Source organism: Centroberyx gerrardi, chromosome 7, assembly GCF_048128805.1.
Source record: "Centroberyx gerrardi isolate f3 chromosome 7, fCenGer3.hap1.cur.20231027, whole genome shotgun sequence".
NCBI lineage: Eukaryota > Metazoa > Chordata > Actinopteri > Beryciformes > Berycidae > Centroberyx > Centroberyx gerrardi.
In genome coordinates, this window is record NC_136003.1 from 24,942,874 (window position 1) to 25,002,687 (window position 59,814).

Below are 59,814 nucleotides of genomic sequence, written 5' to 3' on the forward strand. Positions count from 1 at the left end.
AGCCGACGCTCCGAAGGTTTTTGCTCATTGAGAATCGCACAGAGAGACAGGGAGCCGCGGAGGATCATGGGTAAGGTTCCAGGCCCGAGGCAGATTGCCGTTTCCTTGACAACCATAACCCCCCACCACTCCCACTCCCACTCTGGCCCCACCCTCGACCCCCATGCCCTCTCTCTCTCTATCTATCTCAACTCCCACTGTGCTAAATTGTTCTGCTATGACTTCCACCTGCCACCCCCCCACCCTCCACCCCCCCCTTTCACTTTACTGAGTCCCCCCTCCCAAACCCCCTCCATCCCCCCCCCCCAACACGGTCCAGACCCACAGACAGGCAGAAAGACGGGCAGAAAGACGGGCAGATAGATGGAGAACCACACCCACACATTGCTCTCTCAGTGTCCAATGCTTAGTTATGTCACTGAGGATGAGTCAGAGTTGCCTGCGATTGGCTGTTGCCCCCCCTCCACACACACACACACACACACACACACACCCCAGCCCCCCCTAGAGATATTTGCATCATGGCTGCGAAGATGTTTGACTGTTCAGACAATGGCATACAATTATTTTATCATATGGCCTTGGATTGGACAGAGATTTCAAACATATCTCTGAATAAAAAGTAAAAAAAAATTCCAGAGCTTGATCTGTGCCAGGGAAACAGCTCCGTAATGCAAGTGTTTCCACCAGATTTTCAATGAAGTTACTATAGCACATGGTCGCCGACGGTTTTGCACTAGCATGAATATAAAACCCCCTCATAATGAGCCTTTCAGCTCAGTATTGAATAGGGAGGCAGAAATCATCGCTCAGCTTCGTCCTCCTTAGTTACAGATTTTTCTAGCTGACCAACTGTTGGCAAGAAGTGTGCAGTGCCAATTAAGGGAGAATTTGTTTCTGTTCAAACAAGCCACATACACACACACATACATACGCGTACACACACACTGAATGTGATGAAAGAGGCACTGTCACGCTGAGACACTAAAGCGTCTGAGATGAGGAAGTTAAGAAGGTGAATACCGGTCCTCTTCCTCGGGATCAGGCTCTCTTCCTGCCTGATCCTCCTCAAGGCATTCCATGGCATTCTGCTCCTTTCACAGCGACCGCTCGCCCGCCGTTCACCCTGACCTGGGAGACCAGAATTCAATTCAAGCTGGCGTCCATACTCAGCCTCCCCTCCTTCTCTCTGCTCTACCCTCTCTCTCTCTCTCCCTCTCTATGGTCGGCATAGCAACAGGCGTCAGGCTCGTCAGAGATGGCACTGTGGTCTGTTTCTCCCACTCTCTCTCTCTCTCTCTCTCTCTCTCTCGTCTGCCTCCCTAACTCTCTATTTGCCAACAGTTGGTGCTGTCGACCAGTATGATACAGCTGCAAAATGTATTAGGAATTTCAGATATCGACGATACGCATAGGTGGAGCAGTTTTCGAGGATAAGATAGTAGTATTAGTATTGCCCTGCCAAAACATTTCTCTTCATATCATCCTGAAATTTGAATCCGATACCGGCTATTTGTGTGTGGCACTCAGCGGTACAGTTGACATTTACACCGGCTAAAAGAGTGCACCGCTCCCCCTAATGGCCAATAACCTGCAGTATGAATTCTGCCTGACTGCTGTCAAGTCAGAGGTCTATTAAGTATAATCCTCCGGTTTACGTCACACGTCTTCCCACAAATCCCCTTGGGCGGACTGCAAATCTCTCACGTAGGAGGATGCCGACTTTTTAACACTTCTGCCGCTTATCTACCTGCCTGCCTGCCTGCCTGCCTGCCTGTCTGTGAGTCCGGCCCGTTCCGTACCGAGACTCAGATGGTGACTAGTGACTTTGTAAAAAAAAAATACACAAAAAAAAAAAAGTTGTTGTGTTAGCATGAGTGGCCTCCCTCATGTGTTGTGTGTGGTGTGTCATTGTGTGTGAAGACGTGTGTGTCCTCAGGTCGTTTGTCAGGTTTAAAAAAAAAAAAAGCACCCGCCCCCTTTCCCTTACCCTGCTACATTTCCCCCCTCACACTACTCTGCTACAATACTATGTAGCTCCAACCCTCTCCCCCCTCTCTCTCTCTTATTCTCTCTCTCTCTCTCTCTCTCTCTCTCTCTCTCTCGCCCCTTTGTCTGATAAGAGGCCTGTGTTATGAGGACAGTTGGTATTGGTATTTTGCACTCTGCTCGCTGATCTTAATGCACTTACAAGCGTGGCAGTCCCACTCTGGTCCCACGCGCTTCCATGCTGCTCCACGTTTTTCCCATCACACACACATTCCCACCATGTATCTGCTGAAGCTCACTGAAAGCACAGGTGACACACACACACACACACACACACACAAACGTGCAAAGGTCCCCCCAGCTTCTGCTCGCCAACTTCTCCTGGGTGGCAGCTATAAAGAATCAAAGCCTCCATCCGTCCTGGAAGTGTGAGAGGTAAAACGTGGAGCGGGGCGGTGTGAACCGGGCCGGGGCGCGGCTGCCATGCTGGTGTGGGGAGTGACTGTGTCCTGTCAGCCTCTGGTTAGTGTCCTGTTCTAATCTGCTGGGCTCCCTTCGTGAACCTGTGGACGGTGCTTCTGTTCCGAGTGCCATGTGAGAAACAAATGCTTCAGTAAAAGGATGTTTTACTTAAATATGTTATCTTATTTTATTTTACCTTTATATTTTTTTTGTTGTTTTTTTTTTTTTTGTTCGTTTGTTTCGTTATCCAAGGGTTTAAAGTTCAAAGTTCATACTCTTACGTGGGGACCTGCTAAATTGCATTCCTTTTTTTTTTTTTTTTTTTTTTTTTTTTTTTTAAATGTGACGAGTCTTTCTGTTGGTCCGAACCATTTGTGCCAAATTGTATGTATTCCTCTGTCAATGCTTTGAATATTAACAGTGCATAAAAAAAAGAAAAATGTGAAGAAAATGAAGAAAAAAAAAAAACAATGAAAGAAAATTCTGTTTCTGGATACGTTTTCCTCGACCTTGTAGAAAAACAAAAATACAAAAAAGTTGTCACAGTGTGTAAGATTTGTATCCCAAATGCTCACGGGTGCTGACAGAATTTTTGCTGCAGTTTACAAAAGGTTTAACAATTTGTAGTTCTCGATCGGTTGCAGTCTTGCTCAAGCGAAGGCCTGCACTGTGCCTCTGTCCGTGCACACAGCTTACCTCATCCCGAGGCACCTCCCTCCACATCCATGTCCTTCTCACTGTGCTTTACTCGCCCTCAGCTGTAGGCTACATCATGTCAACCACAACAGACTGATTTCTCCTACGTGTTTACAACCACAACGTCAGTATCACAGTGAAAAGGAAGTGGACAAGGTGCGTGAAAGGTTTCAAAAACATCACCAAAAGACACGTAGATGCATAGAATTCTGAAATATTCCTCCACACTCCAAAGCTCCACACTCAAAAAGTTGGGTTTTTTTCCACATACTTTTTCCACATACTCTGGATTTCACTTTCTTTCAGCCTGTTTCCAAATGGTTTGTATAGCAAGTGAGGGAGCAGATGTTTTCTCACAGCTGTGTAGGGATGTCATTGCTGCAACACAGCTGCACAGAAACCCAGCTTATTGGCTGATCGTAGCTCAGTCCTGGCCTGACCCAGACGCAACATTTCCGCTTTACAGCTGATCTCGGTTCACTCAAGGCTTATTCCAGTCGTTCTACTTTTCCTGCGTTGCATCCCCAGAGCCTCTTGGCCGCTGCAGCGGTCGCAGTCCATTATCGGCCTGCCAAAACTCCGCTCCATATCTCCCCTTCTTTCTCCATACACATTCATTACTGAATAAAACATTACTTTGACATCTGGAATTTGAAATTGCATGCATTCATCGGCATGTGGAAAACAGATTTTTTTTCCCCCCAACATTTTCCCCTCGGTACTTTTGAACTAAAATGCCTTTGAGATGAACTCAGTCAGTGTGGTGGGTGTTTCATGTCTAGGGTTGGGGTACAAGTGAGTAGCTTGAGTGGATCTGCTGGCTAAACCCAGGCTCCGCCCCTTCCTTCCCTGGCCTACTGCCTGACAGCTTTTCCACCATGGTGAAGCTGCGATGTATGTCATCTTGAAATGCTTTCCCAGTCATTCCAGACATTTTTATGCAAGAGCACTTATCAACTCAGAGATGCACAGGGAATAAAAGCAGTGTTTCAAAGTAGAAAATGAGTAAAATGGTAATTTTCTGAACGCTTGCAGTTATAGATTTGATATTACCAATACACAGTCTTAGTTCTTGGTCTGAACAATGCGCTAAGACAATGAGCTTAGTATTTCCAATAGCTAGTTTTCTGTCTGTCTTGGCTTGTATTGCCAAAGTCCCTCGCAGGCAACCACCATCCAGCTTTGAAATGAATTTATTTCACTTTATATGGTTTCTCACAGGTCATTCCAAACAGCAGTTTCCCTTATGTAAGAAACCACTTAATTTTGCATCCATTAACAAACACAAGATCATTCTGTGCTTCACTCAAATTCACCGCAGAAACTGTCGCACCCATTTCTCCTTCACACTATCAGTGTTTGATGTAAGCTATAGTATTTCAAGTCAAAATGAGAGGGCTCTGACGGAGGGTTATTGCCACATCCAGAGCCGCTGTCCTCACTCATCCACTGCAAGACAACACAAACACACCCCCCTCCCTCAAAGAAAACAACCACATCTGGCTGCAGCTGCCTGTCCCTTAGTAATCACTTTAAAACTTATGCAATGCAGCAACATCACCGCAACATTGCAGAGATGCTAAGAGGGCCGCTCGCCTGGGCTTGTTCATGTACAGTACTAGGATCCATGTTTAGATGACCAGAAAAATAAGGCATGTGTAGTAGTATGTATAGCTCGGCGTCTCTTTCATGTTAGTTTAGCGGTCGTGTAGTGGTGTGGTGCGAGGGGGGGGATGTCCTTCCAGTCGTATCAAGTTGCCAACTGCAGCCAAACCACTGCCCCCCACCCACCCCCATATCCTTACCCTCAGCACTGGCACCGTCAGGCTCAGCTGGTACATACATGATACACATTAACCGATCTCTGGGAATGCTTCAGAAAAAACAAAAAACATTTCACATCCATCCTGCTATACACCTGCTGTTAGAGTTCAGTCACCACTGGTAATTTTCTACAAGGCATACCCCAACAGGTTGATTTGTAAGCTAGTTCTCCTCCTCGACTCTCTCCTTCCCCGTGTTGTTTTTCCCTGTTGCAAACACTCTTCTCGTCTCCACTTTGTTTTTTAAACCCTTTGAATTGATGCTGCTTCTGTGCTTGACTCTGGGTTTACTGCGTGGTGCCATGTTGTCCACATGGCCTCTAGAGCTTGTAACGCTTCAGTGTGTAATGTTACCATATGCCTTACATGTTTTCCAGGACTAATAAAAAAGCATAACAAAAAAAAAGTCAGAGGAGATGTGCTTTTTTATTTCTGTAGCCGTTCTGACCTCAGAGAAAACACATGAATAGAACAGAATAGAATGTTTCTTACAAAAATAATCAATTTTTACTTCCCCCATATCCTACAAATATTTTCCCATTTCTTTCTACAGTAGATCATCCTCAAAACAAGACAGGAGAGTACAAAATATACATGTATAAAATACTGTACCATATAAAAGACACTTTTACACAGCGGCGCTCACATAAAGTGGAATACTAATTATGTTCAGGAATGTAATGAGCAATAATGAAGACTATGGTGGCTGATCAAACAATGTTAGCTTCAGATTAAATTTGTCACAGATACATTTGTCACTTCTAGGCAAACTTGAAAAGTCAAAAATCAAACAGTGCAAATCATTTTAAAAGAGGCAAGTGCAAGGCAAGTTATAAAATTTAAAAATTTAAAAAAAGCTGCAATGGCAATCCTAACTCCAATAAAATTAAGCTTGGTAGGAAAAAAAACCCTACTGCTATTATCTTTTCAGAACTGTACATTTCAGTGTTTTACATACATAACATCATCAGCCATCATGAACCTGCTAAAACAGAGCAAAACACCTCTGGCCCTTTAATCAACATACAAATACAGTGCAAATGACATTGCCATATCGCTGCTGTTGTGTGAAAACCTCATAACTCCAATTTTGGTAATTTTCATGTTTTAACTTCAGCTGAAGGATCGCATGGTTCCTCTATGGGTTGAGAAAATTCAAACCCATCGGATAAACTCAAAAATGCATGGTGGTCATTCTGAAAACAAGGCGTTTTTTCCTAGTTCCTGAAAAGTTGACGTTTGGGAGATACAAGGTTTTCACCTCACGATAATGATATATACACATGAGAAAAAGATATAAAACTAGATAAAAACTCACGCTCAGCTGTTTTTTTAATCTTGAGACTTGGCTGGTGTCTCCTCAATCCCATGGGAGGCCAAGACCGCAGACAAGCGAGTCAAGTAACCGGAATCTGGGTAACCGTTCCTGAGAGAGACAAAAAGAAGACTGTTCAGCTCAAGATACATGGACTAGTGTCTCTGACCTTTAATTCTGCAGCTCCGTTAGACATGCCCGGTGGCCTCGCTCACCCTGATCTGCCGCCCTGTAGGCTGGTCTTGTGTGGGATGCAGTCCCAGGTGACCCTCGCCCCTGCGTCTTTACCGGTCACAGTGAAGGTGAGTCCCAGCCTGAAGGCTTTCTCCAGCCTGGGCAGCAGCTTCTTCGTCTTCTCACAGAGAGGAAGGAAGGCATCAAACACTCCTCCTCGAAATGGCAACCCAGGAGAAGGGTGACCCTCCTGGTACGATACAAAGCAAAGAACACAGTCTTTAACGTTGTCTCTAGGTAATGCCATGCAATTAAAAGATAATTTTACATGAGCTGGCTTTAATAGCACAGTCCCGTCATCAATCTACATGATTGCGGTGTAATTTAATACATTGGTTATCAGTGAGATTTAAAGCCCCTCACCCCTTGGATGCCATCAGGGATACAGTAAGTGATCTTGACGGTGGAGTCCTTGCTGTGACCCAGCAGGCTGATGGGCAGCTCAGAATAGCTCATGTTGCCCTGGATGCCCTGGGGCATCAGCTCGGTCTTAGGACAAACCCTGCAGTGGACGTGCACTTTGGCCAGGCACTTTGAGCACAAGGTCACCCCACACTCCATCCTCTTCACCGACGCCCCGCTCTCCCCACACACACAGATGCCTCCCAGGCCTCTTTGAATTGACCTGGACCCCCCTGGGTTGTCCTGGATCTCCGGATCTTGCTGCCTATCATCCCTCTGGGTCACCCTGGAATGTATTTTGCTCTCTTTTTGGAGAGTGGCCATGTCTTGATCGGTATATACTGCTGCCGACCCGATACCATTCACACGTCTCACACTTCTGTCGCTTCCTTTAGCAGAATGGCTGATAGATGCGTCAGTCTTCTGTCCGTCTACCTGCACTGTGCCTGGCCTTCTCACTTTCTCCTTCATGACAGGGTCTTTCCTTACTAATGGTTGGCTAGCAGATCCATTCACAAGCTCTGCCTCACCGTTCCTCTGTGTCTCACTAGAGTCACCTCTTTGGATTGATTTCCTTTCCTGGCCGCTACCAGTCCCGTCATCTCCGCCTGTTCGGTCCTCTAGCTCCTGCGGAGGGTTACTGTTATGGTGCAGCGTGGTATTTTGGTCCTCGTTCCCCCGTAAAGGGATAGACTGATTCCACGTGGAGGTAGAGGGGCCGGAGAAGTCCTGCTGTCCAGGAATCTGGACTGGTGCTCCAGAAAACACCTCTCTCAGTGCAGCACCCACCTGAGAACACAACTGTTTTGGGCCAAGAAGAAATAAGCTCTCCTTCAATGTCTGGATGGAAACTTTCTTGAACCGGCTCCGCACCTCAGCACAGCACACCTCTAAAGTTTCATCTGCTGGGTCAGCCACACCCAGCACTGACAAACGCAGCTCCTGCACACAGAAATCTGCGGCAACCATGTCAACCAGCTTCTGTAAACCTAGCTGACAAGAGGTGACTGTGGACAAGTCCAGCCCTGTTAAGATGACAGTCAGATCCCGGCTAGCTTCTAAGTGGCTCTCTTTCATCTGCAGATCAGAGGTCAAGTCTTCCAGCCGAGTTCTGAAGGCCTGCTTTATGTACTGCCACATCACGATGGACAATTTAATCTCTGCACTATAGACTTCCCGCTTTTCCCTCCCTGTTCGGAAGCTAGATGACCTGCCCCTGACTCTGGATGTGGACGTCCCAGAGTCCTCTTGTACCTTTTGACCCAAAACCTGAGCCTTAGGCCGGGACGTACCTGAGAAACTACTGGATCGCTTCAAGCTGGACCCAGACCCAGCAGGTGGGAATGCAGTGCTCCCTGACAGATCGGTCTGAGTTGTGCTGAGGGAGGCTGTTGTAAACTTATGCCGAGTACCCACTAATTCTGAGCTCACAGAGGTTTTAAACAAAATGTCATCTCCAGTGTTTTGAGCTACTGCTCTGGAGAGTCTCCCACCGGCAAACCCTGCTGTTTCTGACAGTACGTCATGCCCCAACATAGGACCGAGGCCTGTTCTTCTACTGGGAGATGAGACCCCTGGTAAGGCGAAGTCGCCTGATCGAGTCCCTAACCCACCCAACCCTGAGTCTTTAAACCGAGCAGCTAGTTTATACCTTCTGGCTGCGTCAGCTCTCCTCTCCTCCTCGTCTAAACTCAGCATCTTATCTGTCCCTGCTGTGGAGGACCTGGCGAGGGCGACTCTCTCCTCCTCAGCTGGATTTGATAAATCTGAGTCAAATGAAGGAGATCTAAGAAGACTGGCCACATCCTCTCCATTACCACTCACTCTACCGCGGCCCAGGAGAAGAAACTGCTTGGCCTCAGACACGTCACTACTGCTCCCAATGATGTAGACGTTTCGGTCATCTTCACTCAGAAGGAGCTTGGGGAGTCTGACACCCAAGTTCTCCATGGCCCTTGGCAGGCCTCCTCTGGGGGTGAGGATACTCTTGGATAGCTGAGCTCGACGGATCTTGGCCTCATTCTCCTGGTAAAGCCTACTTATTTCCCCGCTTGCCGACCTCAGGCGCTCCTGCTCACGACCAACCTCCCCCACCCCTGCTGCGCTCTGCAGAAACAGCGTGGTCACGCCCTGAGCTGTCACATCCACCACCTCAACACCATACTGCCTGAGGATATGCTGGTACTCCTCCCCAACGTGTTTCTGCAAATACTGGAACATGTCTGCATCCATAATGAGTGAGAAGTCCTCCTCGGCCGTGGTGGGATCCCCAGGAAGCTGCAGAGCCACAGCCCCACCCTTCGTCTGGCCTGTGTCTTCCCAACCGTGACCCTCGGGTGTCAGGTCTCCATGCGGGCTCGAGCTGCAGTCACCAGAAGGCCTGGCAGTGTGACCTTGCTCTGTATGTTCTCTCTGCCCATTAGCTCTCCTGCCCTGATCTACTGAGCCCTGGGTGTGAGGCCTCTGCACTGTATGGGCGGCCCTGGAGCCGCTGGAGGCAGGGTGACTCGTGTCTTTGTGTTCTGCTGATCCCGGACCTCCAGGACGCCCGAGCAGCTGTGCCAAGGCAGCCTGGACGTGGGAGTAGGCGCCCCTCAGTGTGCACAGTTCCTCGGGAGTATTATAGTTTATCTGAACATCAGGGTGACTCTTATGAAGGCTTGTCACTGCTGCTCGTCCCAGAGGAAGCTGGCTGTAGTCGACAGTTACTGACATGCTCAAGATAACCTATGATGAGGGAAGAGGAGAGAAATAAAACATTCAGTGATTTGATATTCAGTATTCCAAGAACAATTTCTGTCATTTTTTCCACAATATTTTGGTTATCTATACCTTATCTGGTTCCAGACTTTTGCGATGCTCAGTTAAGGTTAGTTCATACTTCTTCCCATCCACTCTCAGGGTGTGTCGGCCATGTTGAATAACTCTCTGTGCCACTGTGTGAGTGGGGTCACCAGAGGGAAATCAATCTCAGTCTGTGAAGCATCCTGACTAAGCACTTTTACCACTAGCCTCTCCATTGACATGCATGCCAACTTTCCAGCTCAGTGCAAATCACTGGTGACAGGCAATACAGAACAATACCTTACACATACTACTTTGCAAATGATTGCAACTACATTTTGGGGTCTTGGAAATAAATCAAGATGTGTTCTGGGCCTCGTTATAAGAGAATGTTACTAATTGCACAGGCATTATTTTACAAAAAGTCTTTGAATCACAAGTGTGTCTTCTCAACAACATGTCTCATGTATAAAATCAATTGATTAAGTATTCAGAAAACTCCCCCTCCCTGTATAAGTAATGCACAGACACACGCACACCCTGATCTTACTGACCTCCACAGTCCTCAAAGGTGATGAGGGCAGAGCCGGGCGTTGTCTTGACGATGGTGACAGAGGCTATCTCCCCTCCCCCATGCCGGGCCCTGAGGAAGTGGATATATAGCTTGTCTGTCAGCCTGTCATCCTCAATGTCTGTGGGCAAGCCGCTCACCCTCACTGTCCGGCCCTGCTCTGCCATCTGCTGGGAGAAACACAGTCACCGCTGTAAAGGAGTGCTGGAGAAAATCAGAGTGGCTGCATGACTTTCACTGACAGCAGCACAGAAATGTCTGGATTCTGCGGTGACGGAGCGAACAGCAACATGATGATGACTACAAGCCAAAACACAGCGCTTCTTAATGCAACTGTTTGTTTACATACGCATACATTCAACAGGCCTATCAGGTCAATCAAATATGAAGGGTTATGCACATATTTTATAACATAACACCCTCTGTTGGGGGTTGCTAGGACACTACATCAACATACTCAAAAAACTTCCATGTCAGCTGCCATCACCAATGACACTACTGTTTATTATTATTTTTAAATTGCAAGCCTAAACATGGAGAATAAACTTATATCTTACTTTTATTAAAGTGTCTTCTCCAACTAGTCTCTACCTGCTTCTTAAAATAAGGCTAAATCATAGTCATGATTATGTTGAGATATTTGCTGTGATTCCGTATTTTCATAATAAAACCCGTTGCCCCCTTTTGTAGTGCAAATCACCCTGTGTTGATGTAAATATGTATTTTCATGTACAGAAATAGTTAACGCCCCTTCCTCATATCTGGCGACTGGCTGCAAAAGAATTTAGAATTTATATAATAGTTGGACGATGTGCTTTTCGTGCATATTTGGCATTTGTAATTGTACTCGTCCACCAGTTATTCAGTGGTGACATTTCTGGACTAATTCATCCGTCCTAGATGTACGCAAAATGTGAAAGTTTACTCATGCAGGATGTCAATAACAGCGAAAATGAAAGCCACATCGCAGAGTGGAGCTTCAAGGAAGTGCAAAAATCAGACCCATCTAAACTGCCAATCTGCACTATCGCCGGATCTGGGCTTGTTTCTAAGCGCGAAAGGAATTAACAATTAACGTTATCTCAACGGTATCATCTTTTTTATATATATTTATTTCTTTTCTGATAATCTTACCGTGCAAATCTTTCACTGCCCTTTCTTTCAAAGACCGTCGCACTCGAAACACAAGACATGGAAGAAAAGTGAAACTACAAAATGATTGTGTGGTTTGTAGTTTCCGCGCCAGGGGGCGACCAAGTGCTGTCATACTGTGTGTGTGTGTGCGTGTGTGCGTGCGTGTGTGTGTGTGTGTGTGTGTGTGTGTGTGTGTGTGTGTCCCTTAATTGGCATTGTATACCAAAGTCCCTTGCGTTGTATTGATAAGGTAATCAAGACGCAAGACGATAAACATGGCACCAAAATGCTAAAAGTTAAACTACCCTGCAGCCTCTAATCAAATAAAGTGCTTGATTAGAAACACCTACTTGTGAACAGAGTTTCTCCGTCAGAGTCAAATGTATCTCTTTAACCACCAAGTGCGTGCATTTTCTCAACAGAGTGGCTCCTTTAACTACAATTACCAGAATGCTCTGTGATATTTCTCGATCACCAATGGATGCCAGGCATAATCCCGAGGCCACCATCCGCTGTCCAATCGGAGAGGACGTTGTTACCAGCGATACGCATGCGCTCTAGACGAGATATTTCATGTGTTCTGGTCCCTACGTCGTGTCCGGTGGAGGTCACAGACATCTGACTGAGGTGAGTTCTGATAAAAGGTGTGCTCGTAGTATCACTGAATATATTTAATAACCATAATTTGGTAAAATAACATGTCATTACTCAGAGAATGAGGCAGATTAACATAATGAATGTGTTATTCATTACGTATTAACTGTTGGATAACGCTAACACGAGCGACCAATTTGCAAGTCGCATTTGCGTGAGCAGCGTAAGGTACATGCATGCAGGCACCAGCTTACTAGTTGAACCTAGATGACATGAGCTATCCTATGGTTTTAGTATATCTGAAATGGTTTAAATATCGTTTACATCTCGTTAACCCTAGGCCTTAGAACCTGGTTTGGCCAGCTCAGCTTAGTAGCTAGCTAGCTTACACCTAGCCGGCGAGCTAACGTTAGCTAGCATCCTCAGCCTTGGCATTACTCAGCCCAAGGCCAAAGCCAAACTGTTACTTGACAGAGAAACTGTAACCTTGCTTGTATTTGTCACACAAGCTCAAATTGTTCAGCAAGAGCAAATGGTCTGGAGTTTATTTTAAGAGAGTAGTGATGTATAATCAAGCTTTCAACCTCTTGCATCATTTTCAGTGTCACTGGATTGCTATCATGGCCAAACTGTTTGAGTCCATTGGGAAGTTGGGTCTGGCCCTAGCCGTTGGTGGAGGTGTTGTGAACTCTGCCCTTTTCAATGGTGAGTGCTGATCACTTCTGAGACTTGCATTACCTTCTTAAAAGATATTTCTGGTTATTTTGCTAGATTTTGCCAATTGACTCTGATCAATTTGACCAATTACCTCACTGTAGAGCTTAGGGTACCTCTGAATTTGCAGGGAGTGCTGCTCTCTATTACAGTCTAACAGGGTCAAGGGAAACAAATAGTTGAGCTCAAAAGCACCAACAACATGTCATTTCCACACTGCAGTGAGACCTGCTTAAATCAGATTTTCCAATAATCCACGATCAATGGGCTGAAAGTATATTGAGGCACGAGATTTGTTGTTAGCAAGTACAACATTAAAGTACTCTGATGTTGCGTCCATGTCACATCCGACTTAACCATAAATACAAATTGCAAACTGGGATAAAGCATTCATGTCAATCTCCTAGTGTTAATTATAAGTAGGATATGTGGGAATTTTTTGCGGGCTCTGATATCTCCCACTTGGCGTTGTGAATTTAACAAGTGTGGAAACATAAGTAGTAAACATAGCACTGCCACACTGATGTTGGCAGTCCAAGGTAATAAAAATAAAAATCATCAGCTATATTCACACTAATACAGTCAACTTCACTTACGAAAAGTGATATTTGCTGCTGATTGATTCTAGATTCATAAATAGAAATTATTTTTGTATGTGGGCGTCTAAGCAATGCTGAAAAGTGTCAGATATTATATTATATTATAACTTGCGTGTTGTGGTAATTGTTCAGTCACAGCAATTTAAAGACGTGTAACTGGAGTTTGAGTGTTGTGATGAAAGGGAGTTTTAATTGCTTTTTGGGTTTGACCCAGGTTGGAAAAAAAACATAGTTATCCTTTAAATTTTTTACTTTGCAGATACCTGAAGAAATGTTAAGCCAGGGTACTGGTTAAAAGATTTATGACAGGTGTAGCTTTCAACCATAAAAGGAAGCTGCATGCTGTATACTCTGACCTTTTGACAGAGAGTCTAACTATCCTTTCTGCCACAGTTGACGCAGGGCATCGGGCGGTCATATTTGACCGATTCCGAGGAGTGCAAGACGCCGTCGTTGGTGAGGGCACCCACTTCCTCATTCCCTGGGTCCAGAAGCCTATCATCTTTGACTGCCGTTCCCGTCCACGCAATGTGCCTGTCATCACAGGCAGCAAAGGTACATCAATGAGCAATAGCTGTCCTGTCATCTTTGTTTTGCTCATACACATACGGTCTCTCCCACAAACCTTTTTCATTAAGCTCCCCCTTCTGTGATTTCCCTTAGATGCACATGGGCTAAATGGGTTCTTCTAGGCTACAACTAAACTGCAACTGCTTGCTGTGTTATCAGTTTCTTTAGGCAAATGCATGAAAGTTGTCATGGTTAACATCCTAACTTAACAACAACAATAAGAGATGTCCACAAACAATCTTGAAATTAAAGTTTGGATGGAACTCTATGAGTGGTGTGCATCCTACTTGTGTGTTAATTTCTGCCACAGCCCCAACTCTCTGTTTATCTATTAACTTTGCACTTGCACAGTCTGAGCTCTTTATCTTTGAACCATCTACCCTACAGATCTGCAGAATGTAAACATCACACTGCGTATCCTCTTCCGGCCGGTGACCGGCCAACTCCCCCGCATCTTCACCAGTATCGGAGAGGACTACGACGAGAGGGTGCTACCATCTATCACCACAGAGGTCCTGAAGGCTGTAGTGGTGCGTATCAGACAAAAAGAAGGATTCTACATAAACAGGCCGAACCGGTTTTGTTTAGCGAGCTGTATAAACTATTCCTGATTGTGTGTGTGTCACAGGCTAGGTTTGATGCCGGTGAGCTCATCACCCAGAGAGAGCTGGTGTCTCGGCAGGTCAGTGAGGACCTGACAGAAAGAGCATCCACCTTCGGCCTCATCTTGGATGACGTTTCACTGGTATGACTGCGCTGGTAAAATTGCCTTTACGCTGTCTGTATTATCTTTTCTATGGGGTTTTAACGAGGAAACCTTTTATCGTGTTTTTCCAATAGACACACTTGACCTTCGGCAAGGAATTCACAGAAGCTGTTGAGATGAAGCAGGTGGCCCAGCAGGAGGCTGAGAGGGCCCGTTTCGTGGTAGAAAAGGTAATGTTTGTGTTTGACACAGAAGTAGCCACCAGTTGTTATCTCCATAACACTTGTGCAGTTGTAAAGACAGTATACAGACCCTGGGGGGGAAATGTTGGGAGGTTGTAACATAGTTATTGTGAATGAAAGTAGCTCACCAGGTCTTTTTTCGTCCTTCCAGGCGGAGCAGCAGAAGCAGGCAGCCATCATCTCAGCAGAGGGAGACTCTCAGGCCGCCTTGCTCATCGCCAACTCCCTGATGGAGGCTGGAGACGGTCTGGTAGAGCTGCGTAAGCTGGAGGCAGCGGAGGACATCGCTTTCCAGCTATCCCGCTCCCGCAATGTCACTTACCTGCCCTCAGGCCAGGGCACGTTGCTCCAGTTACCCCAGTGATGGCATCACACGCCCCTATCCACCCCCTCTCTTTGTCACCAGCCACGACATGGGCTATAGAAGGGGTGGCTAGGATTCAATAAGGACTCTTCCAGCTTCACTCCTCCCACTCTTTCTCCAACCAACTATGGACTAGGCACTGCTGATAACGGCAGCATGGGAGAGGGAGTGAGAGGAGGTCCATGATGGATAAGGCTATAGAGTCCTTTCCTGTTTGTGTGGAGGAGTGGAGGGAGTTAATTGCTCCATCTATGGTAACCTACATATAGTACTTGGTGTTGAAACAGAATTGGCAATGCAGTAAATTCTCTTAAGATTCGTCTTTGCTGCATTGTTGCAGTTTCAAAGCACTGCATGTGATTATGTGGAATGGAAAAGAGATAGCGATTCTATATCTAGGGAAGCAGATTTTGGGTTCCACAAAAAATAACATGATAAATCATTGATGTAATGACAAATGCCATTAGACAGTTATTGTTTTGCTGGACAGAGTTTCATCCAGTTGTGTAAGTATGTTCAAATCTCTATGAACAATGGATATAGCTGGCTCTCCTTTGCATTCAGATGTAATTGGCTAGAGGTGGTTTATTAATTTGACTGAAGTTCTCTTGCTAGATGGAGGGTTTAACTTTCTTGGAATATGTCTGGTTTCTAGCAAAGGATCATCATCAGTAACGTGCCCCCATTATCAAGTGGAATAAAACGTGCCTGTCAGATAGTAGAGGATGGTCCTTCAGTCTTGACAGTTGTCGCTGTGTCTTTACTTTGTGAGGAGGATATGTAAGCCCCGTGTTACAAAATGGCTCAATTTAACAATAACAATAAAATTGTCTTTCTACATCCCAGTGATTACGCTTGTTCTCTAAGGCCTTTGAGGTGGATGTATTTTCTGCTGTGCGTCATCATAGTTAGTTGTCACCACAGGAGGGTGCTCTATAACTGTCATTGCCTTTTTGATACAAAATTAATAGTGAAGCAATCGGTTCCACTGTTCATTGTTTCATCCGTAACAATTACGCCATGATGTTGTTACAAAAATGGATGAAGTAGTTGATCTCTCACTGATATGTTTTATCAATGACTGATGATTCATTGGAAGTTATTCCTATGTTTTGTTGTGAGAAAGTTATGGTGGTATGAAATAGTGGTAAACTGTGCAACTGATAAGTGTTTCTTTTAAATCTGTATTGTGTCTCATTGTATTGAGTCAAGTTGAATATCATGTAGTTGAAGACAATCTGAGTGTGCTCTTGCACAATCTAAAGTTCTTTTAAATTTTCACATTCTACCACGAAGGGTTAAATCTCAGCTACACAAAAAAATTTGAAGTTTCTGGACAAGAAACCTGCTGGTAAGGAAGCACATATTCCTTACCAGCAGGTTTAGATTCTTGTTAGAAGACATCATTTTGAATACTACAGCATTTCACAATTCAAATGTTTTCTGTTAGGAAAATTGAGTATTCCTGAAAATATACAATTGGCTCCCTTTGCTGGGAGCTACAAAAACAAATTGAAAAGTTGCTAAATAAATTACAGGTTGGACATTTTGTGTTTCTCCACATCAAGGTAAATTGTTGAAAAGTAGGAAGTATAATGGGTTAAGCTCCAAAAACAGATCTCAACCATTTGAAAAAAATCTGCACTCTTACAAGATGTTTGCGTTTTCACTTACTGAAAGGAATCTTTATTTTTGAGGAGTTGGATGATTAAATGATGAGGGGTCACAATATGAAATCTAATATTTTATCACAAGAAATGCAAAAACATCAGGAATGCCCCTCTTGTTGCAATTGGCTTCACTATCTTTATTTATGTTTGTTTGTTTGTTTGTTTGTTTGTTTGTGTGTTTGTTTGTGTGTTTATGTAATTTTCAGACAACCAAGTTTCAGAGTAATGAGCTTTTCTCCACTATATAGCTGTGGTTTCCAAAGTAGGGTATGGGACCTCCAGAGGTTCTCGAATGGGTTTCTTGGGATCTCCAGAAAAATAACGAATAGTTTAATTTCACTATTGTTTCACACTCTGGATGTTAGCAGAATGAGAGTTTGTATAAGGATGGCTTTTCTCATCAGAGCTTTAAACTCTCTCCACTGGTTATCACTCCACCTATAGTAAAAAATGATAGGGTCCCTTGGGTCAAAATCTTATAAAGGAAAACGTACCAATATAAAGAAGTTTATAGCATTTTTAAAACGGTTTACAAAGTGCTTTAACAAATAAAACCAAACATGAAATGAAAAAGGATAAATTAAAACAAGAAGGCACCATAAGACAATAGGATAAGAATAGAGAGTAAGAATAAAAGATGATTTCATTACACTGAGCATTTTCCTTTGAGGGGATAGAAATGCTCCTCGGGGTCTCTTCATTATTATTTCATCAATCAATGAATTCAGCTCAACGCGTGCACGCGCACCGTGCCCTGTCTGGTTTGAAGGGGAGACGTAAAGAATCCAGACACGCTGCCGCGCGCCTGCCCAGACAGCGGCCTGAATGCTTGGGATGAGCGCGGGACGGCGGTGTGGTACGCGCGAGACCTTGGCCGGGCCACGTAGCGGTGCTGAGGACGCCGGTACGCAGATATCTCCGTAGCCCACAACGTACTTCAGCAAAAGATCTCCCAAATTTTACACAAATAAACTACTGCCCGTGCTAAATGCACATCCGCGAATGCAGAGAGAGGGTGAGCGAGAGAACTGCGCGTGCAACACTGAATCTGTGCAACTCTGATTGCACGAAGGCAGGAGGGAGGGCGCTCTCGACGGAGGTAAGCCAGAAAACCGACACAAAATCTTGCTATATAACTTATTTTATACATTTACAAATATGACAATCATGGCCGCTGCTAGGAAAAGCAAACATATGTCACTGGTAGCCGGTGGTCGTAGCTACGGTGTGAACTGCCCGTGAGCGCAGCTAGCATTGACTTTCTGACAGTGTCGAGTTCAGTGGGTTTGTCAGCACAGCAGTCTGGTTTTTGTTAGGAAAGCGGCGCTTTTCATCTTGCACGACAAGCTAGCTACACTGCTAACGAAGCTTGACATTGGATTATCATTTATGTTCACGTGCATCAAATAATTGTCACTATTTCACGTGGAAGTGCATCATCGGGGTTGAGTGTAACGGTAATGCTAAATATCTGACGTTAATGCTAGCTATTAGCTAACTAGCCTAATCTGGGCGGTTTTGGGTTAAAAAAAGTGAAAGTCCTTTAGCTGTCGTTAGCTAATGCAAGTCAGCAAGCACTAGCCTTTTGGTGGTATGGTGCAAGGTAACATAATTGTTTTTCAGGCTGTGTAACGTTAATTGTACTACAAGTTCTCATGGCTGCACCTCAGCTAATGTAGCCAAGTTAGCTTGTCATGTGTGAGCAGGTTACTACCTATCGAATATTGCTAGCTGGCTAACTAGCCTAAGTTGGCCAGGCCTGCCTAGTGTTACTGTTCTTCAGTCTACAATGTTGCCTTTTCTGGTTTAACCCTTTCTTTGCTTCACACACACTACAGCGTTACTACAAAGTCTTGTAGCTGAAGCGGTTGCCCTCTACTAATTGTAGCCCTATTAACGTTTTTTAACTGCCACATCATATCTGAAAATGTCACTTCAACTGTTGTGTAGTTTTGCATTCGCATTTGGTAACCTTGTTTGTCAGAGATAATGAGCCTTGCAGGAGCCGGTCTTTCCTAGTCAAAATTACACAGCCTGTTTTCCTTCCTTTTGCAAGATCTGTACAGGGGAAACTTTGGTATTTGTTTATATTCCTTTTTAAATAATCATGTTTCAGTATTTGTGTACAAACAAAATCGGCTTTTAAAACATCAGTGGCATGTGGACTCCTACCCTTGTTATCTTTCCCTTTTTAGTATGGAGATATCCCTGGTAGTGGAAAATCAGAGGACTATCAACTGTCAGTATTCACAGTCCGTCTCTCTCTCTCTCTAGTGAATTGAATAAACATATTTGATATGGAAGAGTATAGAACTGAGATCATACTCTCTCCATTTCCCTGTGATGCCTCAGACTATCTGTACTGGACCAAAAAGACGAGGCACTGCTCCGTGACCCGACTAGAGGCTTGAGGGCCAAATACCTACAGAGGTATAGAGCACCCCTGCAGTGCACCACACAGTGAGCTGGTTAAGGTCTTATGAGTTTGGACGGAGTCAGGAATGTGAACCCTCACACGTTTCTCTCGAAGCTGTGAAAGGGAAAGCTCATTAAAGTCTAGACTGAGGAGGGAGCATGGATTTGAGGAGCACTGCTGCATAATAAAAGGTAAACATGATGCATTTGACTGCCTCAAAGGTCTCATCTGCTTTACTGTGACGGTTTAGCTAAGCACTTGACTTTTTAATGCCATTGGTTTTGGGGTTGATGTGTAGTTTCTCTGTCGGTAAAGCTCTCATCCTGTGTCATTCAAATCTAAGCCTGAGTAGCATCTATCCGGTGTATGACATCCAGGCTTTGTGTGATGTCCTATAGTAAATGAGAGTGGTTTGGCTTCTCGTTATCTCTGTGAAGCGTGATTGAAGAAAGTCAGGGTTTGGTTATTGTGGAATAAACTTTGATTTCTTGGCCAGAGAGTTGCTGAGCATTAGTAATGCTCTGGATTATTGAAATGGACTGTCAGAAGGGAACTTCATTGATATACTGGTAGTGTTGTCTTTCTCTTTTTTTTTTTCTTTTTTTTTTTTTTTTGCCAGGGAGCAAAGTTCGTCTTTGAAAGCTGTCCAAACTGAAAAAGGCAGTCACAAACGATCATCATTCCACTAGGTTTGACCTCAAGATCTGACAAGGTGATTGTGCAGGCTAATTACCACTGATATTGAGAAGTCTGCTCTCTACTTGCTTCCCACATCAAAGGACTGCGTTATTTCACTGTGAGTGAAACTCCGAAATGACTCATCATTGATAACGATAAGCGGGTGGAAGGATTTTACTAAACATGGGTTACATAACCACGCTGTGTGTATGCATGCACTTGTATTTTTGACAGTTTTCAGTGCTTGGCAGTGAATTTATCACTCTAGATCAGTTTAATATTGTGAACAACACAACAAAGTTACTTAATGCTGAGTTTAGATGCATAAGTTCATGTCCTGTAATATTTGTTTATAGCCAACTATGTCCTGACCCAGCATTTGCTTGAAGGTTTAGCCCATCAGAACCAGCTGGTGGCATGAGCAGTTGGGTTCAGGCAATGGTTCCTCATGTGATTTATATTCTTCTGTCATCCAGACGCAGGATAATCTATTAGACTTTGTGTCTAAGGCAGCCATGTGAGTTGAGTTGCTCTGTCAGTGCAGAGCTCGCCCTCCCCCCGTGGTCTTAATGCTCTCAGAGCTGCTGTCCAATTCTCAGAAAGGATCAGAGTCAGCATGCACAGGAAGACAGGTGTGTGCCTGCATGTGCGTAACATCGAATTGTATATAAATGGCTTACCCCGCTGCATACAAAATTGATACAACATGATTCATGCGTGTTGCCTGTTCTGTTAGCTTAGCACATACAGTATGTTTGCCATTTAGTTCTGCTAACACCTTCCTCCATTCTTGCATGCTGCTTATTACCCATCTAACAAGATAAAGGAATAGGAGGAATAACAGTCAGTTTAGTACTCATTGAGAAAGATTTAGCTAAACTTGTCATGCATATTATTATTGTGATGAGTTGAAAGTTGGTTTGTATCTGAGCATCTTGTTGGCTTTGTGAGCTAAAGCACATACCATGTATTCACAACACTGTGTGTTTGAATCCGGCTCTCATCTAGGGCTTCACACTTATGTGTATATCACAATTTTATGTTTCCACAATAAGGCTAATAATCGTGTAATTAGGCGATATTGAAGTGTTTATGTTTTAAATTCCCTTGAAAGTCCCGGTGTGGTATATCAAACCCTTCCATCACGTGACCAATCACAACCTTTGAATGTGCAACGTGCAGCCATGTGGCCGAAACAAAAGTTTAGCTGGAGAAGCACGCAGAGAAACCGTACATAGACCATCTTTGAAAAAACATAGCAACGAGCAAGGTGGAAAAGACTGGATCAGCCCGACATTCGAAAGGAAAATCCTTAAAACTTAGTTTTAGTTCCTAAAAGGGATCATCATTTATCATTTGGAGATTCTTTGGTCTTAAACCAGATGACGACCAGATGACAACAAAGAAGTATAGATTCTGTGCAAAGTTTGCCTTCCGATTGTAGCTGCACCCTTATTTTTAAGTACCACAATAAGAGTAAGACAGGAAGGGGGAAAACAAGACTTTCTAGCTGCTGCTACTTTGAACAGTTGTGCACTTAAAAAGGTGAAAAAGTGAAAATATACTGTATGTTAAGTTGCAAAAGTGCAATAAAATAACAAATAATCATGATTATATTATTTAGCAAAGTAATTGGATTATCATTTTTGCCATAATCGTGCATCCCTACCCTCACCATATGCCACGTCATCCCCTCTCTTGCTCTCTGTCTCACAAATCTTCTGTGTTTATCTCTACTGTAAATGAAAACAAAAATGTCATAATGAAAATTGTCTTCATGGTGAGAAAAAAAGAAAATGAAATCACCTCATATCCTATTTGTGCTTTGTTCTTAGACACTGGAGAATAGTTTGAGACAAAGCAAAGGCATGTGACTTTACAAGACAGGAGAGGATGTTTATTGTTTTTGAGAAAGGAAATGTGTTGTTGTGCTGCTCAGGGAGGTTTCTAGTGAAAAAACCCGCCCTGGTGCACACTCCGTTATTATGCCTAAAAGTGTCTAAGGTCATTTGGGGTCAGCCAACCGTCACCTAGGGACACCCGTCATGCAGATGTACGCAGGCGGCAGGATCTAAATTGTGCACATGCAATAGCCACAAAAGCAAGAAATCCATAAGAATAAATAGATTTCCTCTTCTGATACTCGTGCTCCTTGCACTTGTATATGCATCATATTACTGTGGGCTCCTAACTGCTCAGTGCTCACTCATTATTGAAAAGGTGAAATACAGTTTCCTGTGGTTGTATTTGCAATACGAGCTCCTAAACTGTGGTTACATTACGCTCTCTAACAGTCAAAGGGAGGTGTGTTCCTGTCGGTGTGTGAGACATAGGCTACATTTAGGCAGCCATAGTGTTTAATCAGTGCATCAAAGGCGCCTTGACATCAGTAATTCAGGTTAGTGTGGATTGGTGTTCCTGCTAAAGTAAATTTGAGTTCATTTTTTATTATTTGTACCATGTATTACACTTGTTGGTTACTATGGTTTAATGAACATTTGATCGGTTATATTGTTTTATTTAATTTATTATTACCCGTTTAAAGTTTTCAGATAGTAGAAACAGAAGGCTCATGTAGATACTTTTCTTTTGAACACCGTCAGGAATATATATCTTTTCTATGTATACAACTTTTCTTTGGGGATTAAGTAGTGTCTTAAGTAGTGTCCTTTCACAAATCTTCTAAACGTGCTCTTAGCTGATGAGCAGGGTGATGGTGTGTTAATCTAGCAACCGAACAATCTCTGCATTAGATTTTAGAGTGAGGGGTTTAGAAATTATTAATCAATTAAATCGCTTTAGTGATTTATCAAGTGAAAATAACAAACATTTGCTGGTTACAGCTTCACAAATGCTAAGATTTGCTTTCTTTTCTCTGTTTCATAACATTATAAAATTAATACTTTGGGTTTTTTTGGCTGCTGGTCAGATTAAGTAAGCAATTTTAAGACATCACTTTTGGCTCTGGTAACTTGTGATGGGCATAATTATTTTTGACATTTTATTTACTAAATGATAAATCGAAAAAATTATTGATAGATTAATGGATAATGAAAATAATTGTTAGTTGCAGCCCTAGAGGTGTTGTAGTTGTGCCCTAGAGAAATTTAGGATATTTGATTTTTGAAGTTTAATCCACTCTCATTCAGTTGTGAAGGTTGTGGTTGTGATTCTTACAAACGGTACTGAAACATTTGTGGGCAAGTGTGGCGCTCAGTCTTGGTTTTCATGCTATTACAGCGTAGTTTCAGTTCACAGACAGCTCTATGATAGAGAGATAGAGAGGAAAACCACTTTTTCTGATCTCACCTCTCTTTCTGCCTCTTCTTTCTCTGTTCTTTTTCACAGGTAGCAAATTGTAAATGGCTCTTCAAGCAAGACACAGAAGTCTTTACTGCAGTTCCATATATGGCATTCAGCTCATCTTCACCTGCTCTGCAGTTTAAAGACACTGGCACCCTACAGGGCAGAAGCCTTGAAGGAAACTGAGTCTGGCAGCCTGCCTTCACCTTAAGTAATAACTAAAGGGGAGACCTAGCTTCAAATGTTCAGCATCAGAGAACATTTGATTTTAAAGTCTGATTGTTAAGCTTATGGAACAAAACTTGGAACAGATTGTATGTCTTTCCAACTGCCTTTCCTACCTTGGACAACATGGATGCCCTCTTTGAATCGGGTTGAAGATCTCTCACCTTATCCCCTCCTTCCTATCTCTTCAGTAGAAGGAGGGGTGGGGGATTGGTGTGGCTCCCCCTGCCCCTCCTTGTAGAGTAGGCTAGTCTAACTAGGCGCCATAGCATTAACTCTTTCCCACTGCCTAGTGCTCCCACCACCTCCATCCTTCCATTCCCCCTCCCTCTTCATGAAATCCTGCCAGAGCCTCAAGGAAGAGGTGTCCGTCCCCAGCCTTGGCGGGATGTCCCAGGAGGAAGGACGCAGGGCGCAGGTGTCCCAATCCTACTTTCACTCCCCTAACCCAGATCTTGACCTGACGGGCAAGCTGTATAAGCGGGAGGTCGGTGGCAAGCCTTACTCTGTGCTGGTAGACAATAAAATGGCAGCCAAGACGTCCATGGGAGACCAGAACCTTGGTCAGTTGCCCACTCAGCATGTGACCCCGCAGCAGCATCAGCAATACTACAGAGAGGGAGGAGCAGGGCAGGAGGTGGGGGCGCAGGGGTCCCAGGCCGGCAACGGGGGTACCTCTGAGGACACTGAAGACGACGATGAAGACGAAGAAGAAGAGGGTGAGGATGAGGATGGCGAGGAGGAGGAGGGCTTCAAGCGTGAGCAGATCATCGTTGAGGTCAACTTGAACAATCAGACACTTCATGTATCCAAGGGGGACAACAAGACCGGTCCCACAGCGGATGACTCGGAGAGAGAAGACGAGGAGGAAGACGAGGAGGAGGAGGAAGAGGAGGAGGAAGACAGCCCTGATGAGGAGGAGGAAGAGGAGGAGGAAGAAGAGATCGAAAGTCGAAGAACGAGGTCTAAGAGGGCACGTCGCGGGGCCAGCAGCACGGCAGCTCCCAGTCAGCCGCGGAGGAAGAGCCTCCGAACCGCCTTGAGCGCCGCCTCTGCCGGAATGACCACCAGGGGGCGACGGAAGCACATGGAGCCGCCCAAGAGGAAGCGCAGGTCAGCCAGGGCGGCCCCCTCGTCTGCCGGCTCCACCGCGACGGCCGCGGGAGGGAAAGCGGAGGGAGAGGAGAAGGAGATGCTGGCGTGTGAAAAGTGCCCCAGAGTGTTCAACACGCGCTGGTACCTGGAGAAGCACATGAATGTCACACACAGACGCATGCAGATCTGCGACAAGTGTGGCAAAAAGTTTGTCCTGGAGAGTGAGCTGGCCTTACACCAGCAGACTGACTGTGAGAAGAACATCCAGGTAAAACACACCTCACTATGCTCCAATCATGTCTCTGTAATTACTGCAGCAAAGTTTCATTCCACCCTGAATAATGGAGCAGTCTGTTTCCAGGGTTTCCCATAAATTGATTATAATTGGGTGGTCGCCCAGGTAAATTAGCAGCCGCCCAAGTCAGTTTTTGTTGTAGATGTATTTTGGCTGCTGTGATGCACGGACCTGGTGTTCAAACCAGCCGTTTCTTGTCAACGTAATTTTCACAAAACAGATTTAATGCTGTTAAGGCACTGAAAGTGTGTTAGTGACCTATGACCAAAATACATTGTCCCTGTCTTCTCCTGTGAAAACATGTAACTCCATCTTTGGTGATTTTCATGTTTTCACTTCAGTTGAAGGATTACATGTTCCTCAGAGGGTTGAGGAAATTCTCCGACCTCTTGGGCTTATGAAACCAAAAGAAAATCCACTGGATAAAGTCAAAAATGCATTGTGATCAAGCTAAAACAAGGCTATTTTTCTCAGTTCCTGAAAAGTTGCCATTTTGATGATACAGGGTTTTCACCTGACAGCGACGCTATGATGCAGCGCATGGTATTGGTCAAACAGTCAGCGCTCCATCATCTGTGCCGACACAAACTGAATAGAGGCAAAGTTTGAAACATAGCCTAATGATGGACTTGAAAGGCAGCCCGTTTGTACTGAACAAGCTAAATTAAATGTCAATAAAAATGCAGCCAATATAAAACCAATTTAATCACGAATGGAAAAAGCCATCAAGTCCATCATTATTTCAGTAGATTGAACAGAGGAATAAAGAACGTTTCTCACACAGCCCTCCCAGTTTTCAGCTTCAATTTTGCTCTCCAGATCTGTCAGATAACATCCGTCCGCTTCTTGAGTGACAACTGAGAAGTGGTTCCAATTTGGTTTCAGTTTCGTAGAACTGCGGGATTGGTTTAAAAAAAAAAAAAAACCTTTTTGTCAATCCTTTACCTACAGTAAGACCACAATTCAAATGTGCTTGTCATATGGCTGCTTTGAACAGCATATAATTTAACTCTGATTATATTGCTGAGCTTGAGTTGCATCATCAGTTACTTTGTGAGGCAAGTGAAGTTGTCGCCTCGCTCGTAGCTGCTCAAACCAGGATGAAACCATGACTGACTGGAGCTGCTGACAAGCTCTCTAAAGATTAGCTTAGCTTTACGGGGGTGGAAAATGACAATTCTTAATGCAGAACCTGTTAAAGCAATTTCCCTGCCCAGGAGGCAACAACTTGAACACAATGGAATGCTTTCTTCAGTATGATGCAATGTTATAAAATGTTGTGTTATTGACATGCTGAAGGCTCCCGGTCCCACCAGTGAGCGGACTGTATGTGTAACAATGTATGGACTTAATTTAAATCATCAGCATCACAAATTGTTCATTGTTGTTCACTTTATTTGGCCAATAGCTGTTATGATAAAAGATTGCTGAGAAGAGAGTGGGCTCAATTGTTATAGGTCTAAATTTAATCGACAGCCTAGTTATTAAGGTAATAAAAATGTATCACTTTTTCTATACACATTTTACTACTTACAAAAATGACCATCATAATTTATATTGAGAATCGATCAGGAATCGCATCAATAAGCAGAATTGTAATGGCTGAAATCCAAACAATTTCCAGCCCCTTGTGCCTCATATTGTTTTTTTTCTTTTTGAGCAGGTCAAAACTTCACATTTAAACTTGATAGGAGATGTCAATTATATTAATTTTACAGTTCTCTTTTGCTTTATTAGATGGTTCAAGCATCCATCCCACGAGAAGGGATAGATTGTTTAAATAGCATTGTAGAGGGTCCAAACATCTGCGTTTGCTTGTGTAGGGCGGATTGAAGTAGATCAAACCAGGAAGACGCTGTGTTAAAACATTTGGTCCATTGACGCTTGTCAAGAGGGGTCCAGATCCAGAGGGGTTTCAGTAAATTAAATCCATCAAGGCTTTTGGCCAGCAGAGGGAGCTGGAGTATAAGAAAGCAATTGTGGCAGCTGAGAACTGTCTCGAGGCCATCTGTACATAAAGAAGAATGAACTCTCGTGTCTGATGGCAATAAATTGTCTTGAATTTAAATGTTTTGCTGCTCATAATATTTACCAACTAAGATAATGTGTTTTTTACTATGTTATTTGTGTTTTTCTTTGTGTGCTCTTCAGTGTGTCTCCTGCAATAAGTCTTTCAAGAAGCTGTGGTCGCTGCATGAGCACATTAAGATTGTGCATGGCTATGCAGAAAAGAAGTTCTCATGTGAAATCTGTGAGAAGAAGTTCTACACTATGGCTCACGTCCGTAAGCACATGGTTGGTAAGTGGAGGCCAGTTTTATCCTGCTCTTCTTGCACTGTATTGTCCCCATAATGTCCCGCACTGGGGATGGGAGTCACTACGGAGCTTCAGTTCAATAATGTTACCATACATGGGACACAACATAATAATATTCTATATTACAGATATTTTGATGTTGTATTTTGTCTCACTGCACTTCGCCCCTTATTAGTAGTATTCCATACACTGTTGTGATTTGACACTGATATATTGCAACTTTTTTTCCATTTTCCTTTTAAACGTGCTATTTGTGGCATTTTTATAATTACTGTAAACTATAATCAGTAGCCTCTATCTCACGCCAGTGGTATTATTAGTGCTAGTGTTTCTTAAAATTAAGACATTTCCAATAAACCCTGTTGCTTCCTGTCATGAAGACAATGTCGCAAACTAGTTGCTCCTTTTGCGCTGGAAGAACAGCAGCCCTCGTCTTGTTTTGTCCATAAAGCAATCCAGCAGACTACAGTGGCACACAATGTAAAATGCAATGTGGAGGCTTGCAGAGACTGTCAATTTTAGTCTTCTTTGTTTATGGTAATTATACTAATGTCTCAAAATTAATTTGGTAATGATTTATTGATGTTAAAATGCAACGCGTACAAAATTGAAATAACATCCCTAAGTGCAATAAAATGTCAAACCTAATTACATGTACCAGTAAACAGCCATTAATCCATTATTAGATGAAATTCAATTATTTTCTGACTTGATTTTCATTTTCAAGAACCTCATTTGATAGAGCATCAAACAGCTTTGAAAAGTTAAAACACCAATGCCTGGTGCCATTATATCAGCACAGTATCTCAGGTTGCATAGTATTGCGATGTACTGTATAGGTTTATTTTCCTCTTACACAACTATCCCATGTGAGCCTAAACCTTGAGGTTACCTGATCAGGTGTATCCAGTTGTCTGAGTATTTTTTTTTCCCTCTGTCCCTCTCTCTCTTTCCTCCTCCCCAGCTCACACTAAGGACATGCCATTTACATGTGAGACATGTGGGAAGTCGTTTAAACGCAGCATGTCTTTAAAGGTTCACTCCCTCCAGCACTCTGGAGAGAAGCCCTTCCGTTGTGAGGTGAGACACACACACACACACACACATTGTCTCTCGTTCTCTCACTCTCTCTTTCACACACGGCTGCTGTTGAAATATGAGTTGCCATGTGAAAGGTCATTTACATAACATACAGTACATAAGAGTGAATGTTTTTTCCATGACCATCCCAAACCAGTAACTATGTATTTTCCAAGCAGCCTAAATTCCACACTTCAGTGTTGAGGTTTTCTGCAGTCCATAGGTTAATATCCATTCCTGCTCTACACACCCATTGATCTACCTTTATACAGACCTTACCTTTATACAAACCATATCTTTGTGCAAACTTAGGCAGACAAATACCCCAGAATGTTGCCGAACTGGAGTGATGTTATGCGCTAGATGCCGTTTCTCTCACACACACATCTAAATGTCATCCTCACATTTGCATGTTTACCAGTGGATCCTTGTAATGTATTTGTTTGGACTGAACTCGGTACTCAAACAGTGACTGGCTGGTGGTTGAGTGGAGTGACTGATGGTTATGGTTTTGAATGAATTTGCCCTTGTATTGCCTCAGTCTTGCAGAAGGAGCCTCGAGGTAGTGTCAGTTTGAGTAGAGGAACACTTGTACCATGCGGTTTGTGACTGCCCCAAAATAGTCAGTAATATTCAATTGATGTCTTTCATAGGTGCGCTGTCCCCCTGCATTATGCACATTCATTGGACTGTTATGTCGTCGGAGTAAACGTCTGCTCCCATGTCAAACATTAGCACACCACGAATACACACGGTCCACCAGTTAACTGGAACCTGGGATAAATGTAGAATGAAATGTCCCATTGTTTTTGGATTTTATACAGCCTGGCTTGCGGATGCATTTCACCAAGATTTCCAAGCTTATTTCTGCTCAACATTGGTAGTAATGGTTGATTATCTTATTCTTGTCCAGACTCTTTAATTCAGAGGAAGCAGTTGACAGATGGGGTGTTTTACTCCCACCCTTTTTATGGCCAACCACATGAATGGACAGCAGGCAGGGAACATGTGTGGTTGGGTGGAGCTGCTCCATGATATGTTTTAAGACATCCTACACTCTAACATGTGATTACATGCTTATTAAAGGGGTATCCAGTAGTATAGGCTGACCTCAGTGGTCTTCCTCTGTAGTGCTAGAGACAGATTTTTCCTACATTTATCTAACCAGGTAGTGTCGTTGTTATTAAAAATCTCACTTCAAGAGAGACCTGGCCAAGAAAGCAGCATCATGACAAACATAGTTACATGACAGCAGTGTACGTACACACAAATGTCAAAGCAAAACACATAATTTGCAAGCTCAAATGTGCAATTTGCTCAAAAGGCAGTAGTCCAAGAACAGTACAGCAAGATCAAGGGCCAAACTTTAATCTTGAGTCAACCTCTCAATCCTTCATGATCATATTAAACTTGTCAAGAGAGATATTTCAGTTTTCAATAATTTTGCAACAAGTTCCAAGTACAGGAGGCAGAGTACATGAAAGATCTTTTGCCTAATTCAAAGTGTCTGTGTGTGTGTGTGTGTTTGCTTGTGTTTGCGCATGTGTGTTTGTGTCTGTACACATACGTGTGCACAGACCAGGTGTGTGCATGTTATCTGAATACCTCTGTTGCCTCTGCTGTAGAACTGTGACGAGCGGTTCCAATACAAGTATCAGCTGCGCTCCCACATGAGTATTCACATCGGACACAAGCAGTTCATGTGCCAATGGTGTGGCAAAGACTTCAACATGAAACAGTACTTTGATGAGCACATGAAAACACACACAGGTGAGAAATGACAAGTCTGGCTTTTTGATTGCTCTCATCCTCTGCTAAACTCACAGGGACACATTTTTAGAAGGGCTTTGGGCTATTGCAATTTGTTTAATGTTGTTAAACTGTCAAATGTAATATTCTTCATCTGCCTGTTGCAAAACCAATTTCAGCAAATGTATTAGAATGCTGAAATGTTTTGAGGCGAAAGCTTCGCCAAACAACCTTGTTCCCTCAGTCAGCCAGTCTCCATACGCTCCCTAAAAAAGGAAAGAGATGGGATGTAGCCAAGATGAACGGAATAGTGGTAGGAGCACAGAGACTTCGCCCAGTCTTCATAATGAGAGGGAGGTACAGCATCAAAGAGGAGCCTTGCATATATTGTGGCTTATAATGACTACCCAGACACATGCTGTATTACATCCCTCTGATTTTCTTTTCCCGCTGCATTGCTATTTCCAAGACTAAACTGAGCAACGCAGCCTGTACGTCCTTCAGTGTTTTTCTGCAGCCATTCCTGCCGTGGGTGGACACGCTGCTCTCCGTTGGCCCTGACGGTTCTATTTGTGAGGTGTAATTACGCTACCCTCTCCTCTCCCTGCCGCTAGCGACCAATTTAGTCTCCAGCAGTAGGAGACACACCCAATGATGCCCTGTAATAGGCAGCACAAATGTCCCCCCCCCACACACACACAAACTCTCAAAGTTTGGTCAACTTTTCGACGCTTTTTCATGAATTCTTGTGCGTATGTAACACACTTACAGAAGACTACCACATTAACCGTCACCTCTTGATATTCACTGACAGTTTAGAGAAGCTTCACACATAACACGCAGCCCAGAATAAGGCATATAGAGAGCCCTTCAGCAGCCTGTTAATAGATGGCTGTGTGGGTGGTAGCAGGCACATTCAATGGCTCCATGGAGGGAGGTTAATGAGAGTAGCATTCCAACGGAGCTGCTGTTGTTCACTTTCACATCTCCTCTCCTCAAAAGTGTGAATTGTAATAGCTTCCTGCAGAGTGGGTGGGTTGACAGCAAAGACCCTCAATTCAAGATGGTAACTTATTAGCATTTTTAAAAGAGAGCTGTTGCTCGCTCAAGAGAGAAATGGTTAAGTGGAGAAAAAAAAAGTTAACTTCCTCTTGTGTTTTTGGAGAGCTTTAATCTGTGGGTTATTTTAAGATTTGCCAGGTGGTACAGTTTGAATCATTAGATTCGACTACCAAGGAGTTGATCGTGATGCATTATATTGTTTTGTTTCCCTTAATAACTAGGATATTTTTGTTAATTGGTGCAGTCCCTCCCTGTCTCCCTCGCTCATCTGTTTCCATTTCCTGAATCCATGCAGGAGAGAAGCCTTTCATTTGTGAGATCTGTGGGAAGAGCTTCACCAGCCGGCCCAACATGAAGCGGCACCGTCGCACCCACACCGGCGAGAAGCCGTACCCCTGCGAGGTGTGCGGCCAGCGCTTCCGCTTCTCCAATATGCTCAAGGCACACAAAGAGAAGTGCTTCCGGGTCACCAGCCCTGTGGTCCTGCAGACCAGTGGCCCACCCGTGCCTCTCCGGATCTTTGCCAACACCCTCTCCTCCTCCTCCGGCCCCGGCCCCTCAGCCGCCGCCCCGGCCACCACCTCAGCACCCCTGGGCCTCAGCCCGTCAGGAGGGCCCATGCCTCCTCGAGGCCCCGTGGGACACACGTTCTCCCACCTACAGCTCCACTCAACCCCGTCTCACCATCATCCCCACCCCTCCGCAGCCCAGCAACACCTCCCGAACGCACCCCAGCACGCCCCACCTCACCCCCACCACCACCTGGCCGTGCCCCCTGTCTCCCACCTGCCCCCTCCCCCCGCCCTCTTCAAGAGTGAGCCCCTCAACCACTGTGGGCACGAAGACAGCAGTTACCTACACCACATGGCCCCCCCTGACAAGGGTCCTGGAGCCCCCCAGCACCACTGAACTGCGCTCCAGGCCTGCCTCACACCAAACCGCACCTCCTTCCTCCTCTTCTCATACCTGGTCCTGCCTCAGTCTCTTACCTGCAAGGCCTCAAATGTATGGGGCTCCTCTAAAACAGATACGGACATGTCACGCTAAGCATACACACCTGTGTACATGTGAAAGATTCAGACTGATACACCCTCAGTACACACATTAGCTAAGAGACACCTACTTAGAAACCCCCAGGCAACTGACAAAGATTTTACAACCTCTTGATGAAATGTTTTGTTTTTCTTTGAACATATTCTTAGGAAATCTGCAGAAAAGAAATTTGTAGAATTCTTATCACAATTGGTAGGAATGTTGTATGTGAGATCTCTATTTGTACATTCATGGGTGTTTGTGTAAAGTATATCCTCTTCATCATTCAAGGCTGCTGATGGAAGTCTACGTATGTATTACCTGGGCTTAGTGGATCATCAAGGATCCATTTCATCAAACTTTCCTCTTTATGTCAAGTTGACTTATAGTTGCACATTGGTCAGGGCTTTTGCTTTGTGTGCAAGTCCTCCCAGTTGTACTGCAGAGCCTTGGGCCTCACAGATTATATATGATGAATGTTGTAACTGGCTCTACCTGAGCCTCTCTCTGTCCTTTGGCCCAGGCTGGAGCTTTCAGTCCTCACAAGGTCAGCAGCAGTAGTGCGAGACGCAGTGCCATAGGTCACCGCGCGAAGGGAGGAAGGAATGTTTTTTTAAAAGGACACCTAAAAAGGTTTTGTAAATGGTTAGTTGGATCTAGACCTAGTCAGAGATTCATATGATGGTTTAATGGTGCTTTCCATTCCAGTACTTAATATAGTTCTTAATTTCGCTTTTCCATTTGAGTTTCACAGTGTAATATTACAAAATAATTGTGTATTGTATCATACAGAAGTGTAACATGTCCAGCCAGCCTGATTTTTATTCTATGGATTTGAGGTTATAAGGTTTGACTAAATATTTTGTGAACGAAAAAAATGCAAGTTGAGCAGGACATGCCCCAGGCACACACACCCTCACACTTACTCAAGCACACACACACACACAGATACAGACTGTGTGGTCACTGATCTATTTAGTTTGATCAACCTCAGCTCTCAGTACTGTTAGTCAACAGATACTTTTAGATAACAGGTGACTCAAATACTGCCACTGTGAGGGGCCAGACCCATGGCCCCATCTGCATTTCTCTTGCCCCCCTTAACCCCCACCCCACCTCCCTCCGCTGCTGTCAAAATGATACGGGTTACCATGTTAAAGGTCATTTTACATAACATACAGTATACAGGCTTGGGACCTTTTTCATCACAGTTCTTAACAGATAATTATGCATATTCCGATCAGCCTATATTCCACAGTTTGGTGTGGGGCTTTTTTGTAATCTAAAGGTTTGTTTTTGACTTTCCTCATACTTTACACACCCACTGACATACTTTGATCCACAGAGGCAAACACATGTCAAAATCTGTTGAATGTTGCCTACCCAGAACGATGGCGCAGCCTGGAGGCTGTCAGTCACTCGTATGTTTTGATGTTCTCAGAAAATTTGCTCTGCTCAGTTTAAACTAATGAATGGTTCTCTAGTGTAGATATACTGTTGCTAGCACATCATAGGAAATGTGGATAAAAAGCAATGGTTATACAATTTCTAATACTTGCAATTCTTGTATAGATAAGCATACATGTAATCGAGTCATCGCAAGAAATTACATTTATTAATGTAATGTCTGATTGTCTGAATGTTATTTGTTAAAACGGAGCAGAAAAGGCTGGCAAGTATTTGGAATGATTTTTGGTTGCTTGATGGGAGCGGGTTGTTGCCCCCTCACCCAGTCTCAGACTGTTATCAGATTAGTGTTTAGGAACAACATTGAGCTTTGTTCATGTGTGAGTGTGTGTGTGTGTGCGAGTGTGAGTGAGCGCGCGCATGTGTCTCTACCAGTCTGTCTGTCCGGTTGTCCCCGGTGCTCTTGTACCAAAAGCTGCTTTTACACAGTCTGCCCCAATATTTGTGTATTTGGGGATACCTGAGATGGACGATAGCAGTAAATTTAGCACGACCCTCTTATCTACCGCCTTGACGGTATTTGGTCCTGGAGTGTTTAAGCTCAGTAGCCTAGCTGTCCCTCCTTGTTTGAGACCTACAACTATCCTGCCATTTCTGTGGGTCTTAATACCCCCTGCGTTTGCTTATCAACCTGTCCCCTCGGGTTCACTACTGTGCTTCAACATTTTGCAGTATGGATCTTTATTTTGTTTTTTGTTTTTTTTTGTCTTTTTTTTTATTTTAAAGCCTTTTCATTTGTGTGTATCCTCTGCACTTTACTGCTGCGTGGGTGAGGCGCAGGGAAGGGAGGGACTGACAATGCATTGTGGAAGAGAGTGAAGTTTTGGCTGCATGGGAGAGGATGGTGGTGATGACTTTGATGAGCGGATGTTTTTAGGCAAGGAAAAGGAGGAGAATCCCGAGTGGAGGCGGGTAGTGTGGAAGGGACCATAGCAAGCGAAGGACATTTCTTTTAGTCTGTGCATAATATTGTTTTATTTTCTACTTTTTAAAAGAAATATACTTTTGCTCCGATATGGGACCCCCCCCCCCCCCCCCCCCCCCAAAAAAGTGTGAATGTTCCTCCTGCTTTGGTGATTTTACACTAGCCCCTCCAAGCTTCATCTGAAATACATTCTTTCGTTTTGTGTTCTCACCGAGTTTCTTCTCTGCCGTGTCCCTGTTGTTTCTTTCAGTTTGCTGTATGATTCTCCTCCTCTTTTCTTTGTTGTATAGAATGCACTTTCTACTAAAATTCTTGGCTAGTTAAGAAAAAAATAACATTGTATATTCTTTAAAGATGTTTTAAAAAAAATCAATATACTTTTTCCCCTTTGTATTTTTAACCACTTAATGTAGCATTGCGTATTTTATTATTGTATCTGGTACAAAATGTGCAGCTTTATAATGTCCTGGGTTGTCTTTGTTTTTTTTTTTGTAAGTTTTCTGGAGGTTGAGGAGAAATGGAAATGTTGGGCCTTTTTTGATAATGTACATTTAACTGACTCTGCTAACTTTGAGAAGTAAAAACAAGTAGCCATGATTATCACATATTTGTGTGCCATTCTTTATCTTCAAATGTACTGTTTGTTTGAACAGTACCGTGAACAGTGGCAAACTAAAGCTGAACGAGGAGCAAGTGATCAAACACGGAAAGCAGCGAAATGTGGAATTGTGAACTATGTTTTGTGAAAGTGGGTCAAAGGGTTCGACTCGACAGTTAGCCACCAAGTTGCTCTTCGTTTTCTGACAAACTGCATTCCAGATGTAATTCCAGCTGGCTGTTGTAATGACACAGATTTATTTGGTGGAGGGCCATTAGTTTACTATGTAGGTTCAGTGGGTTCTTCCTTTGATACAGCCTCGAGCCTTGGCAGGGTCAGGCCATGGCATAATTCCCCAGACAAAGACCTTGTGTTTGGTTACGCATGATACTCAGGACTCAGCTGCTCTGACCTCTTTATTTTATTTTTTCAGCCTTTTATTGACTGCAGGGAAGTTTTAGGTCCTCTTCTTCTTGACCACTTCCTGTTCTTTTGACATCACTCCCCCCCCCCAACCCCCCCTCCCCACCCCAAACCCGCCTGGTACTTTTTCCAATTCTTCTTTTTATAGCGTTTACGGTATATTCGTGCAGTTGAACTCTGGTGATCTGTGAGAGCCTTGCAGTCAGTCTAAGTGTGTTTCTTTTCACAGGGCAGTGACCTTAAACATCACTGGCTTTTATCAGGGATTCTCCAGTTGTTTATTGTTTATTTGGATAAATTAGGTCAAGTACACCTCCAGTCTTTTTTATAATGCTTCTCAGGTAAATTCTACAGATGAGCAGTTGTGTGGAGGTGGAGGTTTGAGACGGTGAAATATCTTCATTTTAGCACCTTTTTTTTTTTTTATCTACGTGACAAAGGGAAGAGAAGTACTGGTCGGCTTTTTATTGACTGTTTTATATCACACCTACGAGCCGAGAGTTGCACATAATTTCGTACCCTTTCAGACTCTTTGCAAACAACATATGGTTCGAGTATCCGTGGCACCGATTTGACACATTAAGAGAGTACGCCTCTTGCAAGAGCGTGTAAAGACATTTGCTGTTGCTAGAATACCTCCTAAATTGCTGTGTGCTCAACATCACCATAGGCAGGTAATGGTTCAAGCGGAGCACCGGTGAGTCACATAATCCTATGTAGGGTGGCAGAGCGGGCCGATCGGTAGAGGAAAGTGTGAGTGACTCACTGCTGGTGAGTGGGTGGTCAGGTACCGAGGCTCACTTCACGAGCGGAGGAGAGGAGATAATAACACACCGTCTGTACATCTACATTCCCATTTGGGTTTGAAAATAGTCAGCCGCCCCAGCTGTTAGTCATTACGCCTTATGGTGGAGAGGCAGGAGGAGGGGAGGGAGGCTGCGTCTGTCAGCAGGCAGATAAGGAGAGGAGGGGAGCGCGGCGTGTTTTCAGGCATGTTTTCACCAATCTAAAAAGTTGCTGTGCGGTTCATTTATCACAAATGTTTTCGCAAGGTTTTGTCTACTGTGTGGCGGAGAAACAAGAAACCGGCATCAACGCAAATGTTTTGCTGCGTTTAGTCGAGGGGAAACGCCACCATGTTTCAGATTTGAAATAATGGAATGTGTGACACTGTATTTATCCCTGTTGTGAAACTGTCTTTTGCCACTTAAAAAGGAGGTCAGAGGTCAGCATGCCTGGAGCTGGTATGGATACACAATGTCTTGCTCAAAGACACTTCAGCAGGGGAAGGGGAGGGGGAGGGGGGGGGGGGGTCATCCAGTTTTAGGACAGTTTTTCTACCCACTAGGCCGCCCTGCTGCTCCTCAGTGCCTCAGGTGGGTTGAACCGGTAAATCTAGATTATTCAGATGTTTTCCAGTGACTGTCTGAACTTCTAGCCATCGGGCAGCAAAGTAGGCTAAAACAAACCATAAAAGGCATGGCACTTGTAGATATTATTTGACCCAGATCTGTTCAGGAGAAAACATGAACAACGTCACACCCAGAAGCGAGACAAGAGTTCATCCCACCCCACAATCAGTGTCACAGCTTTGTACAGCTCCACTGGAAATGGGTGGCTGCCAGCTGGGACGGTGTTGTGAGCATATATGTTTGCAGCCTGTCTCTGGTCTTCTGTGGTACTTCAGTGGTATTAAGCTTATTAGCTGTAGAAGTGAAGGCAAGGCAAATATTGAGACAGTCGCCTGACTTGTCTGCTGGCTGATACATTAGGCCTATATTCAGGAAGGCAACTGTATACTTTCTCCTTATCCATCTGCTTTCTTTTCTTTATTTCGTTCTTTTTTTATTTCTTTCTTTTTTTTATTTCTTTATCTCTTTCCCTCCTCCCTTCCTCCCTCCCTCCCTCCCTTCCTTCCTTCCTTTCTTCCTTTTCCACTCTGCTGAGATGACATGCACAATGCTTCCTCCCCTCCTTCCCTCCTGGAGAGACCGTGAACGCGCTCGGTACTATTAAATGGGCGGGCTCTGAGGCGCGGTCACGTCCCCAGCAGCACCGGCGGTTTTGACGGTCACATAAAACCACGCGTCCCACCGGAGAACCGGGACAATCTCTCTTCTCTTAGAGACCCGAGCGGAGCTGACCGGGAACAGCTTGTGGACCTTGTGCGACGGATCCAGTTCCGGTGATATATTTTGCTCTTTTGTAGCCTAAGCCAGTAAAAAAATATCCAACTTTGTTCCATTGAGTAAGCTATAGGCGCACTGCATTATTGTTGTTGTGTGTCTGCGGGCTGGACCAAGACCAGCTGGCAGACTGACAAATTATTTTCAGGCAGGGTTACCTGATCTCATTGTTTGGCATTTCTTTGAAAATTGCCCTTCCGAAAAATAACCTAGATTGCTTGATTGCTATGGGTTCTGTGGTAGGCTACTAATTAGTGACCTATATTGTCCTTATTGTATCCTACTTTATGGTATTTTTTTAAATCTCCTATACTATCTTTGTAATATTATGATATTATCCCTATATGGACATATAGTGTGTCTGTGCTACTAAATAGCGAGTTTATAATGATCTTATCATACTTAAGATATCACTTTATTAATCCCCTTGGGGAAATTCGGGTGCCACAGCAGCAACTGGCAGAACAGTACCAGGGGAAAATAAGTACAGAAGATAATAAAGAGAAGAGGTAATAAGATAAAAAATAAAGGTAATGTACATAATATAAAACTATAGAGACAGTGCTAAATGCAAATAAATGCAAACAATAATAATAAATGCGTATCCATATATATATATATATATATATATATATATATATATATATATATATATATATATATATATGGATACGCATTTATTATTATATTAATGACACTAATTATGTATATATACATACATATATATATATATATATATATATATATATGTATATATACATAATTAGTGTCATTCATTTTTATCTCCTATGGTTATAATATTCGTATTCCTATAAAATCCTGTGGGTGCTTGTAGTGTGATTCAGTAGTGGTGGCATCACTATAATATACCTGTAATATTCCTATATTGTGGGATTACTGTAGTGCTAATATAGAAGTAGCTACTATAGTTCTTATAACAGTGGATAGATTGATGATTTTTCTGGAACTAACTGCTACTCTGCAACGTAATTTTCATGTGAAAGCACAATGTTGTCACACGTTGTTGTCTCGTGCGATTCTGTATTGAGTAAATCGGTTTTTCCCCCCATGCTTTTTAGGCTGCCTTACAGTTTGAAGCCTGCTTGGGATCTGGGTAATGTGCTGCCTGAGACCAGAGATCCACTGCTGACACACCGACTATTAAAGGTATAGTGTTACAGAGCGGAATATGCTGTATGCATCCTCTATAAACCTGTATATATTATATGTATAGGGTTTAATCAGTTCATGTCATTTATGGTTGATTGCTTGCTTGCTTGCTTGACCTTTGAATTAGAGGTCACAGGAGCCACTGTGTTTATTCATCACACTGATGTCTGGATTACCAACAGGCCATGGAGGGCACATGGGCCCAGGAATTTAATTGAATTACAAATGTAGATACATTTGTAATTCAGTTGTAAATTTGCACTCATGAAGAAGGGGGGGGGGGGGCATAGAGCATGGTTACCTTGGGGCTGTAAACGGGATAATCCTGTTAATGTTATAATCACATTTCACAATAGTTTTATAGTTTTCACCCCTAGTTGTTGGGGTATGTTGATGTGGCTCAGCACCCCCACCCCACCCCACCCCACCCGCCTGCTGGATGCTGTCTTGATTCCTCCAGGTTGAAAAAGGCTGCAGGCTGTTATTCGCTACCTTTTTTTTTTTTTTTTTCCCATGCCCTCGTCTGATTCTGATAATATCCAAATTATGTCAGTAGTTTTGTCTATTTCTCATCTTAAATCCGTCCCTATGATTCTGTCTCCATCACTCCCCCCTCCCTGTCTATTTATACACTAATGTTTCCCAGAAGGCCAACCTTGGTAGCCTCCACCTTGCGTGGGATGCTGGAGAGCGGGGGAGCAGGAGTGGAGTGTTTTGATGCCACTTGGCAACAGTAACAGGTGTGGCACAGTCAGTCATGGGGGACTCTATCTTCAACTGCTGTTATGTCCCACCCCATCCCCCAGGCGAGGAGGAACCCCCGCGATCCAGACGTTCAGAAAACATGGCCTCCCACTCGGCCCAGATCTCCTCCGACAAGCGCTTCCTCATCTTCTTCGACTTTGACGAGACCATCGTGGACGAGACCAGCGATGACATGGTGGTGCAGACCGCCCCGGGGCAGCACCTGCCGGGCTGGCTGAAGGACACCTACCAGCCCGGCCGCTACAACGAGTACATGCAGCGCGTGCTGGCCTACCTGGCGGAGCAGGGCGTGACCGAGAGCAACATCCGCGCCGTCATGGAGAAGATCCCCGCCACGCCGGGCATGCCGACCCTCTTCCAGTTCCTCCGCACGCGCCCGCCGCAGGACTTTGAGATCGTGCTGCTGTCCGACGCCAACTCCTTCTTCATCGAGTCGTGGCTCCGCCGGGCGGGGGCCCGCCAGCTCTTCCACAGGGTCTTCACCAACCCGGCCACCTTCAACAAGGACGGGCGGCTGGTGCTGCGCCCCTTCCACTCCCACGACTGCCAGCGGTGCCCCGAGAACATGTGCAAGCAGGCGGTGGTGCGGGACTACGTGACCCGCAGGACGCAGGAGCGCGGCCGGCCGTACCAGAGGGTCTTCTACGTGGGCGACGGTGCCAACGACTTCTGCCCGGCGCTGGCCCTGGGGCCCCGGGACGTGGCCTTCCCGCGGCGGGACTTCCCCATGCACCGGCTGATCACGGAGACCCACGAGGCCATGCCGGGGGAGTTCAAGGCTGTCACGGTGCCGTGGGTCAGCGCGGAGGAGGTGGTGCAGCGTCTCAGGAAGCTGGTGGCAGAGTAGAAGTGAAGAGGTGGAGGAAACACAGAGGAGAGAGATATAGGGGATAAGGGGCCAGATTTAGTAATGTAGACCTACACTGCCACACACACACACATATCAAGACACTTGGAGCTATATTCTCAGGTACAATCCCACACAAGCTGATGATCACACTCATTTCAAAAGCTATAAAACAATAAAGTTGTCTGCTCAGTGAATAAACAACATTGTTCCCCCGGCTTGGCTCTGTGCCATCCAGCCCTGTCCCAGTCCAGCTTCTCACGTTTTGGTCCAGAGGTCACTCTGCAGACAGAGGCCCTTAACAACATCACCAGGTTAATTATTATGGAGACCAGCCAGCTGCCGCTGTCACTGTTATTCACTGTATCAGGACAGTACTGATTAATCCAATGCTATGATATATGGAATGATGTGGAAGAAAAGGATATGGTAATCATTAACTGAATAGGTGATAGTGAGTGTATTTTATTTTGTTTTGTTTTAAGTGAAGATCCCCTCATATGCTTCGGCAAAAGCCTCATTACTTTTTATCAAGTGTTAAACTGGGTCAGTAGGGCAACAATCCTTTTTAATTGCCTTAATATGTTAAAAACAAAAATATTTCCTTATGTACAATAATAATGACAACCAACTGATGGGTTGCTATTGAATAATAGAGAGAGCAATAGGGTGTGTTTTATAAATTGCACTTCTTTTAAATGTCAAGTCTTAAATTAACTACGTAAATGAAATTAGAGTAACACTGCCATCTGATGGTAGGTCTGAATACTCAGTGGGGATTTCAATAAGCCCAAGATGACCAAACTACAGTATTTATATCAACAAATGTGTCAGAGAAGAATCAATCTATAATTTGAAAATGTATGAGTATTGTTTAAATGTGTATGTTTGTATGTTACTTGTTTATCCGTCTGTTTTGTGTTGTTACTTTGTAGGCCAGGCCTACTTAGGAATCTATTAACACCAGCAGGAATAAAGCCATCAACTGAAATGCTGCCTGTGTCTGAATTTACTGTCAAACCTCGTTACACATCATTGACAAAGATCAATTCAGAAAGCATGTTGCTTACATATAACATGCTGCCTTTTGTAACCCAGCTAGCCAAGGCAGGCCACATTTCACACTGAACATTTAATACTTATTATTATACATATTCATCAACCACCAGCCAATCTACCTGTTTACCACTGTCTGATAAGATGCACATGCCCTCTTCCCTGGGGTCTGAAGGTAATAGTTCTTGGCTAAGCCTCCTATCTGGCTCTATCCATTATGTTCATCCATATGTCATGCAAAAATGCCAGATGGGTGATCCAGTGTAGTGACATGACAAGACAATGACTGAAATCCATGAGAAGTCAACGCTGATTTATACAAATTAGTAAACTATATGTGTAATGATGAATTAAAAAAGTTTCTGAAGTAAGGCTAACATTGAGCAATAAGGCTTGAAGGGCCTCAGAAAGAGAATTTGGGACCGTGGGATTATAAGGTTTCGTGTGACATTTGGTTTCCCTATTTGGTTTCCCATTTGGTTTCCCTATTAATGCTGCTCTACAAATAGATCTTCACCTGAGGGTCAAATTTGATTTTTCAAAATGTTTATTTCATGTGTCAATAATGCCAATAACTAAGTTTCTATCTCTGAAAATGCCCACATTTCTAGACATTTACATGCATTTGCTGCCCCTGATCTGGCCAGTTGAAACTATTTCTTAATGTTCAGCACTATGGGAATTGCATGCAGCTAAACTAACTAGACAAAATTAAACTTGAGTAATGTAGACTGAACTAAAAACCAAACCTAAATTTACTGGACTAAATTATATGAAATCAGACTGAACACACACGCACACAGACACAGATCTATATATAGGCCTGCATATTATATATAATTTTGTTAGGCACTTTTCAATTTTCATGTAGGCTGTTTATAAGCGTTTCGTTTCACACACACACACACACACACACACGCACACGCACACGCACGCACACGCACACACACACAAAGAGAGAGAGATCTATAGGCAATACAGGCAAATCCAAAAATCTATCGGCGATATAGGCAAATCCTACAACGTATATTATTGCCAGAACACCTTCAAGGGTCCTTAGTCATCCAATTTTATTATGTGACCCACAACTGACATACTTCAATTTGGTATTGGTATTTGGGTTCCAGTTCTTGTTTGGGTGAGAAGGGATAAAGCTGTTGATGTCCTGGAAAATAAATGTACACTTTTAGGATTTTGGAAATGCTAGGATTTGTGATAGGATTTAGTTTGCTTTAATGAAAGAAAGGATAATTATGCTGTGTACCGAAAATTATCTGTTGTCCACATGCCGCAGCAATAGGGGCGGTAGTGAGTCTTAAAGTTGGATGCTAACCGCCATTAAAAGAATAGAGTAAGAAAAGCCGGAACTAGTGCTTCGTGCGCATGGCGGTATTTGGAAAATTATATCTTATATTTTGAATAAACACCCAACTTTTCCCGTGTTTTGAAAGCATATTTGGATAACTACATTGTAACGAAATCCAGGTGAGTGTGTTTTGCATCTTTCATCTTGCAGTCCAATACATAAAGCTATCGTTACAGCGTTTAAACTCGGCAACAACGCAACTCAAACGTCGCCTTGAAGTCATTCATTTCAGTGCTTGTTAGCTAGCATGCTAGTCACCTTGCTAACGTGTCAAAAGCAGTTGATAGTCATTGAAAACAGTGTGCTCCTAAAAATTACGATCATAAGCGGTCGAGATGTCAGTCTCAACTTTTCTGTGTTACTTGGAAAACAGCTGTAAATTAATTGAAGTGTGGTGGTGCATATATCAAATACAATGTTAGCATTAGCTTGAGTCGTATATTAGTTCTTGCTAGCTAAACCCTATCCCCCATACGTGCTGTTGTCGTATAGAAAGAACATCACGCAAAACTTCATTAAATAATCGGGCTATTTAATGTTGCTTTGCATATCATGTTACGAATAGTTATGGTCTATTGCATGCGACGGCATGCAAATGACCCATGTATAAGTCGCACTTAATTAAATACATTTTCAACTTGTAGAATTGGTTCACACTGCTCGCTACCGTCCACCACGGTGTATTTTGGTGAAGAAGATTGTAAGTTTTTAAGTGAAATCCTATGGAAGTAATCGCTCCCCTGTGTATTGGATACACGCCGAATTGAAGATTAGCTACTATTCATTCTTTAAGTCATGTTCTACAACCTGTGTACTTTTGCCAATATGTAAGACAATAGTAAACTGCGAGATTTTTACATGGAGTTTGGCGTGTTGTTCTCTACATACCAAAGAAAATGGCACGCATCAGGTCTAGTATTTCAACTTAAGTGTTGTGTGTCATGCATTGGTCTGTTGGCCTTGAACTCTGTTAATATATTGGCTTTTGCTAATGTTAGAAAACCCACTAACATATAAATAACCATTAATAAACAGACTTTCACCCCTTGTCTCAGCTCTCTACAAGATGGAGGCTGATCTGTATGATGAGTTTGGAAACTACATCGGTCCAGAGCTGGACTCTGATGACGATGATGACCTGGAGGCAGAGGACAGAGATGTTGATGAGGTATGCTTCGAGTTCAGCACAAACAGTTATAACCAGGGAATTGTCTGTTTGTGCCGTGTGTGTGTGTGTGCACAAATTTTACAGTAATAAAACACTTTCCTTGTTAAGGCTGATGAAGATGATGATGATGACCCCGCTGATGCTGATGACGATGTCCCGGGCATGGAGGTGGTCCTGCATGAGGATAAAAAGTACTATCCGACAGCAGAGGAGGTTTATGGGCCCGAAGTGGAAACTATCGTCCAAGAGGAAGACACACAACCTCTCACAGGTCAGAAACAGAGAAAAGTGTGACTTACATTTACAGATTTACAGTGAAGCACATAGAATGCTATTAGGCTATTTAATCAGCATACACTAACATATCTGTATTGGTGTGTGATGAATGCTAATATCTCAGAGCCAATCCTAAAGTTAAGGTAGACATACTGACAATATTTTCTGAAGAGATTCACTGCAGCACACAATACTGACAATATTTTCTCTCCGCTCCCACCAGAGCCCATCATCAAGCCTGTGAAGAATAAGCAATTCACCTTGATGGAGCAGGAGCTACCCGCCACTGTCTATGATATGGAGTATGTAATCAACTTTTTGCTTGGTTTTTTTTATTGGATATGAACTCCTGCTATTTGTTTGCAGTGTGAAGATGCAGATATTTATCCAGAATGTCACTCAACAGCTGTGTTTGTATTGTCTCCTCTATTTCCCATTATATTTCTTCCATTCATATTGTGTTTTCTATTTGAATTGTCATAGTACATCTTTCACAGTGACTAGGTTTACATAGACAGCAATAATCCAACTATTGGCCTTATTCTAAATAAGACAATTTTCCAATTAAGCTGTTTACATGGGTTGCGAGTAATAGTTTGATTAAGGTGTATACATGTCTAAAATGCCCTTCAATAATGCGACTAAAATCAGAATACTCCGTGTCTTAATGCGATCATGCTTACGACTATAACTTTATTTGGGCTAAGATAATCAGATCAAATGCCGTTTACATGGAAATTTCTATTCTATGACTATTGTCTTAATCAGGTTAATATCAGATTAGTACTGTCCATGTAAACATAGTCATTGTCTTATCCCTCCTTCCTCTTTGCAGATTCCTCGCTGATCTGATGGACAGTCCTGAGCTGATCCGTAACGTCACCCTGTGTGGGCACCTGCACCACGGCAAGGTTAGACACCGCCTAGAGCCTCTGCAGGGCTGGACCCGGCCCACGCCTTGTTAGCTGTCTGTCTGTCTGTCTGGAGACGCTGCTGTCTCTGCAGTGGCATTTTGCCAAGGAGCACATGTGTTCTTCTTAAGTTGAAAAATTTAAAAGGACAGGAAAGAAATTTGAAGTGTCTGTGAAAGTTGAAAATGACACATGTGCTGCCTTTTCAGTTTCCTAGGCAGCATTAGCTTATTTTTTGGGGCGTATGCTAGTAAAATGGTTGCACTGTAGGTTTATGCTTAATTTATGGGGATCTAACGAATTCATTTATTCCATTCAGACCTGTTTTGTGGACTGCCTGATTGAACAGACGCACCCAGAGATCAGGAAGAGAGATGACGTGGATGTGAGTACTGTTTCCAGTAATTACATATCTTTGTAGTTTATTACACATTAAATTGCTTAAACCTCAGTTCTCAGACATTATTTTCAATGGTTATATGGAAACAGAGACTGACGGGGTGTTTTGTCTCCCTTTCAGCTCCGATACACAGATATCCTCTTCACAGAACAAGAGGTGAGTGTTTTGGTTGACCTGTGGCATAATGATAATTTCCCACTGCATTTCCACTGCATCTTAAAGCACATTGTGTGGTGTTCCCACACATCCTGGAAAGCCAAAAGGTTGTAGCCATGGAAACATGGACAATGAGAGAATGAATAAATGAATATAACATCATTTGAAAACTTTAGTTAGTCCTGGAAAGAGAGAATGTTAGGCCCATGTCTTTATGATAGACGACAGGCTTCTGCTTTAATATCAGTCATTACCTCTCCCTCATTCAATGTCAACATGCACTCAAAGCAGTTTGACAACTGTTGGAAATGCTGGGTGAACATTACACTGTGGGATACGGCAGGCAGGCTGAATAACTTCCATCCAGGCCTGAGTCCTTGCTCTATTTGATTGATATTGCCCTGCAAAATTATTACCTAAAAAAAGAGCAGGGCTGCAGATGGTGACTTTTTACCTCGTGTTTTTCCGTAGAGAGGAGTCGGTATCAAGAGTACCCCTGTCACAATGGTCCTGCCCGACTCCAGAGGCAAATCCTACCTCTTCAACATCATGGATACTCCAGGTACTGTGTGTTGGCTGGATCTTTGTTTGGCGAATGCAGTTTTGGGTTTAGGTATAGAACGGCGGAAAGTGACGTAATGCCTCTTGTCCCCTTTCCAAGGCCATGTGAACTTCTCCGACGAGGTCACATCTGGCATCCGGATCTCAGACGGCATCGTCCTCTTCATCGATGCAGCGGAAGGAGTGAGTCACTCTTCTTTCCTTTTTTCACATTCTTCCAATCCCGCCCCCCCGCCCCCCCCCTCCACACATGTTGATTCTTCAGCCTTCCCATAATAACCAAGTCCTGCGTGATTCTCTGTCAAGGTGATGCTGAACACGGAGCGTCTGATCAAACATGCAGTCCAGGAGCGTCTGGCCATCACCATCTGCATCAACAAGGTGGACCGGCTCATTGTGGAGCTCAAGCTGCCTCCCACAGACGCTTACTATAAACTACGCCACATTGTGGACGAGGTCAATGGTTTGCTCAGGTAATACTGGGAACCCACTGCATCCACAACTAAGAGCCCGGGAAGGGTTAATGGTTTCGTATGATATAGTACACTTAATTTCCTATGCAAGGAGAAACTATCTTAACCACCCACGTTGATTTCTTTGTTGCTGTATATCGAATGGCCCCAAGAGCTCTGACACAATCAGAGACATAAAATAAACGCCCGTTCTCTTCCCTCTCAGCACGTACTCCACAGATGAGAACTTGGTGGTGTCTCCTCTCCTTGGGAATGTGTGCTTCGCCAGCTCCCAGTACAGTATCTGTTTCACCCTCGGGTCCTTTGCAAAGATCTACTCGGACACCTATGGTGAGACAACTCTCTTGCACATGCACACGCTCATAAACACCGGACAGGACACACCCTCCCTCATCTTATACCCTGAGCAGTATGTGCAAAACTGTATCAGTTTTAACTATGAGAAACAAGGTAAGGGCTAACTCCTGTCTCCTCGGTTTGCAGGTGACATCAACTATAATGAGTTTGCCAAGAGGCTCTGGGGAGACATTTACTTCAACCCCAAAACGTGAGTAGCTGATTTGAAGTTCAACACCAAATCAGTTGATATTATTATTTGATACTAAGCGATCCTCTCCATCCCCCTCTTTCTTCTAACCCATCATTTCTGTCTTTGTGGCTTTTCTCCTCTCTGTTCAGGCGCAAGTTCACAAAGAAAGCTCCCAACAGTAATTCCCAGCGCAGCTTTGTGGAATTTGTCCTGGAGCCCCTCTACAAGATCCTTTCACAGGTTTGACATGTCTAACATTTTGCTCATATACATCCTATATCATACACAGCGGGTAAATATGTCAGGATCCTTTGTGACTGTATGACTGAACCTCTCCCCGTCCTCTCTCTCTCTGCAGGTGGTCGGGGATGTGGACACCTCTCTCCCCAGGGTTCTGGATGAGCTGGGGATCCACCTGACCAAAGAGGAGCTGAAGCTCAACATTAGACCCCTGCTGAGGCTCGTCTGTAATCGCTTCTTTGGAGAGTTTACTGGTACGTCCCCCGTCTTCCTGGGCCATTACATGTGTGACCAGTGTCTGAAAATAACTTTCTGGCTCACCTGCAAGGGCTGGTAAACTAAAACATGTATCTGCCAAGAACAATTTTTACTGGCCAAAATAATAAACATACATCTGTTTTATCGAAATGTCAATCTACCCATTGTCAATGCTGTTTTGTGTATAGAATCAGTTACTGCGTGTTAAAACTTGCTTCCTCACTCACATATACAATGGATCAAGTTTGTAATTCATCATGACGTGCTGCAAAATTCAAATTACAAGAGAGCATTTTGAAGTGTAGTTTCATAGTTTGAGAGCAGGCAAAGACCAAAAACTGTATAACCGAGGCTTTCAAATGTTATCGTCTCAATAGTTACCGGCTCATGTGGCAGGTGACCTTATTGATTTACAATTTTTACTGTTTGGCACTTGGGGGTGGGGTGTTAATTTCAATTTCTGACTGTGATGCATTCAGAAATACTTGTGACGTAGAAAGACATATCTGTGCTCATTACGCTAATAGCATCTCCCATTGAAGTAATTTACATTACATTGTACGCTTTGCAGTGCTCTTCTTAAATCCCCTTTGTACTCACTGCTGCAGTCTACCCGAGGCGCTGTATCTGCCTGGTGCTTTACTCGATTTTCTGCTCATAATGATAATTGCAAACTGAAGGTAAATGGTCACGGTTTTGGTAAATGTGATAAATTAATCTGAATTCAAGCATGGAACTCTCCCCGCAGGCTTTGTGGACATGTGCGTGCATCACATCCCATCGCCACAAGAGGGCGCTAGGAATAAGATAGAGCACAGCTACACGGGAGGCCTGGACTCGGACCTGGGGGAGGCCATGGCAGAATGCGACCCTGATGTGAGTATGACGGAGTGGGAACAACAGACTGGTTTATGGGCTGGTGAGAAGCAGATCCACTGACTTAACTGCTAATTGGTGGAATCTGTTTCTAGTGGAAATCAATTGTTTCATTCCAGCTGCTCCTGCAAATTAAGCCAGCAGGCTGTTTTAATTGGCTTGAAATGAGTGAGCTGTTAAAAAAGCCACTACAAGACAATGAAGGACATTGATCACAATGTTCCAAGTTCCCTTTTTAAAGTCTTATTGCCTAAGCCCAATTAAAGTCGTATGAGAAGAAATGTTACATTCCAGCGGTAAGACTTTCCTGTCCTATTTCCCATCCCGCTCTCTTATCCCTCTTTCCCGCTCTCCTCCTTCGCCTCCCTCGCCCTCAGGGTCCTCTGATGTGCCACACCACCAAGATGTACAGCACCGAGGACGGGGTTCAGTTCCACGCGTTTGGCAGGGTGCTGAGCGGGACCATCCAGGCCGGCCAGCCCGTCAAGGTTTTGGGAGAGAACTACACCCTTGAAGACGAGGAGGACTCCCAGGTCTGCACCGTGGGACGCCTCTGGATCTCAGTGGCCAGGTACACTCAAGACAGATTTGATTTTCTGTTGTTTCTAGTAATAGAAAGTGATGTTTGTTTGCGTCAAGTCCTGCCATTCCTTCCTCCACCCTTTTCAGATACCAAATTGAAGTGAACCGAGTGCCTGCTGGTAACTGGGTTCTCATCGAGGGCTGTGACCAGCCCATCGTCAAGACCGCCACCATCACAGAGCCCAGAGGGAATGAAGAGGTGAGGAGAAAAAAGATAGAAGTGCCTTTTGAGATCTTAGAAATACATTACTTTATGGGGAAGAGTGGGGTTTCAACTCTCGTAACATTTTGTGCCAGGCTCAGATCTTCAGGCCGCTCAAGTTCAACACGGCGTCAGTCATCAAGATCGCCGTGGAGCCCGTCAACCCCTCCGAGCTTCCTAAAATGTTGGACGGACTGAGGAAGGTCAACAAGAGCTACCCTTCTCTCACCACCAAGGTACATACATCCACCCTCGCTCAAATAGGTCCCCATGTTAATCTAAACAAATTGGTATCTTAAGGTCTATCTTAAGTCCTTGCTATGTTAGGTTCCCAACACTCGTAAAATCCCTGCAGTATAAACTAAATAAACCATTGAGTGCTTCTAGGTTTGAAGTCTAAAGGGAGGGTAGATTTTGTGCAATTAGTCTGCCCAGTAGCCCTCAAAATTAGTTTTGTCGACCAAAACAAATCCAAAACCACCATTACAAAAGAACTGATTTTTAAGCAATAATTCAGCAGCTACTGATGGGCTTAGATTATGATTGAGTGTGTGTGTGTGTGTGTGTGTGTGTGTGTGTGTGTGTGTGTGTCTTTCAGGTGGAGGAGTCTGGAGAGCATGTTATCTTAGGCACAGGAGAGCTCTACCTGGACTGTGTCATGCACGACCTCCGCAAGATGTACTCCGAGATCGACATCAAGGTAATTTTTCTCACTGCTTTCTCACTTTAAAATGTGGGTTAACTCATGGAATAGTATTGTAAATATGCAATAATACACCATAGGTATGTAATGAATCTCCCTAATACCTATTGTACATTCAAGGGTGTAACGGCACACAAAGTGCACAAACGTAATTTGCTTTTAAGAGGCAATTATTACAAAAAGTTGTTAGACCTGAGGTTATTTCACTGGAATAAAATCATGGGCTTCTTTCTGTAATTATGCTTATCTTCCCCCACAGGTTGCTGACCCAGTTGTGACTTTCTGTGAAACAGTAGTGGAGACATCATCACTCAAGTGCTTTGCTGAAACGCCAAACAAGAAGTGCGTGCCAAACATAACATTTTTCCATTTTTGGCGTTTAGCTGGTACTCTTATCTAGAGCGACTTACAATGAACACAATGTAGAATGAGCTTACATTCTTAGATCATCAATATAACCCACACTTACAGTTCACCAGTAATCTGCTCCTCAAACTTTTCAAGTTTTGACATGGACTGCTTTTTAGACTGCAAGTTTGGATGTTATATTTCTTGTTGTGAAGTTAAATTTGTGTACTGACTTGTGTCTGCCCGAGTCAGTCCTTCCCTCTGGCGGAGTCGCTCCCCCCGTCCCCGAATGATTGATTGACAGCTGTGTGATTTGATTGACAGGAATAAGATCACGATGATTGCAGAGCCCTTGGAGAAGGGACTGGCTGAGGACATCGAGAACGAAGTGGTGCAAATAACATGGAACAGGTATGATCTAACAGCGTGGCCAGGCGTGTCCACACACACTCACACAGCATTTATTGATCTTTTAATTAATCGAAATGGCCGTGTCAGTCAAGCTGTGTTTTCCCTTTCATGTTGAATGTGTCCGTAGTTTTACCCTGTTTCCCTCCTTGCTCTGATTTGGTACAAGGCTTATTAATATCTCCGTGTTTCAGAGCCGTTCTGACTGTTTATTCACTGCTATTTATCCTTCCATTAGTGGTGAGCAGGCATGTAGGAATGGCAATTGGTTCTTAAATGAAATTAAATTCTTTCATTGGAGAAGGTGGAGGAATTCTGTGATGCCCGGGGCCGAAGTAGTAATTTAAAAAGTGCAATAACTTGAATTGTAGGTAATATACATTTGAATCCATAGATGTGTTAACTTAATTTTCTACTACTTACCTTTCATAGACCACAAGGTGTGTCTACTCTGATGTGCCTGTTGCAGTTCCTTTTTCAGTTATGGATTTGACAACCGTGTGCCACAGTTTGATAACAGTAGTGTTTTAATTAGGTCTTCTCTATTGCTCTGTTCATTTGGCTCTCACGTACTTTCCTCAAAATCAGACTGAAATCAAAGCAGGAAAAATATTATTTTAATCATTTTTCGAGAATGGATGCTCACCAAATTTGAAGTTTCACACTTCTATAAGACATTGCCTCTTAAAAACCATAGGATGCTACAGACCCGGTCAGTGTAACATCATGTGCCATAATTTGAATTTAGTCAATCAACCAACAACACAGACCATCAAATGTTGATTTGAATGTTCAGAACTGAAGTGAACACTCTTTGGTAAAACGAAACTCGAACTAAACAAAATCTTTGTTTAAAATGTTCTTTTAAAAATGATAGGTAGAACATTTCCATATTTGAGAGTAATGGACATGATGCTTTTACAGCCTGCTAACCGTTCTGTGCATCGTATTAAATACATGCCCTGTAAATTGACGTCCTTGGTATTGATCAGTTCAATCATGCATTGAAGCATGCATTCAATTTCCCATCCCCATTACATGCAAGAACATGCAGGGTTTTGTGTTCTGGTGGGGAGCGGCCTGCTCTCAGTACTCAGCTCATCTGTGAGGCCATCTGGGCTCAGCGTTGCCAGCATGGTGCAGCAATGCCAGAGATGTGACATACTTCACACACCATTAAACTGAACCTTCGCTCTATTTCTCCTCTTCCATTAACCCCTCTGCCCCCCTATCCACCAATCTCCATAATGTTCCAACCGCCGTAATGTCCTAACCTTGTTTCAACCAGTCGCTGTCCTGTTCCCTCATGGCAGGAAGAAGCTGGGAGAGTTTTTCCAGACAAAGTACGACTGGGATCTGCTGGCCGCTAGGTCTATCTGGGCCTTCGGTCCCGACACCACGGGACCAAACATCCTCGTCGACGACACCCTGCCTTCTGAGGTGAGCTGTTGTATCAGCTGGGGGGTCGGACTACTGCTAAACTGGGCCGAGGGTCTGTCTCTAGAAAGGTTTAAGCTGATGTTTTGTGTTAGATTGTTGGTTCTAGTAACAGAGCTAGAGTATGTATGTGAAGTGTCAGATCTTGGACACCTGCTCGGTAGGAGAAGTGCAGAAAGCTATTGATTAACTGCTTGTCAGGACCTACTCCGAATGTCTAGAGCCACACACTTCTTTGTAACTGCAGCACAGCTGACAATTTATCTCTGATGATGATTAGATGTGAAAGAAATCACAAAAAATTCCCAAGGCCAAAAAAAATCATCCAATATGACTATGAGTCTAGTCTTGTTTATTTATATAGCCCTTTATCACAAGCAAGTCTCAAAGGGCTTTACATAGCATCATATACAGTCATATACATACTACATCATATGTACTGTACATACTATACACATGATATACATCCTATACATACACATCATTAACTACATTATATACATACTATACATCATATACTACGTCATATACATCTTTTTACTAGATTATATACATCATATACCATACTACACACAAACACACTCGTGCCTATGGAAAATTTAGGTCTTCAATTCACCTGACCCGCATGTCTTTGGACTGCAGGTAGGTAGCACATTAGAAATTGGGGAAAAATGACTGGACACAAAACTCACATTTCACTTATTTACTGGGGTGCACACCACACTAGGCTATTGATGTGTGTGAGGCCTTGCTTTCTGTACCAAGTCCCACCAGAGCCCAGCACCCTCAGGTGACCAGCCCTCTGTTGTTCCAGCAGGAGGAGGGGGGACCGCAGCTCTCCTAACCCACTCTGCATGTGTGTGTTTTTCCTCTGTAGGTGGACAAGGCGCTGCTCGGCTCGGTCAAAGACAGCATCGTCCAGGGCTTCCAGTGGGGCACCAGGGAGGGGCCTCTGTGTGATGAGCGTGAGTGCCGCCTTCAAGCAAATTCCAAGCATTAATCCAATTCAATTAATCAAAACTTTATTTCTAGAGCACTTTTCAGACAAATTCCCAGTGCAGTAGATAAGACAGGAAATGGACAGGTTACAGTAATAGAGACCAATGCACAGAACAGTTACAGATAAAAACGCACCTAGTTAAAAGCCAGAGCAAAAAGGAAGGTTTTGAGCTGGCGTTTAAAGATATTAATATTATCCACTTTCCTCAGATCCTCTGGGACACTATTCCAACATATAGGACCATAGCTACTAAATGCCGCCTCTCCAAAGGTCCCAACCCCCACGTCTTTTTGACATTTTCTAAGTGCTGAAAAAGAAATTATGTAGAAAAAGCTGCTATTCATAGCGCCATTACAATATTCAGCACAAAGAAAACCAAGCCATTTTTCTCTTCTTAGCCATCAGGAACGTCAAGTTTAAGATCCTGGATGCCGTCATCGCCCAGGAGCCGCTCCACCGAGGAGGAGGCCAGGTCATCCCCACAGCCAGGAGAGTGGTGTACTCCGCCTTCCTCATGGTGAGATCACTCCCCCAGTCCCATTCTTCTCCCCATCTTCCATTAGCTCCCCCGGACTTCCCTTTCATCCTCACTTTCTCTAATGTTCCATTACCATGATTACGGTCGTGGATTTCGCTGACGTGCCTTCTTTTTTAATTGCAGCGCGATAACATTCCTCTTTCACTTTTTTGGCTTCTTTCCTCATCTCCCTTTTGCTCTTTCATTATCCACACCTGCTGTTATCATAAATCCTTGGGTCAACTTTATACAGCGTAGCCATACTGTTTCTCCAGGCTTTTGTCCTCTCACTGTAATGTGTGGTCTTTGTGTCCCAGGCCACTCCGAGGCTGATGGAGCCGTATTATTTTGTGGAGGTTCAGGCTCCTGCTGACTGTGTATCCGCTGTCTACACAGTTCTGGCTCGGAGAAGGTTTGTCCGCTCTCTTTATCCTGATGTCTATTATCAACTCAGACAGGCATTTAATAGATGAAGTTTGGCTCAACACCATGAACTTAGAATCAATTCCATTAGGCTCAACACAAAGTACTGGTCACTAGTGCTGAACCGATTTGTCGATTAAACGATTAGTCGGTGGATAGAAAGAAAATTTAATTTTGATAATTGATTTATCATTTTAGTTTTCATTTTTCATTTCCCAAGTAAAAATAACAACAAACATTTGCTGGTTACAGCTTCACAAATGCTAAGATTTGCTGCTTTTATCAGTTTCATATCATTATAAAATGAATACTTTGGGGTTTTTGGCTGCTGGTCAGACTAAGTAAGAAATTTGAAGAATCACTTTGGACTCTGAGAATTTGTGATGAGTCATTATTTTTGTCATTTTATAGACTAAATGATTAGTCGATTAATGGAAAAAATAATCAATAGATTAATCAATAATGAGAATAATCGTTAGTCAAAGCCCTACTGGTCACCTTAAAATGATAGGTTTTTTGTTTTGTTTTTGTTTTTGATTTGGTCCTGTCTTTCTGTTTGTCTCCTAAAACAGGGGTCACGTTACCCAGGATGCCCCCATCCCAGGGTCTCCTCTCTACACCATCAAGGCTTTCATCCCGGCCATCGACTCCTTTGGCTTTGAGACGGACCTTCGCACACACACACAGGGACAGGCCTTCGCCCTGTCGGTGTTCCACCACTGGCAGGTGAGATGTAAAGATGTGTAGACGTAAACCTGCTTTCCGTCTGGCGTTAACCTGGGTGATCGGATTGGAATCTCGTCGAGCAAAACCGCATTAAAACCAGGTGTAAATGCACCTATGATCCATTGAAGATCTGATTATCCAAACCACATCTGGAGGGAGTCAGAGATGGATCTTGCCACATTAATAACAAAGTAATAACAATGCATCTCCAATCCACATATAACAACTATATAAATGGAAAGAAAGAAAGAGAAATAAAGCACAGATCCAAAAATGGAAACGCATGCAAATCAAACAGATAGCAGGCAGCTTGGATTGGAACATGCTCGTGAAAAATGGCTTGTCGATACTCGTGGATGGAAAGGGAGACGTGGTGTTACTGTAAATTTTAAAGGACATAAATATAACAAGAGGAAGTGACGCTTGTGGCAATCTGTTTTGATGAAGAAGAAATGTGATTTTCATGTGAACACCGAAGACACATTTTAATGTCGGCTGTAAAAGTAATCCAGCTAAATCATATCTAGATGTGGATATTTTCTGAACAGTAAAAATCTGATAGTGCCAGATCAGACCACATTCGTAGGTGGTTTGAAATGCGATTCAAACAAAAAAATGCAACTCAGTCTGAGCACTCGGATCGGATTTCAAGTGTTTTTTGTTTTTTTTTTCATCACTCCCCGTAGGACACGTATATGATGTCACACGTTGCATCAAGAAGAGAGAAGAGACGTTGGTGTCGTGTCGTCTCGTCTTGTGCGTCCGATACGTTCTGCAAAAAGTCTGAATAAGCAACGGTGAAACTTCCATGTCACTGGCTTGTTGCTGACACCCGGATCCTTGTTTGATAGAAAACACGTGCACGCCTGCGTCGTTACTATGGCAACCAGTGTTCGTAACGACAGCAAATGATATCGTTGAAACGCACTTATCCGACCTGCTCCCATGTGAATTGCAGTGTGGACAGTCGGCCTTAAACAGCAGATCTGAGAAACAAATCTGATTTGCCTGCTGTCTGAACAGAGCTTTTGTGTCAGTAAATGGGAGAGACTTTGTTTCCTTTTGCTCTCTCCCCCTCTCACACACACACACACACACACACACACATACACACTCACATTCACATACACAGCTTGCGTAGCAGAGTGACCAGCCTTGTGCTCATGTCTGCCACTCTGGCTAAATTACTTTTGATGTGGAGTAGAGTGGAGTGTTGAGTCAGCAAGTTTTATGTACAGTGTGGTTGTCTCTGCCCCCCCCAGTCCCCCCCACCTCCCCACCCCACCCCACCCCCCCATGTTTGACCTGTGTGTTGGCACTCTCCATAGCTGTGTCAGGTAAAATTAATTAACTCTGCTCAGGGTAGATTCATACTTTACAGCGAGGTTATTTGTCGGAAGGAAAAAGAAAAGAGTTTTTAATTGTTCATACAGGCTTTTTCCTCTTGGGGTGGAGCTGCGAGTGGTGGATGAGATAGTGTATATGAATTATGCAATTACATGTTTGTCCAATCACTGGAGAAAAGGTTGTAGTTGATCAATAACGTGGCCCTTCCCCCATAAGAGCTGCGCGGGCAGGCTTGAATTGATCTGACCTCGCTAACCACTGAAAACCATGGATGTTGGGTTTGATGGAAGAAGCTAGAAAGATCACCACAACCCAACAACCCAAAAAAATGTGGAAAACATTGTTTCCATTTTGTCATTTCATGGAACCACAGGATCTTCTATTTTTTTTTTTATACCCAAATGGGCTTTTTTTTTTTATAGTAATGTTGTCATTTTCCCCAGAAGACACCCCTGGGTGCTCTACCAGTCATCTTGACCATCTTTCCCTAATGAATTCTCTGTATTCTTTGAAGCAGCTCCAGATTCATGCCATCATTAGTTTGAGTCGTAGTTTTCTTGTCTCTGTCTTTAGAAGAGAGTTTCTCCTGTTAGCAAATATTGATTTGACTGCCCTAGAAAATAAGAATAAAATAAGAATTCCTGAATTGTACGCTGTGCCTCTGTCTCAGTAGTTTGATCACGTACTGCCAGTATTGGCATGTGCACGGTGTGGAATTACTGTTGTTAGCGGCCTTGGTCCATCTGTTGATTGGGCCTCAGCCACTCCATTGATTATTTTTTCCCCCTTCCCTCCCATTTTAATCTTCCCCTGAGGTTCAGGTCTTATAATTTGGTCCGGTGCGACCCCTCATTGATAGCAGGCCAGGATCCGCCTTTTAAAGGTCACTGTAGAAGCACTTCAGGGCCACTGTAAAAGATCCAATATTCCTAACCAATCTCCTCTGCCCCTCCCCTGTCCCACAGCAGGCATGTATCATGGATCCATGACAAGGGGAGAGGAAAGGCCAGGCCTCAGCTAGTGGTCAAGATAATGGATTTAAGAAATAATTTCAAAAGCCCAAACTCGATATGCTAACGTTGCACAGATGAAGTGTTGGTCAGACTGAAGGAGTGACGGTCTTTGCTTGTTGCCTTTTCCATCGTGTTGATGGACAAGTTCCTGACTCAGTAACAATGGGACAGACTTGCACATGAATCAGATATTTGGTGAAGGGTTTGAAGCTACTATGGGAAGTGTCTGCTCGGCTAGTTTAGGCTTCAAATTTGACGTGGTACCTTCTTATGTTGTCAGCTTGCATCTCGGATGGTGCTCGACTAGATACGAATGGGAAGATTTCCTCTAAATATGACTGTTTCCCTGCAGATTGTGCCCGGCGACCCCCTGGACAAGAGCATTGTGATCAGGCCTCTGGAGCCGCAGCCCGCCCCCCACCTGGCCAGAGAGTTCATGATCAAGACCCGCAGGCGCAAGGTGAGCCTCATGTCCATGTATTTATCTATTGGTTTGTCTCAGATGGGTCCGTGTAACGCTTATCAGTTCAATATTCTCTTTATAAACGAACATTTGGAAAATCTGAAAATTGGGTACAGTATTCTAAAATATCAACTTTTTGCCTCTCAGATAAATAGAAAATTGGGATTTTAGATAGTCAGATTTTTGTTATACAATTGGAAAATTAAAAAATTGGTGTCAGGATTTCTTTTCTCTGAAAATTAAAAAATGGAAAATTGGGGTCAGGATGCCAGTATTGTAAAATATCAATTCCTTATCTCTCAACTAGCCTAAATGCAGAAGGAGTTGATCGTTTTTTCAATTTTAGAATTTTTGTTGTATTGTGTATCAGTTAATTTGCCGTTTTGCATGGCTGATGCCCTGTGTGTGTTGCCCCACAGGGTCTGAGCGAGGATGTGAGTATCAGCAAGTTCTTCGACGATCCTATGTTGTTGGAGCTGGCCAAACAAGACGTGGTGCTGAACTACCCCATGTGAGAGACTCGGGGACGGAGCCCTACTAGTGCAACATCCACCCCAACCCACTACTGCAGTCAACATCGCAGCCTCCTCCCTACGTCTCTTTCTTTTTATTTTTTGAGGAGACCTGGGGCAGAATAGGGACACCATAGCACAGAAGCCATGAAAAATCCTCCTGTCTCCCTTTTTTGTAATGGGAGTCATAAAACCTACCATTGATGAAAGATTTGTAACAAGGGGAAATCACCTGTTGCCTCATTGGGTACTGGCTTGATTTTAAAAAAATGGAAAAAAAAACCAAAACTGAAAATTTACAGCCCCTCAATGCAGAGTTGTTTCTCATAGTGCATTCTACTATAAAGGCTCAGTGTGAACTGGACAGGCTCTAAATGACAAACATTGCAGAAGTGCGTTGCGTCTCATCTTTGTCTTGTATTTTATTTTTTTATATGTATAAATTCTCAATGTTTTTGTAGAATAAGATAACTTGGAAAACTTTTTTTTAATGAAGCTGGATGTCATTGATCTGGTGTATGACCGTTTGAATAAAAGATGTCTGTAATTCAAATAAGACATTACACTGTTCTGTACTCAACTCTTTCTTAGAACAGGAAAAAATCCTCCCTCTTGAGGATGTAGACATAGAAACCTTATGTAGTTGTAGATGGGGGAGAGGGGATTTGAGAGGCATTTACTGTCTAGTTCTGTGGGTGGAGAATAGTGCCATGTTGGAGCTTTGCTGATGGTTTGAGTGATTGGCGTGTCTGTCTGGGACGCTGTGTGGGCTGTGACTGATGGACAGGCTTTGGGATGGGTCGCGGCAGGGACAGAGGAAGCAAAGGTTAGGGGTCACATGGCCGGCTGAAAGGAAAAATGAGGGATGATGCAGCCTATCAAGGTAGATCACTCCAGCGACAAGAAGCTTGGTGTTAACATCAGATTTAGCTGGAAATTAAGCCTATATGTTCTATTTCTCATACCATTACAATATGGAAAGGTGGAGTGGAGCAAAGAGATTTCTGCAGGCATAGATTACAGTTGAGTTCTTAATTTTTTTTTTTTTTTAATCTTTTATGCTAACGGGGAAGTACTTTGGAGATCCTGGAGTCCTATAAGAGACTTATGCATGGTTTAAAACTGCACTAGGCAACATTTTTATGTAAAAATACACCTGTCTAATCAGCCTAAATCACAAAGTGGGGCTGCAACGGAGAACAGGGTCCCATCCTCACTAATTGAGTTCCCACAGATTCATCCTATTTAAATTTATGTGTTTTTTTTAATGTCAGGTATGGATTCCTGGGTATTTAAGTTGCCTAGTGCAGCTTTAAAGAGCTGTTCCCAAAACAATTCTGATAGTCTGAATATGAACAAAGG

The 59,814-nt window shown here is 43.6% G+C and overlaps 5 protein-coding genes across 7 annotated transcripts; 4 read left to right on the forward strand and 1 right to left on the reverse strand.

Annotated features, from left to right (window-relative positions):
• Positions 1-5,842: 5,842 nt before the first annotated feature.
• LOC139919513 (uncharacterized) lies at positions 5,843-11,496 on the reverse strand. 2 transcript variants are annotated; one of them, XM_071909306.2, is made up of 6 exons: positions 11,411-11,496; positions 10,260-10,443; positions 9,754-9,857; positions 6,883-9,648; positions 6,501-6,709; positions 5,843-6,396 (listed from the first exon to the last, which is right to left on the reverse strand). In XM_071909306.2, the coding sequence occupies exons 2-6, from the start codon at positions 10,441-10,443 to the stop codon at positions 6,303-6,305; spliced, it is 3,357 nt and encodes a 1,118-aa protein (XP_071765407.2). In that variant the 5' UTR covers positions 11,411-11,496; the 3' UTR covers positions 5,843-6,302. The 2 variants fall into 2 exon arrangements, with proteins under 2 accessions (XP_071765407.2, XP_071765408.2); XM_071909307.2 differs by having other exon boundaries at positions 10,260-10,446; positions 11,411-11,478.
• A 442-nt stretch (positions 11,497-11,938) lies between these two features.
• Positions 11,939-16,039, forward strand: phb (prohibitin). The gene is made up of 7 exons (XM_071909268.2): positions 11,939-12,037; positions 12,607-12,709; positions 13,711-13,872; positions 14,275-14,417; positions 14,516-14,632; positions 14,728-14,823; positions 14,987-16,039. The coding sequence occupies exons 1-7, from the start codon at positions 11,984-11,986 to the stop codon at positions 15,197-15,199; spliced, it is 888 nt and encodes a 295-aa protein (XP_071765369.1). The 5' UTR covers positions 11,939-11,983; the 3' UTR covers positions 15,200-16,039.
• Positions 16,040-17,801: 1,762 nt separating this feature from the next.
• znf652 (zinc finger protein 652) lies at positions 17,802-32,087 on the forward strand. Its single transcript, XM_071909267.2, has 6 exons — positions 17,802-17,968; positions 23,312-24,854; positions 27,033-27,180; positions 28,162-28,277; positions 29,903-30,047; positions 31,384-32,087. The coding sequence occupies exons 2-6, from the start codon at positions 23,826-23,828 to the stop codon at positions 31,995-31,997; spliced, it is 2,052 nt and encodes a 683-aa protein (XP_071765368.2). The 5' UTR covers positions 17,802-17,968; positions 23,312-23,825; the 3' UTR covers positions 31,998-32,087.
• A 5,499-nt stretch (positions 32,088-37,586) lies between these two features.
• On the forward strand, positions 37,587-41,492 carry phospho1 (phosphoethanolamine/phosphocholine phosphatase 1). Of its 2 annotated transcripts, none has more exons than XM_071909269.2 (3): positions 37,587-37,718; positions 38,799-38,886; positions 39,536-41,492. In XM_071909269.2, exon 3 carries the CDS (start codon positions 39,647-39,649, stop codon positions 40,499-40,501), a length of 855 nt encoding a protein of 284 aa, XP_071765370.1. In that variant the 5' UTR covers positions 37,587-37,718; positions 38,799-38,886; positions 39,536-39,646; the 3' UTR covers positions 40,502-41,492. The 2 variants fall into 2 exon arrangements, with proteins under 2 accessions (XP_071765370.1, XP_071765371.1); XM_071909270.2 differs by having other exon boundaries at positions 37,588-37,718; positions 39,696-41,492.
• A 1,413-nt stretch (positions 41,493-42,905) lies between these two features.
• Positions 42,906-59,010, forward strand: eftud2 (elongation factor Tu GTP binding domain containing 2). Its single transcript, XM_071909277.2, has 28 exons — positions 42,906-43,042; positions 43,979-44,091; positions 44,200-44,362; positions 44,591-44,669; positions 45,203-45,278; positions 45,598-45,663; positions 45,799-45,834; positions 46,306-46,396; positions 46,496-46,578; positions 46,702-46,868; positions 47,074-47,198; positions 47,352-47,415; positions 47,547-47,637; positions 47,756-47,891; positions 48,644-48,771; positions 49,149-49,342; positions 49,441-49,552; positions 49,651-49,791; positions 50,154-50,255; positions 50,518-50,600; positions 50,931-51,017; positions 52,328-52,454; positions 53,329-53,416; positions 53,850-53,968; positions 54,286-54,380; positions 54,964-55,117; positions 57,830-57,937; positions 58,360-59,010. Exons 2-28 carry the CDS (start codon positions 43,990-43,992, stop codon positions 58,453-58,455), a joined length of 2,913 nt encoding a protein of 970 aa, XP_071765378.1. The 5' UTR covers positions 42,906-43,042; positions 43,979-43,989; the 3' UTR covers positions 58,456-59,010.
• The last annotated feature ends 804 nt before the right edge of the window (positions 59,011-59,814 follow it).

Bases quoted from the DNA above. Each gene is read 5' to 3' on its own strand.
- LOC139919513 (XM_071909306.2), bottom strand. From the start codon at position 10,443: ATGGCAGAGCAGGGCCGGACAGTGAGGGTGAGCGGCTTGCCCACAGAC. The intron at 6,710-6,882 runs GTGAGGGGCTTT...GTATCGTACCAG, and splicing joins TCCCTGATGGCATCCAAGGG to GAGGGTCACCCTTCTCCTGG. The intron at 6,397-6,500 runs GTGAGCGAGGCC...TGTCTCTCTCAG, and splicing joins CTACAGGGCGGCAGATCAGG to GAACGGTTACCCAGATTCCG.
- phb (XM_071909268.2), top strand. From the start codon at position 11,984: ATGTGTTCTGGTCCCTACGTCGTGTCCGGTGGAGGTCACAGACATCTG. The intron at 13,873-14,274 runs GTACATCAATGA...TCTACCCTACAG, and splicing joins TGTCATCACAGGCAGCAAAG to ATCTGCAGAATGTAAACATC. The intron at 14,418-14,515 runs GTGCGTATCAGA...TGTGTGTCACAG, and splicing joins AGGTCCTGAAGGCTGTAGTG to GCTAGGTTTGATGCCGGTGA.
- znf652 (XM_071909267.2), top strand. From the start codon at position 23,826: ATGAAATCCTGCCAGAGCCTCAAGGAAGAGGTGTCCGTCCCCAGCCTT. The intron at 24,855-27,032 runs GTAAAACACACC...TGTGCTCTTCAG, and splicing joins ACTGTGAGAAGAACATCCAG to TGTGTCTCCTGCAATAAGTC. The intron at 27,181-28,161 runs GTAAGTGGAGGC...CCTCCTCCCCAG, and splicing joins CGTCCGTAAGCACATGGTTG to CTCACACTAAGGACATGCCA.
- phospho1 (XM_071909269.2), top strand. From the start codon at position 39,647: ATGGGGGACTCTATCTTCAACTGCTGTTATGTCCCACCCCATCCCCCA.
- eftud2 (XM_071909277.2), top strand. From the start codon at position 43,990: ATGGAGGCTGATCTGTATGATGAGTTTGGAAACTACATCGGTCCAGAG. The intron at 47,892-48,643 runs GTACGTCCCCCG...CTCTCCCCGCAG, and splicing joins CTTCTTTGGAGAGTTTACTG to GCTTTGTGGACATGTGCGTG. The intron at 48,772-49,148 runs GTGAGTATGACG...CCTCGCCCTCAG, and splicing joins TGGCAGAATGCGACCCTGAT to GGTCCTCTGATGTGCCACAC.